At 41.8% G+C, this 72,089-nt stretch overlaps 1 non-coding gene across 1 annotated transcript; it reads left to right on the top strand.

Annotated features, from left to right (window-relative positions):
• The first annotated feature begins 55,220 nt into the window (after positions 1-55,220).
• Trnat-ugu (transfer RNA threonine (anticodon UGU)) lies at positions 55,221-55,295 on the top strand. The gene has a single exon. It is a non-coding gene; the product is annotated as a tRNA-Thr (tRNA).
• Positions 55,296-72,089: the final 16,794 nt, after the last annotated feature.

Raw genomic sequence — 72,089 nt, 5'->3', positions numbered from 1 at the left:
AATCGGAGGAGAAAACTGGTGACTGAAATTTCATGTGAAGATCCCGTCGCAACGGAAAACGTCTTTGTTTTAATGATTGCTACTCCAATGCACGTATCACGTCTGTGGTACTATCTCCATTATTTCACGATAATACAAAACGAGCTGCCCTTCTTTGTACTTTTTCTATGTCATCCGTCAGTTAATAATGCAGTTTGTACAATGATTTAGAGGAAAATATCACAAGCTCAATATGTCTCTTCGTAGACGACGTGGTGGTCTATAAGAAGGTAGCATCGTCAAATATTTTGTAGCGAAATGTAGGAAGACCTCCAGAGGATCGGTTTTTGGTAGATAAAAAGGCAATTGAACACGAACGTACATAAATCTAATGTATTATTCGTGAATATGTAAAAGAATTCAGTGCTGTTGGTGCTGTGACTGTAGTACCGGAATGCTAATATTAATTCAGCCAAAACATCAGTGGTAGCAGAAAAAGTTTTGCCTGTAATTGTTGCTTAAATGTGACTATGGCGCGCTTCCTGTTTACAGACGTGTTTCACCAAATTCCTTATAACAGAAACGTGGCAACACAATAACAAATAACAAACAACAGTCATTAAAAGTGTGTTGCAAATGTTATTTAATTTTGCTACAGTTTGATGTACCAGCACTTGATATCCCAACGTGATACGATGATATCTAAATACAGTACTAATTGGTAGCATTATATGGTTGTTTTTGTCCTACTCACAACACAACGCATTTCGAGAGGCGGTGGTCTCATCATCTCAAATTGTGAGTTAAGTCTTGCAACCCGACGCCAAGTGTTTTCTCTCTCGAAACGCGTTGTTTAGTTGTGAGTAGACATAAATTACCATTGAATGCTACCAGTTATTATCGTGAAAACATGACAACCAATACCTTACATCCATAATGGATATATTAAAAGATATCTAAATAACTTTGGTGGCTCGTAGCAGCCTGTGATATTGTAGTTATCATGGAAGTAGTGTTTGTTGACACTATGTATAGTCCAGTTATTCTCTAAACAACAATGTCTTAGTCAGAAGGTGGAAGGTGGTCTTCAGAGCACAATAGTGAGAGGACTCTAGGCGTTGAACTGAACTGGCCAACTGCTGGTTCAGGACTGCGGCTTGTCGTGTTGTGGTGCATGTTGGTGGAAGAATTTGGAAGTCTGCTAGTGCAAGGCGGGAACGATGTAGTCTGCAATTGACAGAGCTCCCTATCGCGGATGTCCACTCTATTGGCAAGCATACACGATGTGCTGGTGGACGTGACTTCTCGGGGAAATGTTATTTACCTCTCGCTTCGTACACAACAGTTCGATTACACTACTGAAACAGTAGCTACCGTAAAGTTCCTGGAGTAACCTTAGTTGAGTGACCAGATGAATCTTAAGAAAATGTAATTAATTCACGAAATAAGTGCCTAAAAAACTTGTTCGTCAGTTTTTTATTTGTCATTTGTCTGGTACCATTAACAGGTTTGATTAATAGAGGCGAGACATAATATCCAACGTAAAAGGGTGCGTTTCTTCAAGGGATCCTGTAGCCTGGACGAAAGCTTTACGGTGATCGTCCACAAACTCCAATGGCAGACGCTACAGAAGTGGCGCTATACATCGTAGATAAGTTAACAAAATATTTTGAGACAATATATTACGGGAAGAGTCGGAGAAATTACATCCCCTAACGCACGTCTTGTAAAGTGATCACAAAGAGAAAATCCAAGAAATAGGAGCTGATAGGGAGGCTTACCGAAAGTCATTCTTCCCGCTTTCCAGTCTCATATGAAACAGGGATGGAGGGACGGGATTATGATACCGGAAGTATCCCCGCAAACCATAGGGTAACTTATAGAATGTGGATGTAGATACAGTAATGTTTTGGGCACGTGACAGGTCCAGGCATGGTTCTGGGCCACCACTCCCGGTCTTACGATTTCCTTCTTAGTTTCAAGTTGTTAACGCTTACTTTCTTGACAATGACCCTTACTTGCTATCTTCTTCTCCCAAACCCCATCTTTCCCTTTACTATCACTTCAGTTTCATGCTGGAGTATGCTCTGGCGTCTTAAGATGTGTCCTAATGAATTTTCCTAGCCTTTCTTAGTACTTTATAGGAAGAAAATTTAATTTTGACTTTTAACTACGTATTTGACGTCTGTATGAAGTAAAACTTTATCCATCACTGGCCCTTGAACTGAAATCTTTACCTTTAGTGAATAATGCTTCATATGAGCTATTCAGGTACAGATTACTAACACAGTAGTAACACAGCGTTCCTTTTAGTTCCTCCTTAGTTACGCATGTTATAGTTATTGGTTTTTGGTACTGCGTTATAACCATATTCTTGGGAAATGTATATGAGACAATCATTAAATTACATTCTTCTGATTTAGAATCCTTTTGTCGAGTACATGACATAATGACTCGTCAGAATTTAATAGTTTACAGATTTTAAATTGGTGGGCATCAAGTAGCGCGATTAAAAAGAAAGGTGCAAAGAACAGCTTTACATCCGGTCGACAGATTCACCGAGAAAGGAATTATTAAAATATGATATGCTATTTGTAGTGGTGTATTTCTTTTTACTATGTTTCTGAAAAAATTTCCAGAGACATGAATGCAGTTGGCACCAGCTCATTTGAATCCCATTCCTCCCAAATCTAAGATCAGTGATTGTGATTGTCATTTCTGCCCAATCTGGTGACGATCCACAACTCGACCAGTTATTATTCTTCTGCCTTTCTTTTTCCGTTAAACAGCATTAGTTTACTATGTAAGTACTGCTTCTTTCATCCTTGTAGAACTGCGAGTAATACATAATCAAAAAATTTTTTACCTTTGCCGTAGTACATGATATGATGATAATTATTGCCAAGCGGAAAGTATGCCCTAGATTGAAACTAAAACCCTGACACTAGAATTTCGCAGATGCTGTTCACCTTCTATATACTGTTTCAAGTCTAGAGCAGAACACAAATTTAATTGTTCATGAACAGTTACTATGAAAAGCAGATTAATAGTTGTTTAGAATTATAGTTTTCCTCAGTTCACCAAGCAACATTAATATAAATCAACAGATGCAGCTATAATTCGCAAACCACCTTGTGGTATGAGGCGGAGCGTACACTGTCATTTATTTTATTTACACGTCAACTTCCGTAGGACAAAATCTCCAAAGTCATGGAACGTGTCAGTACATGAAATTACAGCATAAAAGTAATAACAGATAAAAATAAAATGTTTATGAACCCGAAAAAAGTCAATCCATACATTTAAGTAATCTCAAACAACAATACAACAAGAAACAGCTTCATTTTTCAAGGAATTCCTCGACAGAATAGAAGGAATGACGCATGAAGAAACTCTTCAAGTTTGATATGGAAGCACGTGGATTACTGCTAAAATTTTTTAACTCGAGTGGTAGTGTTTTCAAAATGGATGCAGCAGAATACAAACTGCACACCTTTCTGTAAAAGAGTTAAGGAAGTCCGATCCAAATGCAGGTTTGATTTCTGCCGAGTATTAACTGAGTAAAAGCTGCTTATTCTAGGTAAAAAGCTGATGTTGTTCCACTGTACGACTCGACTTTGCCGCTCCAGTCCTGTAGTGTTCGCTAAGGCTCCAATGTCCGATTTTCTGCTGGTATTTGCTACTTGCATTCTCATCCCTCGGTTCTGCAACCTGGTACTATTGCAACACAGGTGAAATATTTGTCTTTCAGTGAAAATGAAATACGGTAGGTAACGTCAGATTTAGCTTTCTAAATCTATAACGTTTCATTCTTATACAGTGAGCTGTCAAAGAAACTGGTATAGGCATGCATATTCAAATACAGATAAAAACAGGTAGAATACGGTGCTGCGGTGGGCAATGCCAATATAAGACGACAAGTGTCTGGCGCAGTTGTTAGATCGGTTACTGCTGTTACAATGGCAGGTTATCAAGATGTAAGTGTGTTTCAACGTGTTGTTATAGTCGGCGTACGAGCTATGGGACCCAGAATCTCCGATGTAGCGATGACGTGGGGATTTTCCCGAACGATCATTTCGAGAGTGTACCGTGAATATCAGGAATCCGGCGAAATATCAAATCTCCGCTGTCCCTCCGGCCGGAAAAACGTCCATCAGGAACGGGATCAGTGACGACTGAAGAGAATCGTTCAGCATGACAGAAGTGCAGCCCTTCTGCAGATTGCTGTAGTTGTCAATGTTGTGGCATCAATTGTCAGCGTGCGAGCCATTCAGCAAAACATCATCGATATGGGCTTTCGGAACAGAAGGGTATGGAGACAACTTCATGAATCCATGGACCCAGCCTGTCAGCAGGGGACTGTTCAAGCTGGTGGAGGCTCTGTAATGGTGTGGGGCATCTGCATCTGGAGTGATATGGGACCCTTGATACGTCTAGATACGACTCTGACAGATAACAAGGACGTAAGCATTCTGTCTGATCACCTGCATCCATTCATGTCCATTGTGCATTCCGTCAGACTTGGTCAATTCCAGTAGGACAATGGGACACCCCAAACGTGCAGAATTGCTACAGAGCTGCTCCAGGGACGCTCTTCAGAGTTTAAACACTTCTTCTGGCCACCAGACTCCCCAGACATGAACATTATTGAGTATATCTTGGATGCCTTGCAACGTGCTGCTCAGAAGGTATCTCTACCCCTCGTACTCTTACGGATTTATAGACAGCCCTGCAGGATTCAGGGTGTCAATTCTCTCCAGCACCACTTCAGACATTAGTCGAGTCCAGGCCACGTCAAGTTGCCGGACTTCTGCACGCTCGCGGGGGCCCTCCACGATATTGGGCAAGAGTACCAGTTTCTTTGGCTCTTCGGTGTATCTATAGCAGAGCTTCTTCATTGTCTGGTATTGACACTTTACAGAACTTACGTCATTTACGTTGTTATTTTCCTTTGTCATGAAATCAAACAACCGCCTCTTTTATGCACTGCTGCTGTAAATTTATCCTTTCTGTTCTGTTCACCCGTCCTATGTATCTCTTCAGTTTTCCATAGCGCAACACGCACCTTTCTTGGTGACGAACATATTTGTTTCCCAGATAGTTTCTTTAAGTTCTTCTATCACACATGATGTTAACCACATTTCTAAATAACGTTATTCTTCATTACGAACAAGGAAAAAATTTAGTATTTTGTTTTTATACGACATGTTTGTTACACAAAGATAAAAATAGTTTATGAGGGAAAAAAGCGGGCGTTCTTTCATTGCTGTCTTGTTATTGTATTAACAAAATAGATCTTTAAAACTTGAAACGTGACAGTTTTGTCCAATAGCGCGGTTATCACGAAACAGTACACTCATTGCTTAGTTGCGTCTTGCATTCATATTAGGTTCTGAAACACACTTCTCGTGGTAACAACTTTTGCCGTAGTTTGGTAGGTAACTCGCTGTTTCAGCCGGCTGGCAACATTTCACAACAAGTTTAGCAACATTTTACTCGCTTTGCGTGCAATACATGTTAGCTGCCTGTGGACGCCGTAGTTTATAGATACCCGTTATTAGCAGGCGTTGCCAACTTCGGCTAGCGGAACTCCATAAACACGCTAAAGCAGCAAAGACGCGTGCACCTATTCCATGACTTTTTATTACAATGTAACTCAAGCCCCAGCAGAAGCAAACTAGGGAGTTTGGAGGGGGGCGGGGGGAGGGATGGGGGATGGGTTGGGTTGTTTAGGGGAAGAGACCAGACAGCGAGGTCATCGGTCTCATCGGATTAGGGAAGGACGTCGGCCGTGCCCTTTCAAAGGAACCACCCCGGCGTTTGCCTGGAGCCATTTAGGGAAATCACGGAAAACCTAAATCAGAATGGCCGGACGCGTGATTGAATCGTCGTCCTCCCGAATGCGAGTCCAGTCTGCTAAGGATGGGGGATGGAGTTAGTAAGTGCGTACAACCGAGTGTTTTCAGTATCCGAGTGGCCTGCAGCTAATGTCCTCCCTAGGCTTGGGCAAATAAATTTCATGTGATGAACAAATTCTCGGAGTCATCATTTCGATATAAACGGTAAAATTATTTTAAACTCAATTAATACACAGGTTTCTTTAAGAAAAATAAATCGTGTATATATATATGACTAATCACCCAAAACTTGCTACCCAAATATTGCGGAAACGCAAAGTGCTATTGTTGTCGGTTTTCACAGAGTGGGTTGGTAGTCAGGGGCTCGCATTGTAAGCCAATCAACAAATTGTAGTTATAGTTGGAAAGTATATTTTTGTGCAAACAATAACTTTTCTAAATGGAACAATGCCTACTGACACTAACAAACTGAAACTAGGGTAAATCAGGATGTGAGTGGCGTATGTTGCAGGACTCGAGTGCGAGTCTTCTACGAGATATCGCATTGTGAAAAGTTTCACACCAGCATTTGTTTGTTAAGTTTACAATGAATACTTGTTTGTGCGACTCAACCTGTGTAGTTGCTGGGTGCGTTGTTGTTATATTTGCTTACAGTGTGCTTGTGTGTTCCTTGAGTGCGACTTACTGGTCAGTTAGTGTGACAGTCTAAGCAGTAGGTCAAGGGTGGACGATAAGATTTACTCATGTAGAAAAATCCGAAAATTATGTTCTTGCTGCTTTTGCAGCTGATCCTCATGTTAGTTCCCACGCAGTCGCCGGAGGTAATGGGGTAAGTCAAGTAAGTGTGCGACGAATTCTCCATCACAGGTTCCATCCCGATCACGTCTCTCTTCATCATGAGCTACATGGAAACGATTACGAAAATCGTGTTAACTTCTGTACGTGGGCGTTAAGACAGGATACTCCAGATGTATCATGTATCTTGTCTAGTTATGAAGCCACACTTACCAATCATAGCCAGTTGAATCGTCGAAACATGCACTATTGGTCTGTTGACAATCCACGTTGGCTTCGCCAGGTGGAATGTCAGCATCCTCAGAGAATAAACGTGTTGTATAAGATAGTGAATCATCAGCTCATAGCCCCATGTTTCACAGATGGAACACCGAACGCGCAGAAGTAGCGTAGTGACCCATTACTAAAGCACGCCAGGGCTTTCCATTTCCAGGTACGTCGGTTTCAAGTGACTCATACCATTCATAATGTTTGTATTAGATGGCAACACTTCCTGGTGGTGGACTTAAGTTGTATGAAAGGTGAGACTAAGCGTATAAATTACTGAATAGGGAGTACAATTACAGCGTTGTTCTCTATTGAGTTAGTTAATAAAATCCAATAAAGTTGTTGCCAGTATTATGTGTTTCTCCGACTGCAAGTGTGGTTAAGACCAGGTAATTGACCAACTAGTGGAGTGAGCAGGCTAAGATGAATTCTCTTCTTTCTCTTAGTGTCGTCATCGAAATAAATTATGACACAATCAGTCCTGCTGCGTGTGAGATGGTTCTTTTACTACCTAAAAACAAGTTACCTGTGATTTGTCATCATCAGATAGGAAACTTTACCAAGATGGTAAATTCAGTTCAGAAGGAAAGTAAACAGATCAGCTAATAATTATGAGATATCTTCGAAGCTAGTGCGCGTCGGACATAAGAAGTAAATATTCTTTGCATGGCAACTGCTGTATGGTCATTGCTGTATGTGGACATGTTGCGATATGTCCCTGCAATGCATCCCTCGTGCTCGATGAGATTTAAGTAAGGGGAACAGGCCAATCCGTTCGCCGAATATCCTCTCGGTTCAAAAGATCCACCTACTGCGCTGTTCGTTGCGGTCATGTATTATTATCTACAACATGAACCCCGGGCCTAATGCAGCCCTGAAAAGAGGCACATAAGGATGGAACGTAGAGTCACAATAACGTTAACTGGTCAGTGTGCCATATTCAAATATTAGAAAGCCAGTACGCCCTTGCAGCATTATGCTGTGCCTATTGACACACTGTCAACGTAGGTTTAGAAAACATCGTTCCTGTGAAACACAACATACTCTTTATTCACATGAATTTGTTGAGTGCTATTGATTTCCGGAAGGCTTTTGACACTGTACCACAGAAGCGGCTCGTAGTGAAATTGCGTGCTTGTGGAATATCATCTCAGTTATGGGACTGGATTTATGATTTCCTGTCAGAGAGGTCACAGTTCGTAATAATTGACGGAAAGTCATAGAGTAAAACCAAAGTGATTTCTGGCGATCCCCAAGGTAGTGTTATAGGCTCTTTGCTGTTCCTTGTCTCCCAAACGATTTGGGAGACAATCTGAGCAGCCGTCTTCGGTTGTTTGCACATGCCACTGTCGTTTATCGACTAATAAAGTCATCATTAGATCAAAACAAACTGCAAAACGATTTAGAAGAAATGTCAGAATAATGCGAAAAGTGGCAGTGTACCCTAAATTACGAAAAGTGTGACGTCATCCACAAGAGGGCTAAAAGGAACCGGTTAAACTTTGGTTACACGATAAATCAGTCTAATCTAAAAGCCGTAAAATCAACTAAGTGCCTAGGTATTACAATTACGAACAACCTAAACTGGAAGGAACACACATAAAATGTTGTGGGGAAGGCTTACCAAAGACTGCGTTATATTGGCAGGTCACTTAGAAAATGTAACAGACCTACTAAGGAGACTGCCTACACTACGCTTGTCCATCGTGTTTTAGAATACTGCTGCGCGGTGTGGGATCCTTAGCAGATTGAACGGTGGGACTACATCGAAAAAGTTCAAAGAAAGGCAGCACGTTTTGTATTATCGCGAAATATAGGAGAGAGCGTCACAGAAATGATACAGGATTTGGGCTGGGCGCCATTAAATGAACGTTTTTCATTGCGACGGAATCTTCTCACGAAATTCCAACCACCAACTTTCTCCTCCGAATGCAAAAATATTTTGTTGACACCGACTTACATAGGGAGGAATGGTCACAAAGATAAAATAAGGGAAATCAGAGCTCTTACGGAAATATATAGGTGTTCATTCTTCCCGCGCGCTATCCGAGATTGGAATAATAGAGAATTGCGAAGGTGGTTCGATGATCCCTCAGCCAGGCCATTGAATGTGATTTGCGGAGTATCGATGTAGATGCTTCCCTACACCATTATACCTAGACCAGTAAAACGATCATGTTCGATAAGGTTTCTGAGCGCATTACCTGTTCACAACTCGTGGCATATTAGGATACATCCAGCACTGACGAACGTGATCAATTTGGTAGTCCAAGTGCTATGGTGTGCTTCTTCCGCATGTTCGTCTTTTCAGGGCACATTACACGCTAGCTTCCTTTTTACGTATAAGAATGCGGCACTGCACCGAACAGTGTAGGTGGAGGGGCTCTTAGATAGAAAGGATATTCGTCGGACAGACTGGCCTGGCCGTTCCCCTGACTTAAATCCCAACGAGAACATTTGCATCTACATACACACTGAGCGAGACACCATATGGTGCGTGGCTTTACCACTACTACTCGTTTTCGTTCCTGTTCCACTCGTAAATAGAGCGAGAAAAAAAGATTGTCTATATGCCTCCCTGCAAGCCCTAACCTCTCTGATCTTATCATCACGGTCCTTACGCGAAATGCACGTTGGCGGCTGTAGAACAGTTCTGCAGTCAATCTCAAACGCCAGTTCCGTATCTTTAATTAATAATGTTCCTCGAAAAGCATGCTCGAGTGATTCCCATTTCAGTTCCCGAAGCATCTTAGATGATGTTCGAACGTGCGGAATTCATTGGAGACATGTGGTACAGTACGTCCACAAGGACCAACGACCATCCAGTAGTTTCCAGCAGAATGAGATTTTCACTCTGCAGCGGAGTGTGCGCTGATACTAAACTTCATGGCAGATTAAAACTGTGTGCCGGACCGAGACTCGAACTCGGGACCTTTGTCTTTCGCGGGTAACTGCTCTACCATCTACCCAAGCACGACTCACGCCCCATCCTCACACCCTCGCGAAGGTTGGCAGAAGAGCTTCTGCGAAGTTTGGAAGGTAAGAGACGATGTACTGTCGTGAGTCGTGCTTGGGTAGCTGAGATGGTAGAGCACTTGCCCGCTAAAGGCAAAGGTCCCGAGTTCGAGTCTCGGTCCGGCACACAGTTTTAACCTGCCAGAAAGTTTCATGAAGTAGTTGTCAAACGTGATGGTGGACTGGAACACGTTATCACAAGAACTCCTTAGCAACTTTGTGGTCAGCGTGGAAGTCCTTTGCTGTGCTGTGGATGCACTGGCGTCCATTTTAATAACACACCATACTAAAAACCATATCCCGCCTTTTGTAATGTTCGGGGGACCATTTTGGATAGATGTGAGCAGGGTAATTATTGTGCTTGATCAGAAGTGTGATTTCTGCTTCTCTCACTGATTATTTCAGTTCGGGTCATCTCTATACTGTAGCAGTTCTTTTTGTGTAAATTCTAAGTGACATTGAACTACGTTACTGGGAAACGTGTGTCCATACAATACATCCAAAATTTTTGCCCCTGATCTTTGTTGTAAATATAATGTACATGTTTTATTCTTTAAACCTTTAGATGCTATGTGCCAATTATAAATGAACTGTAATCTGCATACATCATGTTGTATTATATTTATTCTGTGTTCATGCCTTAGGGCAAGTTTGAAGAGGGAGCTTTGTTGGAAGAGAATAAAAAATTGCATAGGAGCGCTTTCTCTGGACGCGAGTGTCCAGAAATTAATGGTAATTCTGCAGGCGGATTATTTTGTAGTCATTCTGTTGATCTACTTATATTAGTTCTAAGTATGATTGCTCGATTTGTAACTATTCTTTCTCATGTGATTACAATAAATATAATGATTCCTACAATAGAGAGGAAAGCGCGCAGAAGAGTCACTTGGTTGTGAGACGTTGGAGTGAACAAACGGAAGTGGCGAGCACTTTCGGGCCAATCTGAGCCGCATTTGCTATTACCCAGGCACTGAAGCTTCCCTCACGGGTTTAAATGGGGCGATGGGAGCACTATAGATGACAGGAAAGACGACGGCATAATATTTGCAACGAAATATAAAGCTGTTTTTTTTTTTTTTTTTTTTTTTTTGCGCTCACGTTAGAAACCTTGTGAGCCATTACCCAGTGATATTCTCAATGAATTTTATTTCAGTAATAATTGTTGTTCGTACAACCTACAGACACCTGATGTAGTCATTATTGTCACTCATTGTCATCTACATGGTGAACCACACCCTTCCAGTTACTGAATACGCGAGTGGTGTTGTTGAAATAGCTATAAGAAAGTGAAAATAGATTAAGTTTGCTAGTTTTCTTTGTTTAGCAAAAACCTAACTGAAAATAACTAATAATTAAATTTTAGAAAGTTAGCAGCTTTGTTCAATAATGTCCAGAGACATTGTCATCGCTACTAATTAAGTGAAGACAAAATGAAGTAACCCGAATTATGGCAAGTTTCAATCGAAGGAAAGAACAAATTAAGTTCAAACATTTCATATCTGTGTCTATACTGCTTTTGTGTACGGATAGGTTCGTATTTCGGGGTCATGTATCTACTGAAAGTCAACAGTGGCGTATTTGATCCAGAAAAATTTCATAGTAATTACAATCTATCCAAAGCACGTAGCTTGCCATGTTGGGAAATCTGGTACATTAAACTTAGGTTACGATAACCATGTTCACAACAAAAAATGGTTCAAATAGTTCTGAGCAGTATGGAATTTTAAATCTGAGGTCATCAGTCCCGTAGAATTTAGAACTACTTAAATCTAATTAACCTAAAGACATCACACACATCCATGCCTGAGGCAGGATTAGAACCTGCGACCATAGCGGTCGCACGGTTCCAGACGGAAGCGCCTAGAACTACTCAGCCACAACGGCCGGCCGTTCATAGCAATAGAGATACCTCCAGTACATCACGTACTTTTCAGCAATAATCTTTTCTTAGTAATTACGATATAGGACAATTGATTTCTTTATTCATTATTATTTCGTAACGCATTGTGTTGTCAGAAGTGTGTGTGCGAACACGCGCGGCCAAACGGTTACGTATTCATTGCTGCCCACATTATCTATCACATATTGGACAGAGAGTGCCCAGTTGGGCTGGCGACCGAATTAATTAGTTTCTGTATTATTTCAGCTAATTTTTTTGGGACACTTTGAGTCATGTGATACCCATCGTTTAGTATTTCACGTGAGTGACGGTACTCTTTAAGCATAGAACCAAATCCAGGTACCTAAAGAGTGCAGCAGCAGAATAGGCTGCTGTAAGGTGGGAGGTTACAAGTGACGTATGTCGCTGAAGTTACTTTGGTCCGCAAGTTTTGGACACCGTTGTATGAGGGATTGCTGTCGAGAAAGAGCATCTAAAGAAGTTTCTCGAACATAAACTGCAAACTCAGCCAGTACCAGCAGAATGGCAATTGCGTCGAAGTCGGAGGCTACCGTGAACTTTGGGAGAATCGCAGGTGCTCCCGGGCCGCACCAATAGGAGGGCCAAGTTGGCGGCGGCGGTGTGCAGCCGGCGCCGCGGCCAGTCCAGTCACCGCTACTGCAGACCCACCGCAGCCTAATTGGCGGTCAGCGCACAGCTTCCAGGCGGGACTTAGGCGAAAGCAGCTTCTCTGACCGGGAAGACGCTGCGGTCAGCAATAGGATTGGACCTACGCTCACAGCCAAGTTTGCTATTGCGCTATTTTCCATTTAATTGTCTTAATGCAAAATTGTTCGGACAAGAATAGCGGTTTCGGCTATGCAATAACCATATCCAGAATCCACAATAGAAGTGAAAGTTGAAAGCGATACATTAACAGGTTGAATACAGAACAGAAATCATGACATAAACACGATACGCATCTCATTCTGCTGCACTGCAACGAGTGACAAACGTTTAAAAATAGCACCAATCGAAGCCGCCATGCAGTTTTCAGCCAGGATACAATCAAATGCTATATTTAAGGTCGTTGATGCATGCTTAACATACAGACAATAATTGTACCAAGTAATTAAAAGAAGGTTTATTCTGAGGTAAAAGAAGCACTCCGTCATCAGGCCACAAGTCGCCCATCGGGACCATCCGACCGCCGTGCCATCCTCAGCAGAGGATGCGGATAGGAGTGGCGTGTGGTCAGCACATCACTCTCCCGGCCGTTATGATGGTTTTCTATGAATGCAGTCGTTACTATTCAGTCGTGTAGCTCCTCAATTGGCATCACAAGGCTGAGTGCACACCGAAAAATGGCAAAAGCGCATGGCGGCCCGGATGGTCACCCATCCACGTGCCGGCCAGGCCCGACAGCGCTTAACTTCGGTGATCTGACGTGAACCAGTGTATTCACTGCGGCAAGGCCGTTGCTGTTTTCAGGTAGCGTTCTTGAAAATATTCTCAATTGTATGTAAATAAGCAAAAAAAGGAACATTTATATGTATGCATATAAAGAAATCCCCTACTTTTCTAACCGTTTGTAACTGAGCAGAAATTTTCAATTAGTTCAAAACATAAAATTTCTTTACTTCAATCATCATAAATTCGAACATGATTTGATGGCATTTTTTCCTTTTTTGTTACTTCATCCTCACTATTCTCTTACGCACTGTGGGTGGGCTGAAAGCGGTACAGACAATCGGATCTTCAGCCAACTGATAAGAAAATGTAAATGAGATTAAATAATAAGAAACGTAAAGTTGAGAGATTTACAGTCAGTTTACCACTTCTTAAAGATATGATCCCTTTCACCTTCAGTTAAAAGCAGGCGTAATAAAATGTAAAAGAAGACACAATAATATTAGATTTAAAAATATTTAAAAAATTTTAAAAACATTGACTCAGGTCACTGATGTTTAAAAGAAGCCCTTCACTGGCACTAAAGCTGGAACGAACTGTCCTGTGGTTGGTAATCTGTTGTGGAAGGGGAAAGGTTGGTCGTTGAGGAGATTGGAAGAGAGTTGATATCTAGATGGAAGACTGGTTCGGATTTATCAGTGGGGTAGGAGAGGCTGTTGATATACAAGAACGGCTAAAATCTGACTCGGAAAAGGGGCTAAGGACAGAAGGGTGAAAAGAGAAAAGAGGGTGGGTATAGGGAAAATATGGTGAGGGGGAGAGAGGGGGCCCTGACGAAGCCGAAAGGGTGGGGTGGGTTTCAAGTTGGTAGGAGGGTTATACGTCGGAACGGAGTTCATGATCTAGGAGAGGGAGATTCTTCAGGCACCTTTGGGAGAGTGCGTGTAAGGTGCGTATGTGTAGGGTTGGTGCGATTTATTGGCAGAAGAGCGGCAGCGTGTTAAGATTCGAAAGCCGTGGGGGAACTATAGTGTCACTGGAGTCAAGTTTCCGGATGGTGGTGATTCTGAGAGCAGTGGGGGAAAATTGTTCAAATGGCTTTGTGCACTATGGGACTCAACATCTGACAAGATGTTGTAAATTACCTGAATAAAGCAATGCTACCTAATACCACTGTATCACTGCACAGTACCTTGACACTCCTGAACTTGCTCAGCCTCCTGATGAAACACTGCGCGGTGGGTCCCAGCTTCGGCTCGGCCATCTGGAGTCCCATGTTCGACCACCGAACCCACGACAGAAGATAAAGTAGTAGGTGAATGTGGACCGGGGGTAAGGAATGAAAGAGGAAGCCACCTTGTAGAATTTATCGCAGGGCACAACTTAATCATAGCTAATGCTTGGTTTAAGAATCATAAAACAAGGATGTATATGTGGAAGAGACCTGGAGACACTGGAAGGTTTCATGTATATTATATAATGGTAAAACAGAGAACAGGGACCAGGTTTTAAATTGTAAGACATTTTCAGGGGCAGATGTGAACCCTGACCACAATTTATTTGTTATGAACAGTAGATTAAAACTGAAGAAACTGCAAAAATTAGGGAATTTAAGAAGACTGGACCTGGTTAAACTCTAAGAGACAGAGGTTGTAGAGAGTTTCAGAGAGAGCAATAGGAAAAGTTTGACAAGAACAGGGAAAAGAAGAAGAATGTGTAGCTTCGAGAGATGAAATACTGAAGGCAGCAGAGAATCAAGCAGGGAAGAAGACGAGGGCTGCTAGGAATCCTTGGGAAGCAGAAGAGATATTGAATGTAATTGATGAAGGGCGAAGACATAAGAATGCAGTAAAAGAAGCAGGCGAAAAGGAATACAAACGTCTCAAAAATAAGATCGACAGGAAGCGTAAAATGGCTAAACATGGTAGGCAGCAGGACATATGTAAGGATGTAGAAGCGTATATCACTAGTTGTATGATAGACAGTGCTTACAGGAAAATTAAAGAACCTTTGGAGAAAAAAGAACCACTTGTATGAATATCAAGAGCTCAGACAGAAAACCGGTTCTGAGCAAAGAAGGGAAATCAGAAAGGTGGAAGGAGTACATAGACGGTCTATACAATGGAGACGTACTTTGGGGCAATATTATGGAAATAGAATGGAAGTGTGGAGGAAAAATCGTAGATGGAGACCAAGAGATCAATACACTAGGGAGATTCAGAAGGAAGTAGGTTGCAGTAGATACCTGAAGATAAAGAGGCTTGCACAGGTGAGAGTAGAATGGAGAGCTGCATCAAACCAGTCTCTGGGCTGAAGACAACAACAACAACAACAACAACAACAACAACAAGGTTCCCAAATTATACAAGGTTAACAATGGAAGGCCATATAACCATTCCTTATTTCCTTTCCTATCTCTACCCACACAGCAGTTGTAGTGCCCAATATTGCATTTGTATTTAGATACATTAGATGCAAAAACTGGTAATGGCAACATATTGATGTTTGGAACACTTATGAATGATCTCATTTTCATCGCCGTAGCTGACACCCAAAGCTCCAGATATCACTCAGATAGATACCAAACGCTCTATGTCGATAGAGTATCAACCAAAACACCGATTCAGTTCGTGCTATGTGCTATCGCCCAGTAGAACATGCGAAAACTGTAGTTATAAGTAACCCCAGAACTACGGAGCATGGAAAAACCGTATCTGTCAATAATTGTTTTGTAAATCTCTCATGGGTAGAGCACGCGGTCCTCGTCGCCAAGGTCCCACGTTCAATCCCCGCTGGTGAAAATTTTTTTCACCTATTTACAGGTACACCCTGGGAGGACAGATTCTTCACGTGTGAAGAGACTTTTCGGAGATTGTAGCACTTCTATTTAGGCAGTCTGCTTTTACATTGTTATTGATCTTACTATTTCGTTTATTATTACTACTAATAGTCTCATCATTATTATTATTATTATTATTATTACTTCCGAATGTGAAAGAATTGTTTCCTTATTTTTCTCTTCTGGTGGTATATTTTGTGATATTGCAAATGTACTCCATAGTTTTACTACTTTCAAAGAAACATAGCAACAAAGCAAAAAATGCGTGAGGATAACACCATCACAATCGTACACGAGATTCACCATAACTTTAGACCGCTCCATTCGCACAATCAACTGAACAGAATCTGATGATGGTATACTACGCCTTCCACATCGCTGGCAACGGTTTCTACACAACGTTGGCGACTACTTTGAAGGACAGTGACAGGTGATAACATGTAACCCTTTTGTATCGGTTGTGAATAAATCGTTGCCACTATTTAAGTTCCAACCCTCTTAATTATATTAGAACAAATAAGCCCTCGGTCACAAATATTAAGTCAAAATTGATCAGGTTCCAACGCTACTATGAGCGTCGTCTTCAGAATTAGACTAACTGTTCTAAAACATATTAGGTATATAATACATTAATAAAATTAAATTTTGTACTGACTGGAAAAAGATGCAGTACTTACAAGTCACATATTAAAAAAGATCTAAGCCGGAAAGGCGACGTCATAAATAGTTGTAAGTAAGGTGGCGAGTCGCTAAGGGCTGCTCGTACTTTAGTGAACAAGGGTTGAGTCTTGTTGAAACCCTTGCACCACAGACGGCTTGAAGATTTCCTTTAGCGGAAGTTTAAATGTTTCGTCCTGGCAATCTCATCAATAATCTCCTTCCTTAAAATGTACCGTACAGACAGCATAGCTTTTAATGTGAAACATCGATCAAATATTTCTGGATCTCTGTAAAAATTATTGTATGTAATACTGTTGCCTTTAGTTTTCTGATTACAGTTCTCTCATACACGCACAGGAATAGTCAGCGTTTTTACTGTCATACAGAGTTGACAGACTCGATACAACACAGAAAAATAACAACAACAAAAAAATTACTCATTTCAGCGTAATAGAACACGAGCGAACTAAGGGGGACTTCCCGACGCCTATGTAAAGCACAGAACGCAGGAATTCTGTGGTCTGGGCACTCACATTGGACGCCCACTGCACTCGACACGACAACCTCACAGGAAAAACTCGGTAAACTTCCGTACAAAAACAACGATCGTAGAAAAAATTTCACTGCCTTGTATGTTACCTCAGAACAAGTCCGGGAACCGGCTTGTCGAAATCGACAAGAAAAATAAAATAAAATTAGTAGGAAGCAAAACGTTTGCAAGCAGAGAGGAGAGAACACTGAAAACAAGGCTACTCTGCAGTCTAACTAACAAATTAAAAGGCATTTAGAGGAAACCAAATGACCAAATATTTTGCGTGATGGTGTTTCAAACTACGAAAATTATAAAATATTTTGTGTAAACAGTGCTGTACAGCTTCCGTGTATCATTACGTTAGGTAAACGCTATATTCGTGAGGACAGTAGCTTTAAAGTGGCGATAACTGATTTTCGATAAGTCATAAGTTATTAAATATTACATGACGTCAACTCTATATTACTGTTTGTCACAAATATTTATTTATTTGTTTGTTTGTTTTTTTAAAAAGTACGAATGTATACTGTGTTGTCTGTGCTTAGATGCGGCAGCAAGTTATTGGGAGTACCTGAAAAATGAATTACTCCTCACAATACGTTTATGTACCAAACGAGAGACAATGTCTGAAGTCACTACATGGGTTGAACCAGAACTCCAGAGACAGATTTTCAGAGGTGGTATTATGGACCGAAACAATAAAAAATTCTAGTAAGTATTACCTCTCATGGCCGACCGCAGTGGCCGAGCGGTTTTAGGCACTAACGTCTGGAAACGCGCGACCGCTACGGTCGCTGGTTCGAATCCTGCCTCGGGCATGGATGTGTGTGATGTACTTAGGTTAGCTAGGTTTAAGTAGTTCTAAGTTCTAGGGGACTGACGACCTCAGAAGTTAAGTCCCGTAGTACTCAGAGCCATTTGAACCATTACCTCTAAAGCGCCTACCTTAAGGGCTAAGGGCACTTATTCAGTAGAAGGGATTAGTTTACATTAGTGAAGATTAACAAGCGCTCCTAGCTCTTAAGTTATGCTTTTCAGACTCCACGTTTAATAGACGTTCCTTTCTTGTTTTCGTACATACTACGCCGTTTGAAAATTTGTAGGTTCACCGTTCAGTTTGACGTTGTCAAATTCATACGTCAGTTTGCCACATAAATATGTTCTCTCTTGAAATCTGCTACATCAACTAACTCCTAAATTCAATACATACTAGCCGGCCGAAGTGGACGTGCGGTTAAAGGTGCTGCAGTCTGGAACCGCAAGACCGCTACGGTCGCAGGTTCGAATCCTGCCTCGGGCATGGATGTTTGTGATGTCCTTAGGTTAGTTAGGTTTAACTAGTTCTAAGTTCTAGGGGACTAATGACCTCAGAAGTTGAGTCCCATAGTGCTCAGAGCCATTTGAACCAATACATACTAACAACAACGTATTAAACTTTAAAATTCTTGAAATAAGCTAGTTCTTCATCGTGAGTTTCTAGTTAAAGCCGTTATTTACTCGCATTCGAAGAAACTGGATAGCGTTCACAGTTTACAGTCGTTTTTTCACATTTATGTTGCATTACGTGGATTTGTGAAATACAAGGTTTTTCGAAATGCTGGATGAAGTAAATTGCCCGTAGAATGTGCTCCTATTTTTATTCTTAATGCAATTATAGCATTACCGATGAGTCAGTTCTCAAAGTATGTTGATGGTTGGTTGGTTGTTTCGGGGAGGAGACCAGACAGTGAGGTCATCGGTCTCATCGGATTAGGGAAGGACGGGGAGGGAAGTCAGCCGTGCCCTTTGAAAGGAACCATCCCGGCATTTGCCTGGAGCGATTTAGGGAAATCACGGAAAACCTAAATCAGGATGGCCGGACGGGGGATTGAACCGTCGTCCTCCCGAATGCGAGTCCAGTGTCTAACCACTGCGCCACCTCGCTCGGTAAAGTATGTTGAATTTAAGCACTCAATAACACCGGTTTGAAAGTATTACTCAACATAATCACCCCTTAAAGGCGAAACTCATGAAGTCAGGTTACCATGCGTGGCAGTTTCAGTAGGGCGTTTCTCGTCACTTGTCTTTCTGATATTGGCGGAATGGACAGAACAGCACTTTATTATAGTCAGCACGATGTGAACTTAACTGACTCGTATCAAATCAATCTTTCACTATTGCTATATTATATAATAAACTCTAATTTCTTTTGCACGAAAGGGGAGCTCGAATATCCTCTTTCTCGAGATTAATCGCACCAAGATTAATCGCACCACTAATCGAAACCAACTGCTCCAAAATACAGACTCTCTGTCATCCGAGTCTGATTCCATTTCATAACGAGAATTATCCGGAATCTAGACCTGTTCGTTAGGTAAAGCTGAGTAGTAACTGAAATAGTCGCTGTGCATTGGTAAAAACGAGAACAAGTGGAAGGCAAGTATTAATAACCCATGACATTTGCAGTGTCATTCCATTTTACGTCCGATTGGAACGAATTGAGAATTATACTAACATTTGCAGACGAAAACAGCGATGTATCAACCTTTTTAACAAGGTTTTATATGGTTCAGCCTACCGTTTAGATAAAATTCTTGGTTTAAGTGACCGGCTGACGATATTCTAGCCTGGCACATTGTACACTATACAGTGATCATCTGTATGTACCCACAGACAACCAGTTTGGCGAGAAAGCACTTCAGCTGAAGATGGGAAACAACTTTTGACAAAGATATAGTTTGACACCTTGCCCTTTGCTCACAAAAATCACAGAAAGGAGAGCTGTACACAAATTCGCTGTCACCTTCCAAGCTAATTTTAAACGATCATTGTAATAAAATATTCTGTCCCCCCCTCCTCTCTCTCTCTCTCTCTCTCTCTCTCTCTCTCTCTCTTTCTCTCTCTCTCTCTCTCCTCTCTCTCTCTGTTCGCGTAGAGTCGACACCGGCTCTCCGTGAACCCATGAATTAGGCCAACTTCTTCTGTCCCACCCTTTCTCCCGCTGACTTATCTGGTTGGAATACTCTGTGAGGCCTTCGATCCACCTCATCCTTTGCTGTTCTCTTCTCCTTGTGTCTTCGATATTCCCTAATGTCTTTTCCAGTGGTTTGTTTTCTCATAACTTGTCCATAGGAGGTCAGTTTTTACTTCAGTATCAGACCTTCCAAAGTGCAATCTGGTTTAATTTTTTGTGACACTGACCCATTCGTTGTCTTTGCAGTCCAAGAAATCTAAGGAGTTTCCTCCAACACCACAGTACACAGATGGATATTATACACCGTTTAGCCTTTATAATGGTGCATGTATCACATCCATACGCCGCAACTGGAAAGGTCGTAGCACTTACTATACTGACCTTTGTTGTTAAAGTAATGTCTGAACTCGTTAAAACACTGTCTAGGCTGGAGATTGCCTTTCTGTGAAGTAACAAGCGTCTCTTGATTTTGTGGCTGCAGTCACCACCAGCATAAATCTGGGAGCCTAGATAACTGAACATTGTTTCTCTTCCTATGTGCCATGAAGTGATATGTGTAGTTTCCTTAAGTTTCGTCTTCTTAGCATTCAGCATTAGACCAGCATTTGAACTTACTTCTTTCACCTTCAGTAAGAAGATCACGGTTAAAGAAGGCTCACACATGGTTATTGGATGTCTCTATAGGCCCCCTGGCTGAGCAGCTGTTGTGGCACAGCAGCTGAAGGAAAATTTGGAAAATATTTCGAGTATATTTCCCCACCATGTTATAGTTCTGGGTGGATATTTTAGTTTGCCAGATATAGAATGGGAGACTCAAAAGTTTATAACGGGTGGCAGGGACAAAGAATCCAGTGGAATTTTTGTAAGTGCATTATCTGAAAACCACCATGAGCAGTTAAACAGAGATCAGGCTCGTTGCGATAACATATTAGACCTTCTGGTGACAAACAGACCCGAGCTATTTGAAATAGTTAACGCAGAACAGGGAATCAGCGATCATAAAGCGGTTACTGCATCGATGATTTCAGCCGTAAATACAAATATTAAAAAAGGTAGGAAGATTTTTCTGTTTAGCAAAAGTGAAAAAAAAAGCAGATTTCAGAGTACTTGATGGCTCAACAGAAAAGTTTTGTCTCAAGTACAGATAGTGTTGAGGATCAGTGGACAAAGTTCAAAAGCATTGTACAATATGCATTACATGAGTATGTGCCAAGCAAGATCGTAAGAGATGAAAAGAGCCACCGTGGTACAACAACCGCGTTAGAAAACTGCTGGGGAAGCAAAGGGAACTTCACAGCAAACATAAACATAACCAAAGCCTAGCTGACAAACAGAAATTACACGGAGCGAAATGTAGTGTGAGGAGGGCTATGTGAGAGGCGTTTAATGAATTAGAAAGTAAAGTTCCATGTACTGATTTGGCAGAAAATCCTAAGAAATTTTGGTCTTATGTCAAAGAGGTAGGTGGATCAAAACAAAATGTCCAGACACTCTGTGACCAAAATGATACTGAAACAGAGGATGACAGACTAAATGCCGAAATACTAAATCTCTTTTTCCAAAGTTGTTTCACAGAGGAAGAATGCACTGTAGTTCCTTCTCTAGATAGTCGCACAGATGACAAAATGGTAGATATCGAAATAGATGACAGAGGGATAGAAAAACAATTAAAATCGCTCAAAAGAGGAAAGGCCGCTGGACCTGATGGGATACCAGTTCGATTTCACACAGACTACGCGAAGGAACTTGCCTCCCTGCTTGCAGCGGTGTGCCGTAGGTCTCTAGAAGAGCGTGGCGTTCCAAAGGATTGGAAAAGGGCACAGGTCATCCTCGTTTTCAAGAAGGGACGTCGGACAGATGCGCAGAACTGTAGACCTATATCTCTAACGTAGATCAGTTGTAGAATTTTGGAACACGTATTATGTTCGAGTATAGTGACTTTTCTGGAGTCTAGAAATTGTAGGAATCGGCATGGGTTTCGAAAAAGACGATCGTGTGAAACCAAGCTCGCGCTATTCGTCCACGAGACTCAGAGGGCCATAGAGACGGATTCAGATGTAGATGCCGTGTTTCTTGACTTCCGCAAGGCGTTCGATACGGATCCCCACAGTCGTTTAATGAACAAAGTAAGAGCATATGGACCATCAGACCAATTGTGTGATTGGATTGCAGAGTTCCTGGATAACAGAACGCAGCATGTCATTCTCAATGGAGAGAAGTCTTCCGACGTAAGAGTGATTTCAGGTGTGCCCCAGGAGAGCGTCGTGGGACCTTTGCTGTTCACAATATACATAAATGACCTTGTGGATGACATCGGAAGTTCACTGAGGCTTTTTGCGGATGATGCTGTGGTATATCGAGAGGTTGTAACAATGGAAAATTGTACTGAAATGCCAGAGGATTTGCAGCGAATTGACGCTTGGTACAGGGAATGGCAATTGAATTTCAATATAGACAAGTGTAACGTGCTGCGAATACATAGAAATAAAGATCATTTATCAGTTAGCTACAATATAGCAGGTCATCAACTGGAAGCAGGAAGCAGTTTGTTCCATAAATTATCTGGGAGTAGGCATTAGGAGTGATTTAAAATGGAATGAACATATAAAATTAATCGTCGGTAAAGCAGATGCCAGACTGAGATTCATTGGAAGAATACCGAGGAAATGATATCCGAAAACGAAGGAAGTTGGTTACAGTACACTTGCTCGCCCACTGCTTGAATACTGTTCACCGGTGTGGGGTCCTTACCAGATAGGGTTGATAGAGGAGATAGAGAAGATCCAACTGAGAGCAACGCGCTTCGTTACAGGATCATCTTGCAATCGCGAAAGCGTTACGGACATGATAGATAAACTCAGTGGCTCGGTACGGGCTTTTTTTGAAGTTTGGAGAACATACCTTCACTGAGGAATCAAGCAGTATATTGCTTCCTCCTACGTATATCTCGCGAAGAGACCATGAGGATAAAATCTGAGTGATTAGAGCCCACACAGAGGCATACCAACAATCTTTCTTTCCACAAACAATACGAGACTGGAATAGAAGGGAGAACCGATAGAGGTACTCAAAGTACCCTCCATCACACACCGTCAGGTGGCTTGCGGGGTATGGATGTAGATGTAGATGTAGATGTAGATGAACTCCTCTTCACTTTCGTCCATCAGGATAGTATCATTTGAATATCTGAGGTTACATATATGTACTCCACCTATTTGAATTCTGGTTTCTTCTTCATCTAATAGGGCATTTCACGTAATAAGCTCCGCAAACAGATTGAATAAATAAGGTGGCAACACGCTGCTATGCAGTATTCCTTCCTGAATCTTGGAAATTTGTGGTGGTAGGTTCCTATGGGACCAAATTTCTGAGATGATCGGTCCCTAGGCTTACACACTACTTAATCTAACTTAAACTAAATTAAGCTAACGACAAGGGGAAGGACTCTAATCTCCTACGGGGAACTCGCGCGAACCGTGTTACGGTGTCCGAGACCGCGCGGCTACCCCGCACGGCCCTGAATCTTGACCTATTTAATTTATTCCGCATGCGGTTCTCATCATCGCGTTCTGGTCAGAGTGTGATTTCAGTAGGAGGTAAATGAGGTGATTTGGTACGCCCATTTCCTTTTTCTTTTGGGTCGGTAATTTACTGTTGTCTACAGAGTGAAAGCCTTTAACCATCTTACTGATTCGAGATTGTTGTTCGAATTTGTGACATGCCTCATTTGGTTGTGACTTATTTAATTATTCACGCTCGTTAATAATCACGGTGGAGGTTGAGAAGACGGATTTCTAAAAACAGAGCATTCGAAAACATTTTAAATAATAAGACTATACCATATTAATGATATGAACATCGATTAAATAAAGGGAATTTTTAAAGTTGAAATTTGTGACTACCACGACGTTCTGGAGAGATTAACTCGCACTGCTGTGTGTTCTTGTTGAAAGATAAAAAAACCCATAAGTTTGTTACGTCTGTAAACATTATAGCACATCGAATGTTTGCGTTGATTGTCAATGGTACATTAAAAAGTAATATTTTTATACGCATCCACGAGCGGAAATAAGTGAAAACATAAGAGAAATCTAAATACACTTCTGTTTGATTTTCAATGCGTGTCAGATAAATAAGATTTTCATGTTTCTGACCTGTCATCGCCATCATTATCCTCACTATCTTTTGACGATGCCACTATGGATCCATTATACTAGGACATGTTTCCAAACACACCTCAAGATTGTCATTGCTGACCGAAACCTAACAGATTTGTAGTCATAGAAGAAAGTACAAAAATTGTTCTACAGAGTCTGGATCACTATTTTATTCATGATCTTCTCACAGACTGTGAATAACAACTGACCTTCATACCTTCATTTGCTAAATAGCTAGTTGAACACCTTTAATTGAACTCTTTCTACCCTACAATACTATGAAGCGTCTTCCCTTTAACGGCTCCTAGTATTGTCGGGTAGAAAGAGTTCACCTTTAACGGCTACAACCAAATAAAAATAATTTTAGAGTTCGGAGATATGTATGTTCTAACATCTATTAAGATCTTAAACATCGATCCGAAACAGCAACTGTGTAAATCTGAACAGGTTGAAAAATCAGCCAACCAGGTGCAAATAAAGGTTTACGAGCCCTTGACCTAGGTTTCGATATTTGTTAAAATATCTTCTTCGGAAGTACCATATGATGTAACACGGCCCACTACTTCGGAAGAAGATATTTTTACAAATATAGATACCTAGGTCAAGGGCTAATAAACCTCTATTTGCAACGGGTTGGCTGATTTTTCAATCTCTTCATCTGTTAAGATTATTTGTGTACAATCGATGTTTCCGGATTAACTAAATTGAAGACTACACAAATACTATTAGCCGAATTGATAATTTCACACAAGAGACAATACTGTGACAAGTAGATTCACAATGGTCATAAATGGGATAACAATTGATGAAGAATTACACATTTGCTCAAAAGTGAAGAATTAAACATTTGCTCAAAATAAAGTACCTAACTTGTTAAATGAGGTCGTTAGCTACATCTTAGAGGTTGTACTTCGAGAGGGGAGCGCCAAGATGGATGTAGGAATCTATCCTTTCTTTACACCGACCGTCATCTCTTTCGCCATGTAATATAGGCTGCTTGTAACAATGGGATCTCTCAGCAGTCGGGGAGGGAAATTTATTCAGTTCCTTTTGTCTTATTGTCACTCACTGCGTGTACATTGTCGCCAGAAGACGTGGTGAAGCTACTTTTTAAACCTTGCACTTAAAGTGCGCAGTGGAAGTCGCAATGGCTTCGGCACGACTAAGCAGTGACGATCGATTCCTCGAGGGCTCATAATACATGGGGAGCGGGGGGATGAACCAGTCCCTTCTGAATTCTGTATGGGAACAAAGTGTCTTCGGTGCTCAGTGGCTGTGATCACTGATTTTTCTGAAACTATTAGGGATAGCTGAGGGTGAGAGAAGTAAGACCATGTAGTATCAAATGAACATTTATTACAATGAGTCTCCACATCTATGCAAAACACAATAGCTACATTACGAGAGGATCGCACACAATATCCAGGAATGATTGAGGAATGAATAATTCTGTACCACTCCTTGGAGCAAGACTCGCACAGTAGGAAAATAAGGGAGTTACTACACATTACACTAGTACAAGAAACTCTTTGACCAGAGGAGGTATTACAAAGAATGTAATCTGAAGTCCATAACACCCGAAAAAATGGCATTAATTCTGGTAAGTCATGTTAGAGGGATATACTAAGATATAATGGAGGTTCACTTTGTTCAGGAAAGTTCACACTGTGCTATCAGACTGGATTACTGAGATTATAAATAGACCTCAGAGCCAACCTGCAAAGCCGACTAGCGTGGAGAAAACCAGATTCACGTAAATGTTACCATAAGTGCAGTGGTTCGTTTTATGTTGTGGACTGGCAAGACAGCCAATCCACTATGACAGGAAGCCGAAAGGCACGCGTTTAAGCTCACGCAGGCTGGCGTGAGGTCTGGAACAGGTCATGGATATGAGACTAGCAAAAATAGTACGTATCTGTTGGAATACTTAACTTTAATCCATAACTGGTGAACATAGCTCCTGACGGTACATGTTTTACAGCATCAATAGTAACTGGTAATGGCGCCTTGCTAGGTCGTAGCAAATGACGTAGCTGAAGGTTATGCTAACTATCGTCTCGGCAAATGAGAGCTAGACCTGCCGTGTGGCGGCGCTCGGTCTGCAATCACTGATAGTGGCGACACGCGGGTCCGACGTATACTACCCGACCGCGGCCGATTTAAAGGCTACCACCTAGCAAGTGTGGTGTCTGGCGGTGACATCACATTTTATTCACCAAATTTAGTCCAATCCGGTCAGAATATTCCCTAGCAGCAAGTCCTCGATTTAATTACACGTTTAAAGTTCAACGTAGAAAACGTATGGTAGTGAAAACACCATTAGCCAATGTGGATTGCTTGGAAATGTTGCAGGAAAATTGCTGAAGAAGATTAATTAACAAAATGATTAGGAAACCATACACTAATTGCAACCAGCACAGGGGCTCCGTCAGTCATAATAGGCAAATTCTTTTACATCCAAGAAATTTCATTGAAATTACGGACTACTACAAAAGCATCAATTTGTGAAATAGCACGCTTTCATTAATTACTAGACGCGGGGGGGGGGGACATTGATCTTAAACAAATCAGACATACTGGAGGCATGTGGCTTGATTCGCACTACGAACGGACACATGACAATTTCATGCAACATTCGCAAATTTTATAGGCATCAAAAGCAAACTTTCTCCAAGAATGTGTATTGTTCTTGAACCGGTGTAAGCACAGTATTCCCCTCGCTGCAATCTATATTTTAAGCAACACAAAGCAATACGAACATACAACGGCTTTTGTTCCTAAGAACATTGATGCTTTCGAGTCGACGAGTGGTGAAAGAGTGTCTTAAAAAAATAAGAGAACGGGTGGTCTTTGGATTCGGACGTCCTTTTCTTCGGATGGGGGGGGGGGGGGGGAGTTATTCACGCACGATTTCACCTGTCTAACAAATTATTCAAGGTGTGGCAGTGGCAAGAAAAAGGAAAATGTTACTAATTTGAAAAGCAGTAAAGAAAGTTCGCTCTGTCGTGTTCGTTTCCCATGGACACGTCAAGTCCTTGATTAGACAGCAGAATGGGTTCTGTTTGCACTCTCATCGCGTAATTTTGCTTCCTACAAGTGCTGATGCTGAAATGTTTTATTTTCACAGGGATTTTCTGAATTATGTCTTTCGGGAAAATTCAGCCTCTGTTTATTTAGAGGATCGAGTGATAGCCAAGTGCATCGTTGAAACCGGTTGTCAATAAAATGATAATGAAATCACAGGTGACGGTAGTGTTGAAAATTTCTGTGATCCTCTCCTCCTAATCGACTAGGATGAATATGCCAAAATAAAACTGTAAAAACGCACCCGGTATTTTAAATACCCTAGGTCTTCTGAAGCGTACGTCGTCTTTCCTGGCCTCGTCTTTCCTGGCCTCATGAGTTGTAAAAGACTCGGTCTTCAGGACTCCAGCAAAAATCGGCAACAGATGAGACCTGTGAAAAGACAGTGTAGGCCTCAGATAGCCAAGTGTATTCAAAATATTGCCTGGTTGTGGACAGTTACATGTAGAACAGCACTGTGTAGAACACGAGACACGTTTTTATCTTTGGTACCCAGAGGCATCAGCGGTAGCAGAGCATTCTCTAGAAAACGGACATCTATTTACATTCGTTCGGGTATCTATTACTGCAGGGCTAATACACGGTCCAGAGTCATTAATATGACCGCCGCCTATACTTGACGTCAACGTGCAATAACCAGTCACACACGGCAGGTGACAGCATTAGCAGTGAACGATATGTAAAGCGTGTCATGGGGACACTGAAAAACAATGCATCTGTTGCCATAATGTGGAAATGGAAAGATTTATCAGACGTCAAAAACGGTTTGTTCACTGGTTTTCCGACCATGAGTGCAAGCATTTCCAGAACCGCATATTTTGCAGACTGTTCATGTGCCGCAGTGGTTAAAGTATACCGTGCGTAGCAAATGGCGCTATCCGAAACTAGCGCCAAGAACGAACAATAAGAGTGGAATGCCAAGAACGAAGCGCTCGGTTTAGAAAGGTGTAAGATAGAGATGTTGTTTTTCTCCCTGTTGTTCAATCCATACGTCGAAGAAGCAGTGACGGGAATATACCGGAGGTTCAAGAGTAGAATTAAAATTCATTGTGAAAGGCTGTCTATGATAAGTTTCGTTGAAGACATTGCTATCCTCAAAGGAAGTGAAGAAGCATAACAGGATCTGCTGAATGGAATGAATACTAATGAATACGGAATATGGATGAGAGTAAATCTAAGAAAGACGGAATTAATGAGAAGTAGTACAGATGAGAATAGCAAGAAACTTAACGTTAGGACTGGTGATCGAGAAGTAGATGAAGTTAAGGAATTCTCCTATCCACGTAGTAGAATAGCCCACAGTGGACAAAGCAAAGAGATCATAAAAAAGCAGCCTACAACTGGCCAGACGGTCACTGACAGCTGCAGTGCAGAGGCACACCAGGCTCTATCTTTTACGGGAATAGAGTAAATACCCCTCATGATGAGGATGTTGGGGAAGCGGCACATACAGGGTGTTTCAAAAATGACCGATATATTTGAAACGGCAATAAAAACTAAACGAGCAGCGATAGAAATACACCGTTTGTTGCAATATGCTTGGGACAACAGTACATTTTCAGGCAGACAAACTTTCGAAATTACAGTAGTTACAATTTTCAACAACAGATGGCGCTGCAAGTGATGTGAAAGATATAGAAGACAACGCAGTCTGTGGGTGCGCCATTCTGTACGTCGTCTTTCTGCTGTAAGCGTGTGCTGTTCACAACGTGCAAGTGTGCTGTAGACAGCATGGTTTATTCCTTAGAACAGAGGATTTTTCTGGTGTTGGAATTCCACCGCCTGGAACACAGTGTTGTTGCAACAAGACGAAGTTTTCAACGGAGGTTTAGTGTAACCAAAGGACCGAAAAGCGATACAATAAAGGATCTGTTTGAAAAATTTCAACGGACTGGGAACGTGACGGATGAACGTGCTGGAAAGGTAGGGCGACCACGTACGGCAACCACAGAGGGCAACGCGCAGCTAGTGCAGCAGGTGATCCAACAGCGGCCTCGGGTTTCCGTTCGCCGTGTTGCAGCTGCGGTCCAAATGACGCCAACGTCCACGTATCGTCTAATGCGCCAGAGTTTACACCTCCATCCATACAAAATTCAAACGCGGCAACCCTCAGCGCCACTACCATTGCTGCACGAGAGACATTCGCTAACGATATAGTGCACAGGATTCATGACGGCGATATGTATGTGGGCAGCATTTGGTTTCGTCAATAAGCAGAACTGGCGAATATGGGGAACCGAAAAGCCCCATGTTGCAGTCCCATCGTCCCTGCATCATCAAAAAGTAGTGGTCTGGACCGCCATTTCTTCCAAAGGAATCATTGGCCCATTTTTCAGATCCGAAACGATAACTGCATCACGCTATCTGGACATACTTCGTGAATTTGTGGCGGTACAAACTGCCTTAGACGACACTGCGAACACCTCGTGGTTTATGCAAGATGGTGCCCGGCCACATCGCACGGCCGACGTCTTTAATTTCCTGAATGAATATTTCGATGATCGTGTGATTGCTTTGGGCTATCCGAAACATACAGGAGGCGGCGTGGATTGGCCTCCCTATTCGCCAGACATGAACCCCTGTGACTTCTTTCTGTGGGGACACTTGAAAGACCAGGTGTACCGCCAGAATCCAGAAACAATTGAACAGCTGAAGCAGTACATCTCATCTGCATGTGAAGCCATTCCGCCAGACACGTTGTCAAAGGTTTCGGGTAATTTCATTCAGAGACTACGCCATATTATTGCTACGCATGGTGGATATGTGGAAAATATCGTACTATAGAGTTTCCCAGACCGCAGCGCCATCTGTTGTTGAAAATTGTAACTACTGTAATTTCGAAAGTTTGTCTGCCTGAAAATGTACTGTTGTCCCAAGCATATTGCAACAAACGGTGTAAAGGGCTCTGAGCACTATGGGACTTAACATCTATGGTCATTAGTCCCCTAGAACTTAGAACTACTTAAACCTAACTAACCTAAGGACATCACACAACACCCAGCCATCACGAGGCAGAGAAAATCCCTGACCCCGCCGGGAATCGAACCCGGGAACCCGGGCGTGGGAAGCGAGAACGCTACCGCACGACCACGAGCGCGGCAAAAAACGGTGTATTTCTATCGCTGCTCGTTTAGTTTTTATTGCCGATTCAAATATACCGGTCATTTTTGAAACACCCTGTATTAGTAGTGCGTGCATAAGCTGAGAATTTCGGTCTGACGAGAGGCGTGCTGGGGTAGTCAGTTCAGTTACAATAACCAATAAGCAGGATATCTAGTTCGAATCCGAGTCCAGCACGAATTTTCTTCTTCCCTCTTGATGTCAATCAATACCTGCTTGCAGCCAATGTCTGTAATTGCTTTTTGGCTTAATTCATAATGGCTGCTGGTTGAAAACGGTGTCTGCTCTTTCGGACATGTCAAAAAGAACAGCCACACCTGTATATACGGCAGGTATGTTGGTTTGTTGTTTCTACATCTACATATATTCTCCGCTAGCCACCAAGCGGTGGGTGGCGGAGGGCACAACTAGCGCAAAAGTAATATTTCCCCCCGTCTGTCCCACTCGAGGATCGCGCGAGGGGAAAACGACTGTCTGAAAGCCTGAGTACGAGCTCTAATTTCACTTATCTTTGAATGGTGATCATTGAGCGATTTGAAAGTTGGCGGTTATAATATATGCTCTACATCCCTGGCGAAAATCGGATTTCGGAATTTAGTGAGCAGCCACTTCCGCCTAGCGCGCCGTCTATCTGCAAGTGTGTCCCACTTGAAACTTTCTACGAAATTTGTAACGCTCTCGCGATGGCTAAATGTGCCAGTCACGAATCTTGCCGCTCTTCTTTCGACCTTTTCAATCCCTTCAATCAGACCCAACCAGTAAGGGTCCCATACAGACGAACAATACGCTAAGACTGGACTAACTTACATATTGTAAGCTATTTCCATTTTTGAAGGACTACATCGCTTCAGGATTTTACCAATAAACCACAATCTAGGGTTTGCCTTGTCCGTTACTTGTGTAATCTGATCATTGCATTTGAGATTATTTCGAATAGTCACGCCCAGATACTTGACGGATGTTACTGCTTCCAAAGACTGGGAATTTATTTTGTACTCGTACATTAATGGGGATTTTCGCCTTGCTATACGCAGTAGGTTACACTTACTAATATTGTTCAGTAATGTGACTTTGGCTTCTTTCAGATGTTGCAAGATGTCAAAAGTATTTATTATCCAATGATACGTTTAATCTGTAACAATTTGAGAGTATGGTTCTGGCCGGAGGAAGTGTTACGATGTTTGGAGGGCTTTTTCCGGAACATGACTTCCGTCAACTATAGGGATACAGTGAACATGAACTAAGATGTTTATTTCGGGTGCTCTACGACCATGTGTCACCATTTATTCCGAACTTTCATGACCAGTATTCACTGGACATTCCTTTCTTCAAAGAAGACAACAGCTGTGAGCGCAGAATTCCAAATACACAAACCTGTTTTGATGAGTCAGGTCTACGGGTTTCAATAATCAGTATGTGGATATGACCTAGCTGAAGAGTCTTGTGAACTCTCTTGCTTTCCGAATTCAGACCGTTGTATAGGCTAGAAGCGTATGGCATCGACGTGATGTCATTAGTGGTCGCTAATTTCTTGTCCATTCTTATTTCTAAGTCGTTGTTAGTAATGAATAACTTTACGTTATTCACTTCTCTTCGTTATCTGTATAATTTGCACTCGAATCATTTGGAATACCCTCAATTTGTGTAAGGTGTTTCTTGTTGACAATAGTAACTGATGCCCGCTTCCATTCGCGAATGGCATGTGCGATGAATGATTGTCAGTAATCTTCTATATTAGCTCTTAGAAATCGAATTGCGATCATTTCGCTAGACGTATGTGCGAGGAAGTAATGCGTTGTCCGGCTTTTCCCGGAAAGTACTCCCTCGAAATTTCGACAACAAACCTCCCCGTGATGCACAATGCCTCCCTTGTAGCTCCTGCCACTGGAGGTTGAGTCTACAACACTCACGCGCTTACTTAACAACCCCGTGACGAAACGGGCCGCTCTTCGTTGGATCTTCTCTCTTCTCTGTCAGTTCTATTTGGTATTGGTCCCAGATTAATGCACAGAACTCAACGATCGGTCGACAAGCGGTATGTAGCCTGCTTCTTTAGTTGATGAGTTACATTTCCTTAAGATTCTTCCTAAGTATCTCGTGTGGCATCGGCGTTTCCTAGTGCTTGTTTTACGTGGTCATTCCACATCAGGTCGTGCGGACAGATACTCAGAGATATTTTACGGTGGTTACCGCTTCCCGCAGTTTAGCGTAGTTATAAAGTGGCGGATTTCTTTTCCCTTATGTACGCAAAATGTTACATTTATTGACTTTCAGGGTCAGCACCCAGTCACTGCACCATTCATCAATCTTCTGCAGGTCCTTCTACAAACTATCATTGTCTCCTCACATTATTACTTTCTTATAGATAACCGGATGGACTGCGAACGACGTTAAAGTGCTTTCGACACATTCTACTGGATCATTTAGGTATACTTAAAATCACATAAGGCGAGCGCAACGCTTTTATATAGGGCAGACGGGGCTTACGTTCGAAACAAAATTTAAAGAGCACAGATAAACAGGAAGAAACAGCATTTGTTCATCATTTAAGGATACTGGGTACTTTTCCAGCTCAATATTATTTAAAAATCAACACCTATCCTTTCAGGCACTGTTTATAACGCATATGTTTTACAGATTGTTTGCTGATATGAGATAATGCAACACACTTTCTAAACAAATTACAAGTATTTTGAATATTTTTGAACCTGCTTATGGTTATTAAAAATTACAAAGGAATTGATCATCATCTTGGACAGTTTCCAGCCGCTGGCTGGGTCTGTCGGGAACACAAGCCTCTCCATCGTGTTCTGTCTTTCCACCATTCCCCCTCTTCCACCTTCGTCCAGTTCTCTCCTCTTCTCGTCACACATTCCTTCACTCCCTTCACCCATCTATCTCTAGGTCTTCCTCTGGGCCTCTTCCCCTCCAGTTGCAGATCAAACATCCTGTTTGGAATTCTTCCCTCATCCATTCTCTTCATGTGTCCATACCACTGCAGTCTTGATTTTTCTATCCTGTCCTGTACTGGTTCCTCCTTTAGTCTTTCCCTCACATACACATTTCGCAATCTGTCTCGTCTTGTTACACTCAACCTGCTCCTCTGGAACTTCATTTCACTGGCCTGTATTCTACTTTTGTCGCTTTTGTGCATTACCCATGTCTCACTTCCGTATGCCAATATGGGGACAAAGTAGGTTCGGTATATAATTCCCTTGGATTTCTGTGGCACCTTCTTGCTCCAAATAAGCCCCCTAATGCATTTGTAGAACTGCCCTGCTTTTCTGCACCTTTCATTTATTTCCATTGCGTTTCCCCCCTTACTTTCACTCATGCTTCCCAGGTACTTTGAAGTTCTCTGCCACTTGTAGTTTTTCCCCTCCTCAAGTTATATCCACATTTGGCCTATTCTTCTTCCTTGTTGTGACAATTATTTCACTTTTCTTTGCAAAGAAATGCATTCCATGTTGTGCTGCCGTTGCCTCCCATGCATCTAACTGCTCTTGCACCTCCTTCTCGCAATTTCCCCATAACATCAGGTCATCGACAAAAAGCACTGCTTTCATTTTATGATCTCCAATTGCATCTGATACTTGCTGTAGGATTTCATCCATAACAATAATAAACAATAAAGGCGAAAGTGCACTTCCCTGTCGCAGCCCATTTTCCAGCTTGAACCATGCAGTACGTTCCCTCCCCACTTTCACACAACTCTCACTTCCCTCATACAATTTTCTGACTTTTCGTGTTATCTCTTCATCTATCCCTTTTGCGTTCAGCACATCCCAGAGCTTGTCCCTACAGATACTGTCATACGCCTTCTCAATATCTAAAAAGGCCATGATTAAGTCCTTCCCGTACTCATAGTGCCTTTCCTGCAGTTGCCTTACCGCAAATATGAGGTCCGTTGTTGATCTTCCCGGTCTGAAACCGTACTGCTGCTCTTGCAGTCTACTTTCAATACTGCTTCTTATTCTCTTCTCCAGGATCTTTTCATAGATTTTTCCACAGTGGCATAGCAGGGTGATTCCTCTGCAGTTCTCACATCTCCTTTTATCCCCTTTCTTGAAGATCGGGACTATAATTCCTTTCTTCCAATCCTCAGGAATTCTGTTCTCCTTCCACACCACCCTCAGCACTCTGTATAGCCACTGGGTTCCTACTTCTCCTGCTGCTCGTATCATATCCACTGTTACTTCGTCCCAACCTGGTGCCTTGCCCCCTTTCATCCTCTTTATGGCTTCTTTTACTTCATTCCAAGTTAGATCATCAATTTCCCCTCTATTATAATCGTCTGCTGCCTTAGGCTCTCCATCGCTGTTAGTTACCTGCTTGGCGGCATTCAACAGATCTTCAAAGTACTCCTTCCAAATCTTTTTGAGCTCATGCATTTCCTCCACAACTCTTCCATTATTATCCATGATCCTCAGGCACTCGCTTCTGTCGTTCCTCTTATGTCTTACCATGGTGTAAAGTACTTTTTTGTTCCCTTCACTGTCCTCTTCTAACATTCTTGTCCATTTTTCCATCCACTTCTTCTTCTCCACCCTTACTATGGTCTGTGCCGCTTTCTTGCTTTCCTTATATTTTACCCTAGCTTCCTCTGTTCGGGTCTGGAACCATTCTCTGAAGGCTTTGTTCTTTCGAAGTACTGCCTCTTTACATATGTTGTTCCACCATGGGGTTTCCTTACTTCTCCTCTTTGTGCTAGTTCTTCCGCACACTGTCTCAGCTGCGTCAACTAGAGCCCTCTTAAAATCTCCTCTTCCCTGAGAAAGGGAAAGGAATTGATGCAGTTCTATTTTCAAAATGGTTAATGGAATGGAGGTACCATTTAATAAAAAGTAATACATTTGAAGGAGACCAAATTTTTACCAGATATGCATGACATGATGGCTGAGGTACTAGAGCTATACAATTCCTCCTATTACGTATATTACAAGCATAAAAAATATCACATCTTACATTTTCATTTTTATAATTTTTTTCGTAGAAAAATGTTATTTTTTCTACAATTTAGTTGATTCTGCAATAAAGCTTAAGTCTACTACTTAAATACGGACTATTGCTAGTTACAGAAAAAAGACTAGAGCAATGCTTTATAAACTTTAGGAAATATTTGTACTTGAATTCTGAGAAGTAGAACTTGCAAGAAATGGCGAATGGAGTTATGAGTCGAATTAAACTGTGCCTCAGAACATTCCTGAAGCATAGTCTTCAGCCTGCGCCATTCCTTCATCTTCAAGTTTCCTCTTGGCATTCCTTTTAGCACTTCTTGCTTCTTTGGTAACTTGAAGAGCGAATCTTTCAGCTTCATGCACCCGTTGTCTGTCACACACAGCAATTGATCTTTCGTAGTAGAGTCACATTCTATGCCCAAATTTCAGGACTTCCAACGTTCCTGACACTCTATCACTGAAACATATCACTGCATCTAGTACCCCAACTTTTAATGTATTTAGTCCCACAAAAACATTATTGTTTGCTCCCTTCAAGACATTTACTAAGCAAAACAGGATCACTCAGGTCTCTAAACAATAGTTTTATTTCATTCCTAACATCAAGAAGACAATGCTTATGATCGTATATTTGAGCACTTTGTTTTGCTTTTTGGTAACTACACCAAGAATCTGCTCCTACAAGGAAAAGTCTGTGAACAGAATGGTCTTCTGTGGACAACTTACGAAAGTAGGTGGATCATACAACTTATCTCATTGCTGTAACTTCATTCAAAGGTGCAGTTCGTATAATGGCCAGACCATAATAACTCTGAAGAACGTTTGTTTCAGTTTATGTCAATCTGCCTCGGCCAGACAGAGATTTTCCATCAGCGGGCAACTTTCTTTTCATTTCTCTTCGTAGCTTCCTTTGCACATGTCCACAACAGTCCAGTTTTGTTACCAAGGCATCTCCGTAAACATTGAACTCATTAATTTTATTGAAAGCTATAGAGTCCCCATCGCCTGGGTACTTCGTATATCTAACGTTATAAACGGGTAGCAACCTCTGACATGTTTTTAGAAATCCATCACACTCCATACCTGTACTGGAACCATCATAATTCTAGGAACACTGATGTTCAATATGTCCTTCAGTGTTACTACGGCAGGTGTGGTAGTACTTAGGTGAGTCCTCAACTTTTCCATTCTCCAGAGGAGTAGCACTTTCAATACCATTCAAGGAACGATGTCCTCGACGTTGCCATGTCCCATCAAATGCAACAGCAGTGTCCCTTGTTCCACTAATATTAACAATTTCTTCTACACCACGTTTCATAGATACATTAGACACAACCGTCAAGGCACCTAAAAGTATTTATGTACTTCTGGAACCTACGGGGAGGAGGAGGAAGGTCCACCAAACCACAAAACGTTTGAGCAGTCTTTTTCCCTTTTCCTATTGCACGCATTGCATACATCAACTTCAAGTTCACATCATATGAATTATGTACAGTGTTCGATGATTTATTGCAGGATCTACACAGAGCAATTAATGTTGACGCTAAACTCTTCTTGCTACTTTGTTGTTCAGTTATTTCCAGAGAGCCTGCACTGTCATATTGTTTACATTTCGCCAATTCATTTATCAAAGAAGATAATATGACCACATCAATAACAACAAATCCGCTACAAACAGCGTCATTGTTAACACAAAAATTTGAATCACCACTAGGTGTGCCATGTAGGATTTCGTTCCTGAAGAACTGATAGGTTACTTTCAACAGTGTGGCTTGCTTTCTTTGTGTACTGGTTACCACGGGGATTTCCATTTATTGAATTTCTTGATTCGTGGCATACTCCGTATTTATTGCACAATAAAGGATAAGTACTTCCACAAACATATGTGTCACTTGGGCAACAAACATTCACTAACACGTGAACAAACTGCTTCAGCGAAACAAAAGTAAATAGTAGCAAAGATAATCATTTAAAGAGATTCAAAACCTGCACTGTTACCAACATATACAATTTATCATACGTATAATCTCTGGAAACAGCAAGTTCGCAGTTATTTTCGAAATAATGTTGGTTTCTGTAACAGAAATAAAGGAGGCGTCGAGGCTTACATGACAGATTTAAATTTGGTATGTATAGGCCATTTTTATTTGAAACCCTATAACGTACACATCAATGTAAAGATTACAGAATTTAATAAAGTCATACAAAATATTGTCCGCAGCTCGTGGTCGTGCAGTAGCGTTCTCGCTTCCCACGCCCGGGTTCCCGGGCTCGATTCCCGGCGGGGTCAGGGAATTTCTCTGCCTCGTGATCACTGGGTGTTGTGTGATGTCCGTAGGTTAGTTAGGTTTAAGTAGTTCTAAGTTCTAGGGAACTGATGACCATAGATGTTAAATCCCATAGTGCTCAGAGCCATTTGAACCAGTTTTGAACAAAATTTCGATTTTTCTTGTCAATCTTGTCCTAATGCTCTCTCTGAAACTCTCTACAACCTCTGGCTCTTAGATTTTAACCAGACCCAATCCTCTTAAAAATCCAAATTTTTGCAGCTTCTTCAGTTTTAATCTATAGTTCGTAACAAATAAATTGTGATCAGAGTTCACATCTGCCCCTGCAAATGAGTTACAATTTAAAACCTGGTTCCTAATTCTCTGCCTTGCCATTATATAATATACCTGAAACCTTTCAGTGTCTCCAGGTCTCTTCCACAAATACAGCCTTCTTTTATGATTCTTAAACCAAGCATTAGCTATGATTAAGTTGTGCTCTGTGATAAATTCTACCAGGCGGCTTCCTCTTTCACTACTTACCCCCGGTCCACATTCACCTACTACTTTACCTTCTGTTGTGGGTTTGGTGGTCGAAACTGGGACTCCAGATGGTCGAGCTGATGCTGGGATCCACTGTACCGTTTTTCATCAGGAGGCTGAGCACGTTCAAGAGTTTTGAGGGACAGTGCAGAGTGATACAGCAGTATTAGGTACCATTGCTTTATTCAGCTAATTTACAGTATTCGATGGGTGCAGCTTAGTGTCGGCATGCCGCACACAAGGCTGTTCCGTGAGTACAGCCAGTTCAGCAACTCCTGACTGCTCACGCTGTTGCTGTTGTCATCAGGGCCACTCAGCTGGAAATCGGCTGCTCTCTGTCCGGTCGCTGCCGACCAATGCGTCGTATCTTGCGCTGCCCGCTATTCCCCAGAGACCGCTACAGTCCCTGGTAATCGCCGCCCTCCACCCCGTTTGGCCTGCTCAGTCTGCAAGATCCGGGCAGTTGCAGAGGGTGGGCTTACTGGTAGTTGGGAGCTCCAACGTCAGGCGCGTAATAGGGCCCCTTAGGGAAATGGCAGCAAGAGAGGGGAAGAAAACCAATGTGCACTCCGTGTGCATACCGGGGGCAGTCATTCCAGATGTGGAAAGGGTCCTTCCGGATGCCATGAAGGGTACAGGGTGCACCCATCTGCAGGTGGTCGCTCATGTTGGCACCAATGATGTGTGTCGCTATGGATCGGAGGAAATCCTCTCTGGCTTCCGGCGGCTATCTGATTTGGTGAAGACTGCCAGTCTCGCTAGCGGGATGAAAGCAGAGCTCACCATCTGCAGCATCGTCTACAGGACTGACTGCGGACCTTTCGTACAGAGCCGAGTGGAGGGTCTGAATCAGAGGCTGAGACGGTTCTGCGACCGTGTGGGCTGCAGATTCCTCGACTTGCGCCATAGGGTGGTGGGGTTTCGGGTTCCGCTGGATAGGTCAGCAGTCCACTACACGCAACAAGCGGCTACACGGGTAGCAGGGGTTGTGTGGCGTGGGCTGGGCGGTTTTTTAGGTTAGATGGCCTTGGGCAAGTACAGAAAGGGCAACAGCCTCAACGGGTGCGGGGCAAAGTCAGGACATGCGGGGACCAAGCAGCAATCGGTATTGTAATTGTCAACTGTCGAAGCTGCGTTGGTAAAGTGCCGGAACTTCAAGCGCTGATAGAAAGCACCGAAGCTGAAATCGTTATAGGTACAGAAAGCTGGCTTAAGCCAAAGATAAATTCTGCCGAAATTTTTACAACGGTACAGACGGTGTTTAGAAAGGATAGATTGCACGCAGCCGGTGGTGAAGTGTTCGTCGCTGTTAGTAGTAGTTGTGAGGTAGAAGTGGATAGTTCCTGTGAATTATTATGGCTGGAGGTTACACTAAACAACCGAACTAGGTTAATAATTGGCTCCTTTTACCGACCTCCCGACTCAGCAGCATTAGTGGCAGAACAACTGAGAGAAAATTTGGAATACATTTCACATAAATTTTCTCAGCATGTTATAGTCTTAGGCGGAGATTTCAATTTACCAGATATAGACTGGGACACTCAGATGTTTAGGACGGGTGGTAGGGACAGAGCATCGAGTGACATTATACTGAGTGCACTATCCGAAAATTACCTCGAGCAATTAAACAGAGAACCGACTCGTGGAGATAACATCTTGGACCTACTGATAACAAACAGACCCGAACTTTTCGACTCTGTACGTACAGAAAGAGGGAATCAGTGATCATAACGCCGTTGCAGCATCCCTGAATATGGAAGTTAATAGGAATATAAAAAAGGGAGGAAGGTTTATCTGTTTAGCAAGAGTAATAGAAGGCAGATTTCAGACTACCTAACAGATCAAAACGAAAATTTCTGTTCCGACACTGACAATGTTGAGTGTTTATGGAAAAAGTTCAAGGCAATCGTAAAATGCGTTTTAGACAGGTACGTGCCGAGTAAAACTGTGAGGGACGGGAAAAACCCACCGTGGTACAACAACAAAGTTAGGAAACTACTGCGAAAGCAAAGAGAGCTCCACTCCAAGTTTAAACGCAGCCAAAACCTCTCAGACAAACAGAAGCTAAACTATGTCAAAGTTAGCGTAAGGAGGGCTATGCGTGAAGCGTTCATTGAATTCGAAAGTAAAATTCTATGTACCGACTTGACAGAAAATCCTAGGAAGTTCTGGTCTTACGTTAAATCAGTAAGTGGCTCGAAACAGCATATGCAGACACTACGGGATGATGATGGCATTGAAACAGAGGATGACACGCGTAAAGCTGAAATACTAAACACCTTTTTCCAAAGCTGTTTCACAGAGGAAGACCGCACTGCAGTTCCTTCTCTAAATCCTCGCACAAACGAAAAAATGGCTGACATCGAAATAAGTGTCCAAGGAATAGAAAAGCAACTGGAATCACTCAATAGAGGAAAGTCCACTGGACCTGACGGGATACCAATTCGATTCTACACAGAGTACGCGAAAGAACTTGCCCCCCTTCTAACAGCCGTGTACCGCAAGTCTCTAGAGGAACGGAGGGTTCCAAATGATTGGAAAAGAGCACAGATAGTCCCAGTCTTCAAGAAGGGTCGTCGAGCAGATGCGCAAAACTATAGACCTATATCTCTTACGTCGATCTCTTGTAGAATTTTAGAACATGTTTTTTGCTCGCGTATCATGTCATTTCTGGAAACCCAGAATCTACTATGTAGGAATCAACATGGATTCCGGAAACAGCGATCGTGTGAGACCCAACTCGCCTTATTTGTTCATGAGATCCAGAAAATATTAGATACAGGCTCCCAGGTAGATGCTATTTTTCTTGACTTCCGGAAGGCGTTCGATACAGTTTCGCACTGTCGCCTGATAAACAAAGTAAGAGCCTACGGAATATCAGACCAGCTGTGTGGCTGGATTGAAGAGTTTTTAGCAAACAGAACACAGGATGTTGTTATCAATGGAGAGACGTCTACAGACGTTAAAGTAACCTCTGGCGTGCCACAGGGGAGTGTTATGGGACCATTGCTTTTCACAATATATATAAATGACTTAGTAGATAGTGTCGGAAGTTCCATGCGGCTTTTCGCGGATGATGCTGTAGTATACAGAGAAGTTGCAGCATTAGAAAATTGTAGCGAAATGCAGGAAGATCTGCAGCGGATAGGCACTTGGTGCAGGGAGTGGCAACTGACCCTTAACATAGACAAATGTAATGTATTGCGAATACATGGAAAGAAGGATCCTTTATTGTATGATTATATGATAGCGGAACAAACACTGGTAGCAGTTACATCTGTAAAATATCTGGGAGTATGCGTGCGGAACGATTTGAAGTGGAATGATCATATAAAATTAATTGTTGGTAAGGCGGGTACCAGGTTGAGATTCATTGGGAGAGTGCTTAGAAAATGTAGTCCATCAACAAAGGAGGTGGCTTACAAAACACTCGTTCGACCTATACTTGAGTATTGCTCATCAGTGTGGGATCCGTACCAGGTCGGGTTGACGGAGGAGATAGAGAAGATCCAAAGAAGAGCGGCGCGTTTCGTCACCGGGTTATTTGGTAACCGTGATAGCGTTACGGAGATGTTTAATAAAGTCAAGTGGCAGACTCTGCAAGAGAGGCGCTCTGCATCGCGGTGTAGCTTGCTCGCCAGGTTTCGACAGGGTGCGTTTCTGGATGAGGTATCGAATACATTGCTTCCCCCTACTTATACCTCCCGAGGAGATCACGAATGTAAAATTAGAGAGATTAGAGCGCGCACGGAGGCTTTCAGACAGTCGTTCTTCCCGCGAACCATACGCGACTGGAACAGGAAAGGGAGGTAATGACATTGGTACGTTATGTGCCCTTCGCCATACACCGTTGGGTGGCTTGCGGAGTATCAATGTAGATGTAGATGTATATCATGGGACGAAGGTGGATGTACTGGTCACCCGTGGCCCTCGTGCCGTTGCTGGTCCCAGGACAGGACTCGAGCTCGAACCCTCCTGGGTGCTATGCCGCAACTTGCCGCTAGTGGTGCTTGTTAGATGGCAACACCCACTCTGCCGCTGTTGCAGCGCTGCTGCGCCTTCCGCAGCGTACGCCTCGCCTAGACTCTGGTACTCCAGGTGGGAAGCGAACATAGCCCGTAGATGGGAGTGGAGCTGAGCCCCTCCTGGATGCTGCAGACCAATGTCAGTAACCTCTTTCAGGCAGACCATGTGATCTCCAAGTTCCAGGCTTCCGTTCCGTCCCGCCCCCATGTTGTGTCCCCGGAGGTGGAATACAGCTCGCACAAGTACATAGAAACAAAATACTAGTTTATGTGGAATACTCATAACATTGGTGCCTGACTGTCCCCTATAAGCATAGACCAGCACAGGTCCGTCCCAATTTTCGACTGACCTGGCACACTCTGTCCCATGCTAAAATTGCCCGTTTAGTTACATTGGTTTTCCCTTTGCTTCTGACGTATTGTCAGAAACTATGACTACAGGGACAGAAACTATGGCAGGGATAAATACCCACATGTCAGCCACTTACAAATCGCCCTCCTGGCTCTGGCCTGGCGCCCCCCACCGCACATCGCAATAACTTCAAGCAACGCTGCGGTTTCCTGCCTCGTTGCTGCACCACACAACATGCAATACCGCCGTCGCAGCTACCTGCCCGCGAGTGCCATGTTTACCTTGTCTGGCCTGCTGGCTGTCGACTGTTACCACACCCTGCCAGTGGCCCCAGATTCTATCGTCCAACTGCACCTTCAATGACTTATGATAAAATTTCTCTTTCCCTCGACTAGGACTGACACTAGTGCAGGACTTCACTTCCTTCCAAAATGACTACTAAATTTTCGTCCCTTAAGTACACTACTGGCCATTAAAATTGCTACACCATGAAGATGACGTGCTACACACGCGAAATTTAACCGACAGGAAGAAGCCGCTGTGATATACAAATGATTAGCTTTTCAGAGCATTCACTCAAAGTTCGCCCCGGTGGCGACACCTACAACGTGCTGACATGAGGAAAGTTTCCAACCGATTTCTCATACACAAACAGCAGTTGATCGGAGTTGCCTGGTGAAACGTTGCTGTGATGCCTCGTATAAGGATGAGAAATGCGTACCATCACGTTTCCGACTTTGATAAAGGTCGGATTGTAGCCAATCGCGATTGCGGTTTATCGTATCGCGACATTGCTGCTCGCGTTGGTCGAGATCCAATGACTGTTAGCAGAATATGGAATCGGTGGGTTCAGGAGGGTAATACGGAACGTCGTGCGGGATCCCAACGGCCTCGTATCACTAGCAATCGAGATGACAGGCATCCACATGGCTGTAACGGATCGTGCAGCCACGTCTCGATCCCTTAGTCAACAGATGGGGATGTTTGCAAGGCAACAACCATCTGCAGGAACAGTTCGACGTCGTTTGCAGCAGCATGGACTATCAGCTCGGAGACCATGGCTGCGGTTACCCTTGACGCTGCATCACAGACGGGAGCGCCTGCGGTTCTGGCGCTGCAGTCCGGAACCGCGGGGCTGCTACGGTCGCAGGTTCGAACCCTGCCTCGGGCATGGGTGTGTGTGATGTCCTCAGGTTAGTTAGGTTTAAGTAGTTCTTAGTTCTAGGGGACTTATGACCTAAGATGTTGGGTCCCATAGTGCTCAGAGCCATTTGAACCATTTTGGAGCGCCTGCGATGGTGCACTCATCGACGAACCTGGCTTCTCGAATGGAAAAACGCATGTTTTCTAATGAATGCAGGTTCTGTTTACAGCATCATGATGGTCGCATCCGTGCTTGGCGACATCGCGGTGAACGCACGTTGGAAGCGTGTATTCGTCATCACAATACTGGCGTATCTCCTGGCGTGATGGTATGGGGTGCCATTGGTTACACTTCTCGGTCACCTCTCGTTCGCATTGACGGCACTTTGAACAGTGGTCGTTACATTTGAGATGTGTTATGACCCGTGGTTCAACCCTTCATTATAACCCTGCGAAACCCTACATTTCAGCAGGATAATGCACTACCACATCTTGCAGGTCCTGTACGGGCCTTTCTGAATACAGAAAATGTTCGACTGATGCCCTGGCCAACACATTCTCCAAACCTCTCACCAACTGAAAACGTCTGGTCAATGGTGGCCGAGCAACTGGCTCGTCACAATACGCCAGTCACTACTCTTGATGAACTGTGGTATCGCGTTGAAGCTGCATGGGCAGCTGTACCTGTACACGCCATCCAAGCTCTGTTTGAATCAATGCCCAGTCCTATCAAGGCCGTTATTACGGCCAGAGGTGGTTGTTCTGGGTACTCATTTCTCAGGATCTGTGCACTCAAATTGCGTGAAAGTGTGATCGCGTGTCTGTTCTAGTATAATATATTTCTCCAATGAATACCTGTTTATCATCTGCATTTCTTCCTGGTGTAGCAATTTTAATGGCTAGTAGTGTATGTGAATAATTTCTTTTATCCCGTACACATTTCTTCAGTCTCTTCATCATCTGCGGAATTAGTTGGCGTATAAACTTGTACTACTGTGATAGGCGTGGGATTCGTGTCTATCTTAGCTACAATAATGCGTTCACTTTGCTGTTTCTTGTAGCTTTCTGCATTCTTATTTATTTCTTCATTATTAAACCTACTCCTGCGTTACGCATATTTTACTTCGTAATTATAACCCTGTATTCACCTGACCAGAAGTCTTGTTCCTCCTCCCGCAGAACTTCAGTAATTCCCACTATATCTAACTTTAACCTACCCAATTTCTTTTTTAAATTTTCTAACTGACTATCCCAATTAAGAGATCTGACATTCCACACTCCGATTTGTAAAACGCCAGTTTTGTTTCTCCTGATAACGATATCCTGAGTAATCCCCGACTGGAGATCCGAATGGGGAACCATTTTCTTCTGGAATATTTTACTCAAGAGTATGCTATTACCATTTAACCATACAGGAAAGCTGTGTGAACTGAGGAAAAATTATAGCTGTAGTTTCCCCTTGCTTTCACCCATTCACAGTACCAGCACATCAAGGCTGGTTTGGTTGCTGTTACAATGCCAGATCAATCATCCGGACTAATGTTCCTGCAATTACTGAAAAGGCCGCTGCCCCTCTGCAGGAACCACGTTTGTCTGGCCTCTCTACAGGCACCCCTCCATTGCGGTTGAACCTAGGGTACGGCTATTGTATCGCTGATGCACGCCAGCCTCTCCACCTACGGCATGGTCCGTGGTTCATGTGAGGGGGCGGGGGACTATAAAAATACTGAACTATCACAGCCAACGGAGATTTGAATCTCCCAATTTTCAAATCAGACTCTACTCCTGCAGTAGTCATTCAATTTGACCGGAAATAAAAATTATTGTTAAAGGGTACGTTTAAATGGCATCTGACAATGTCATTATTCGCTGTAGTACATTTTTAGGAGAAGCCGCTGCTCAGTAAGTAACAATAGCTGAATTTGCCTGAAAATATTTATTATCTCCTTGATGTCACGTTATTTGCCAACGAATTTGATTTCATGTCAGACAGAGTGTGTTAACAGGGTGTTACAAAAAGGTACGGCGAAACTTTCAGGAAACATTCCTCACACACAAATAAAGAAAAGATGTTATGTGGACATGTGCCCGGAAACGCTTAATTTCCATGTTAGAGCTAATTTTAGTTTCGTCAGTATGTACTCCAATGTGATCAAATTGTAAATTTTCACAATCAACATGTGTGGGCTGACGAGAATCCGCACGCAATTGTGCAGTCACGTCATCAACACAGACTTTCTGTGAACGTTTAGGCAGGCATTGTTGGTGATGTCTTGATTGGGCCCCATGTTCTTCCACCTACACTCAATGGATCACGTTATCATGATTTCATATGGGATACTCCACCTGTGCTGCTAGAACATGTGCCTTTACAAGTACGACACAACATGTGGTTCATGCACGTTGGAGCTCCTGCACATTTCAGTTGAAGTGTTCGTACGCTTCTCAACAACAGATGCGGTGACCGATGGATTGGTAGAGGCGGACCAATTCCATGACCTCCACGCTCTCCTGACCTCAACCCTCTTTCATTTATGGGGGCATTTGAAAGCTCTTGTCTACGCAGCCCCGGTACCAAATGTAGAGACTCTTCGTGCTCGTATTGTGGACGGTTGTGATACAATACACCATTCTCCAGGGCTGCATCATCACATCAGGGATTGCATGCGATGGAGGGTGGATGCATGTATCCTCGCTAACGGAGGACATTTTGAACATTTCCTGTAACAACGTGTTTGAAGTCACGCTGGTACGTTCTGTTGCTGTGTGTTTCCATTCCATGATTAATGTGATTTGAAGAGAAGTAATAAAATGAGCTCTAACATGAAAAGTAAGCGTTTCCGGAGACATGTCCAAATAACATATTTTCTTTCTTTGTGTGTGAGGAATGTTTACTGAAAATTTGGCCGCACCTTTTTGTAACACGCTGTAGCTCCTTTCAGAGATTTTGTGTAGAGTTTGCAGCAATACTTCTCGTTGAATAGACACAAGCTGCCAATTAAATCTTAGGAAGATATGAGTCCTATAAATTGTTGATGTTGAGTTACCTCGGTGCTCCGGCAGTTTTGGACAGTAATGTGCGAGAAATTACGTAGTCTGACTTCGAGACCCCATGATGGGCAACTGATGACGGCAACATTGCGCAGAGGCATTTTGCTTCCCCCTCAAAGCGGTGAATGTCACCTAAGGGATCGAAATCCACACGCCTAAGATATATAAGCAAGTATTACAGTCTGTGTTGTAATTACATTACCTCTGTAAAATGAAAACCGATATGAGCCGTGTGGGAGAAGTCCACCTTTCCATCACTGATATTCTTTCTACTCGTTTACTGGTATCAGACATTAAATAAATCGTGGGAACTACATTTCTTCCTATTCTTCACGCGTTGTACATCAGCTATCGATGTGTCTTAGTAGGCATACAATTTTTCTTGGGCTCTCGTGAAACAGCAGATACATACCTATTCCACCTGTTAACTAAATTTTTAATTTATCTCACGGAGTAACTCATTAATAGTTTACTGACACAGTTCAGCAACAAATGGCACTCGATTGATAATTAACGAATGAGTTGATGCAATAGTGAACACTGTTAAGTCTCATTCGTGAGGATGAAGGCTGAAACCCTCTTGATTTAGTTTAACTGCGGTTTCCCTAAATAACCTATGGCCAGTGGCAGGTTTGAGGAGGCTATTGTCAATGTACAATCAGATCCGTCCCAAATCCAAATTTATGCCCTGTCTCTAATGACCACGTCGTAGAGGGGGCGTTAGAAGCTAGTCCTATTGAAAAATATCGCGCTAAACATTACTGCAAAGGGATTTTTCCGTTTCGTTGTACAAAGCCAAAACCAGTCGATCTTAAATTCCATTTGATTTTAATACTTTTTTTCATTTTCACATTAACATCAGGGACTCTCTCTGTGAACTCAGCTATCGCTTTTGGCCGTTCACATGTTTTGGTAGATGTTCCACATCTGCCACTACTTGAACGTTTATCATACACGAAACAGTATGCATAAACAATATTTTCATAAAATTTTCTCATTTTTGCGGACTTGATAGCCTTCTGTTTGTTTCGCTTATAGCCAAATTCGCACGTTTATTTCTCATTTAATAAAACTCCCACCCACAACCACCCACCCATACACACGCATGCACGTATCATTTAGGATGGTAGGCTGATACACATCTGCAAGGGAAATACAAACAACGTAGCATCGCGTAAAATCATATCTTGCATGCACTAAAGCGATATGCGACAATGCTTTCAGAACAAAGTGTATTCGTAGCAAATATTTCGAAGGTTACTTTTTCGACTAATACTGATTTTGTGGATTGTCTGAAATAGGATGCCGGTGCCGGATTTTCGTATTCAGATGAGAAAACAAATGCCTGCTACACGCAGTTAAATGCTCTAATTCGTTATGTGGATAGAAAATCAGTTATAAATAAATTACCAGTTCTTGCAATCTCCCGCGCCCCACTCGTACCCCTCCCTCGCTCTCATTTACACTAACTCCTTGAGTAATCCACATTGGTTGCCTTTCGTATTTAATTTGCGTATAGTTAAGAGTGGACTTGGAAGTACGGTAGTACAGCTGAATGAAAAATGTTTCGAGAGTTAGAGATCGGTACGAGAACTAACGACCTGTCATTTCATCATCATAATCATCATCATCATTTACTTCCAGGGATTAGCCAGCCACAGTGGCCGAGCGGTTCTAGGCGCTTCAGTCTGGAACCGCGCGACCGCTACGGTCGCAGGTTCGAATCCTGCATCGGTCATGGATTGTGTGATGTCCTTAGGTTAGTTAGGTTTAAGTAGTTCTAAGTTCTAGGGGACTGATGACCTCAGATGTTAAGTCTTATAGTGCTCAGAGCCATTTGAAGTTCGAGGGTTTATGTGTTGTAATCACTTCTTCGGGTCAGTATTATCTGTCCGTCCAACTCTTACGAGGTCTACCTAAATCTCTGTTTCCAATTGGCCGATAATTCATTGTCTTTTTTGGCAATCTGCTCTCTGTCATTCTATCCTCATGATTCCCCCTTTTCATTCTATTCTCCTCTATCTTGTAATTGACTCAAAAGGTTTTTTAATCTGATTGTTTCATTACTTATCTTACAATTTCTTACAGATCTCATGAACTTCATCTGTGTTACTTATATAACTGAACTTCATTTTCATTTATTTATTTACGTTTTTTGGTTTTGCATGTTTCAAAACCACATACAGGTGCAGGTATAGCTATAACTTTGTAGAATTTTATTTGTGTTCCTTTTCTTGCTTTCCTTCTCAAAATTCCTCCAGATGTTCCACAGATAGCTTGATATTTATTATCTGTTTCTCAAGACCTTTGTCAGAGATTAAACTAAAGTCACATCCTAGATAACTGGGAATACTTGTTCCAAATTTTTTTCTTTTATTATTATTTTCGATCTGACTAGATTCTTTCCTTTGAATGCCATTATCTTTTTGTTATCTGCAGATAAGGTTAAGTTGTAATATATTGCGGTTTGGCTGAATCTATATACCGCTCTTTATAAACTAGCTTCTGTTGCCTGTATAATTTTCTGGTTATCACCATATACCGGGGTAGTAATGGTACGATAGATCCTATTTTAGTTCCTATGCGTATTTCATCTTTCCGCTTCATAACTGGAGCGTCAGTATAGAAGTTAAATAGAGTGTGTGATCTACTGTAGCCGGCCGAAGTGGCCGTGCGGTTAAAGGCGCTGCAGTCTGGAACCGCAAGACCACTACGGTCGCAGGTTCGAATCCTGCCTCGGGCATGGATGTTTGTGATGTCCTTAGGTTAGTTAGGTTTAACTAGTTCTACGTTCTAGGGGACTAATGACCTCAGCAGTTGAGTCCCATAGTGCTCAGAGCCATTTGAACCATTTTTGGTCTACTGTATCCTAGTCAAACACCTTGATTTATTAAAAATTTATCTGACATTTTCTATCCTGAATTTATAACTGGTTTTGTACTTATATTTAGGCTCTTTAAGGTATTAATAAAACGTTAAGGAAAGCTTTCTATTTCCGATATTTTCCACAAAAGATGTATTTTAACTTATAACTGGCATTCTCAAACCGAATATAAAGCTAAATACGTTTCTAGGACAAATTTCCGACGATTTCTATAATTTATCTTATTATAAATATATTATGATCACACAAATGTCCTTATATTATCGAGGAATAAATTTACTAATTGTAGGATTTAAATTTATGGGAAAATCCTTAATGAAAGGCTACAAACTCTCTCTTTTGCAATAATTTCAGAACAACAATCAGGCTTCAGAAACACATTTAACTGCGAAAACCCGACACATGTTAAAACATGGTTAGAAACACATTAGCACTCGTTCCACATAGGTGGCACTGTGGAACGGAATGGAGAACAGAGACGTGTGATACTGGACGACGCCCTCCATCATGCGCCATGCTAATGGACTATTCTCGTGGGGATAATAACGTTTTGCGCGGTTTTTACAACGCACAAACGTACGGGTCTTCCTCGTTAACGAAGTCTTTTAGCTGACGTTTCATGTGGCTACTTCATTTTCTGAGCGTAACATTTAATTGTCCAAGGATAAAAGGATTTTTTACGTCTGTTTATAAAAGAAATGTAATGAAGTGTCAGCACGAAAGAGTAACAGAACATTATTCAATTTCGGGATGTACCGGTAGTCTACGTATTACAAATTAAAACCAGTGAAACTAATTAAGAAGTGGAAAACGTAACTGGTAATTACTTGATAACTGGCATGTAACAAAAATTTTCCAAAAATCATTCTGATGTTGCGTAAGTGCATTTTCATGAAGTTATTGGTAATCACAGGCGGACTACCTTAATGGTATACAGGCCAACAGTTTGTCGGAAAACGTCTCTCGATTTTATGAAATATATTCGCAAATTGCCAATACGACTGCACACCGGCTATTCGATTTACTCTGAAACTCTGAGCAACCTCTCATTCATTCAACTTATCCAGGTCCCATCTCCTCAGTTTTCTTCCTTTTTGCAAGTTATTTCAAACAGACAACTAAAATCGCACGTTGATTGTGCTCTCTTGCCCTACTTATGTAGTGTGTGCTATACTCTTGTCCGGGCCACTGTGGTCTCCGGACTCCAACCCATTAAACATATTTAGGTTGTCGATAGGCTGGCTTGTCACCGTTTACCAGCCACTACTGTTGATGAACTCTGGCAACAGGTACAGTAGCATGGAATGATTTACGTGTGTCTTTTCCCTTAGCTCAGTTCGACTTCATGGCTAACTATTTAAGAGCCATTGTAGGTTTCGTAGGTGGCAGACCTGTGTACTAAATTTCACATCCTCTGTTGCATAAGAATTCAGAAGTACGGTGGTTAGCACACTCTTCCAGTAATGCAGATTCAGGTTTTTGCTAAACCTTTCAAAGGGAGACTTCAATCAACAAATTTAGCTTTTCTTGTACTCCGCAGATTTCAACCGAATTTCAAAGTCGTTTCCGTCACTTACAGATAAAGTGGTACCCAAGCTTTGAAGTCCAGAACCTGATTGGTTTTTAAGTTTTCAATTTTTAATATGATTTCAATGGTACTTTTGAAAACCAACTTTTGGGATGTCAGTTCTCACATTCCAAATTTTTTATGTACATTCATATTGTCCCACAATTCTATGCATTCGTTTTATGAGAAACTTTACAAATTTACTTTCAGTATTTTTTTTACATTTCGAAGCAAAAATTTCTTTAAATTTCGATATATAAATGTGATAAAAAGAAATATAAGAACTATATTTGCGATAATATTTATGCACCTAGTAAGAAAATGGATAAGTTCTACCTCCTGCAGAAATTTTTCAGATAGTGTAATGTTTAGGATAAAAAATTTGGCATTGAACGTATTTACTCACAAAGAAACTGATTTTAAAGTTATATTAAAAATGACTGTTAGTATAAGACATATTTCCATTAAAACTTACCAGTACTATACAATTTCCCTTCCCGCTCCAATAATGATTCTTCTTCTTGTAAATTCAATACCTGAGTAACCCCCTTTTTTTCCATTTTCCCTTCTGGTATGTCACCTTGTGAACTTCTTCATCCGTCATTGACCTCTAGAATAGCCAAATCGTCCTCTGCGTGGGTGATAGAGGAGTAGTCGAACTCCTGCTTTCTCCAGTTTTCAAACGTCCCATACTGAACTGAGAAACAGCTTTCACAAGGAAATAAGTCTTTTTCTTTTTATATTTTTATTTATTTATTTTTAGGACCCTTGGAATAAATGACACTGTCCAACCGTTCATTTAGTGTCTTGCTACCAAAGCATCTTGCAGCTGATGCAAATTACGATACATAGGTACAATACTGACCACTTTGTCAACTGTCAGTGCGCTACAGCTAATCGCGCAGTCCATACTTGAAAGAATACCAAGACGTACTTGTAATACGAATGCTACCAAATCGTATTGAGATGTATGAGAAAACACTCCATAGATTCGAAATAACGATTAAATTGTCAAAGAAATTTAAATCTTACGGTGGGCTATCCGTTTTTTAAAGCTGATATTGTCATGGTTCATTGAAAAAGCCACATCTGGTTTCCGTTCTTTTAAGAAAGTGTTTTCTGTATGCAACGTTTTCTGAGTCGACGGGAGATCTCTCCTTGGTGCACGTGGTTTTAACAGCAGGTTATGGTGAGGAATGGAAGCAACCGAGGTTTCTGTCGAAAACTGCTGTTTACAATAAAATCACTGTAAACAATCCACAAGAAATTATACCACTTACAGTGAATGTAGATCCTTCATACAATACCTTGTAATACATAAGACTAGTAATTATAAGTAATTCTCCATAACAACACAGAAGACTGACATAGCCGAGAAGAATAACAAAACCCAATCTCAGAATAACTAAAATTCGAAGAATGAAGGCAAAATCTAAAAAATGAAAGGACAATACAAACCGTACCCAAAACAGGAGAATTACTTTATTCTTGAAATCCACAACAATAAACTAAATTTTGTAAAAAATCACTGTGCACTACGGAGGCGACATCGTTAACTACCAGCGTCAAGGACATCAGGGAAATTGAAAGTGAAATCGTGAGAAAAGTATGTGGATTAAAAATTCGTGATGTTATCTCGATGCCCGAAATCTCATAGGAAGTGCATTCGCTGACTGAGCGGTTCGCCTCACTTGCATGGATAATACGAATGAAATTATACGGTCATACAGCACGAACGATATGACTGTCGCTCGCCAAAGAAAATCTTCCCCATAAGTAACGTAATCAGACAGTCCAAACCAATTTTGTTTGGTTGAAATCCAAAGTGACCCAACAGAAATAGGATTCTACTCGCCCCCACTAAACGGAGTACATAGAAGCAAAAAAACCAAGACACATAACTTCAAAGCCAAGACCCAAACAGGGAGGAATCTGAAGTATGAAAACACGTGGACGCAAGAAAGAAGACAGATCCAAAAGTGGAAGGATAGAAAGTTTTGGGATGATGATAAGAACTAAAATGTTAGTGCTATGGTTCCACGTACTCTTCAGAGGGGGAAACGAAATACATATGTAAAGTTCAGTGCAAATGGTACGAGAGAACACAATTTATTAACGCTAAATCAAAGTCACAAAATGCACAAAATAGTTGGGCTTAGTTTGTCGTGCCCATAACCCCCACAAAAATACATAATTTAGTAAATCAGCTTCACAATAGATTAATTCATGTGGAGCACTATTTATCTCTCAGATGCAAGCGTATCACAAATACAAAATTTGGTTCCCTATGTGCTACAGCTTGATTGTCCCCGACCCACAACCAGGCGTAATAATCACGAACAAACTTAGTTAACAGCACTGTGAGAACATTGTTAGCCTTCCGTAGAAGGTGTGGCCATATATATGTATGTTACAAAACACTAGTGCCTGCTGTTTACTGTAAGAACAAGGCCGACCATATTACGGGAAGACTTCACACCTCACCGTGGCCTTAGGAAAGCACTGACATACACACACACACGCACACACACACACACACACATACACACACACACACACACACACACGTTTCCTCTCCACATCACTCACCGGACACTGGGAAACAGCGGCTACCCCGCCCTACTCTGCCCTCCATACATACAGGGCTGCTATCAGATTTTGTCAGCAGCCACTAATCTCATACATCTACCATCTACTTCGGCATACAAGCTCGGCAAGCCACCGTACGACGCGTGACGTACAGTAAGTTGTACCAGCACTGATCACTTCCCTTCCTGTTCACTCGCAAACAGAGCGAGGAAAAACCACTACCTATATCCTTCTATTATGTTCGTAATCCTTATGCGCCATGTCGAATCTCCTAACTTTGTCCATAACGGTCCTCTATAACAGAGTCGCCTTCCTCCCAGAGATTGCCATTTGAGGTCTCTAAGCATATCCGTAATACTTCTGTGTTGATGGAAACTACCGATAACGAATCTAGAGGCTGGCCTCTCAGTTGCCTCGATTTCTTCCTTTAAACCGATATCTTTTAACCCAAAATGGAGGGGAACCCAAACACTCGAGTAGTACTTGTGTTGCAAATTCACCGCCAACCGTAATCGGCCGTCCTTTTTCCGCCATTCAATAAAACCATAAAGAATGCCAATGTTGTGTTTGCAGCACTGCCAAATTCGTATTTGTATATATTTCCAGGTAATTGAAGAAAGCATATGTAACGATAGAAAACAAGAATTAAAAATGTCACATAAAGAGATATTACGTCAGAAAATGTTATAAAAACAAAACAGTGTTTATCGCTTTGTTCATATTTTGTAAAGTGCATGAAGCAGTGAGAAAAAGGAATAAGTAAACGTTATGTTTCCAAAAGTGCTAGGAAACACATAATTTAATACCCTAGGGAAGGATCATTGATTATGTAGATAGTAACTGTTCCGAAAGAGCAGATACCAATGATGACGCTCTACCCATCTGAGCGTCTGCCATGTAAGCAGGAGATACCAGGTTCGAGTCCCGGGCGGGGCACACATTTTCAGCTGTCCCCATTGAGGTATATCAACAACACCTATTGGCAGCTGAGGATTTCGATTAATTATCATTTCTTTCTAGAGAAGGTGCATGACCATCAGTGCTATCTGTTCTTTCGGAACAGTTACTATCTTCATATTGTTCAAGGCTACCCAGCCATTGACCTTCTTCTGTGCGAATGCGCACACTTTGCCCGAACTGTTACGGGAATCGTCACCTTAGTTGGCGCGAGTAATAAGTGATTGGGCAAATATCGTTTAGGAACATTGCGAATGTAAGTTGAGGACAGTTGGGAATGTGAATCTCACAGGAAGCGTGCAAGGGATAAGTCCCTGCAGTTGCGCTATCTTCTGTGCCCTCGATGGCTCAGATGGATAGAGCATCTGCCATGTAAGCAGGAGACCCCGGGTTCCAGTCCCGGTCGGGGCACACATTTTCAGCTGTCCCCATTGAGGTATATCAAAAACACCTATTGACAGCTGAGGATTTAGATTAATTATCATTTCTTATTATTGATTAATCTGGAAACTATATAATACAAGTCGGAGAATGGACTATATGGTGAAGAAGTAGGTCGAGAGGGACAACATAGGAGATGGTGAACATGGAACTATTGAGATGCTACCAATAAACGTGAAATACGCACAAAAGAGCTACCTTACGTAGGATTTTCTTGTAAACCTGTAGATACGTACAGTTCTATGAATAATCAGCCCTGCTTGTCTTAAACATTGACACAGACTGTAGGTGGAAATTCCTAAGCCTGTTTATCGAGGTAGAGAGAAACTTGGCCCACAGAAAAATAAGAGAGAAAATAAATCTTCGAACATTTCAAACGTCTTACTTGAAGAAAAAAGTGGAGAGATACGTGTTTGGAATCCCAGGAAACATCACAACAGACGTAAGTTGACTTAAAAAGGAAACAAATAAAATCGCTATAATGTAAATTATGTCAACACGCTTCTTCTGCACCAATTTTACTTTGTACATAATGCCAAGCACAGCATTTTAATAAGAAAAGGTGTTTATGTCGTGTTGTTACTGCGTGGATTTGATAAAGTGAGAAAGAACCTAACGATGTATGAGAAGGATCACTCAAGAGAATATTCCCCTAAAATTTTGCGCTGTGTCCTATTGTTTCTAGAACATACGTAGTTTCAAACTCAAACATTGTAGCAGATGTAGCAATAAAAAGATATTGATTACTTTCTTAAAAGTTTGTTGCATGAATCAGCGAAGTACTTCGAGATAAAGAAAGAATCTGTGCAGAGAGAAGATCACACCGTCGCTGGTTAGCGAGGCCGTTTTGTGGGGAATATAATCACCACAAGTCTCAGAGGGAAAGCACCACACTCATTAGCAGTTCATACAGCAGACAGAATGGCGTTTCTATCGTGCTGAATGAAATCTGATGGAGAAGTCTTAAGGAAAATTGACGAGAAACTTTCACCAAGCAACGTCAGCATCTTCAGGCTACGAAGGAAATCAATTAAGGAGAGTTCCATTAAGAGAAGGAAAAGTCTGGCAGACCACGTTTCTGGGTCTCGTCCCTCCTCCCCTCCTACTTGAAGATTATGAAAGACACATCAAGAAAGGGGCAAAGTGATCCGACACTAGAGAGAACTCTCTCTGCTCATAAATATTTCGTACTGCTAGAATTTATCGCACCTCCAAACCGCCTCAAGGGTTCTTGATCGTTTCCAGTGTGAAATATATACGAAGTTTTCCCTCAAACTGCTATCTATATTTATTGCTTATTTATTAGTTCATATAAATCGCAATGTTATTTTTAGATGGTCTACACTTAAATTTTTCGAATTAGATACATTAGATCATAATCAATTCTCAAGTTTGCCAAAAATACAGCCTACAGTATATTTCAGGGTGAGAACTGAATACTATTTATTCTGTTTATATTTGTATATCCTAGTATTTATTGGTTCCAAATTTTTATCGATTACGAATGAATTAAGTTCCACATTATTGCAGACAAATGAGGTAATCGATGCACGTTAGATCTGAAAGTATATCATCAGAACGTGGTCAATTCATACATCCTGTGACAGGTGCAACTATTTAAATGTGAAAACAATAACTACAATTGTTAGGGTATATATATTATGTGCAGATGAATTGTATAATATTCTGCAATAAAATCTTATCAACTGACGAATGCTAACACCTGTCTTCACTATGGAAATCACAGTTCCTGAAGTACAGCTGCTCACTTGCCAGACATTTCTCGGTTACTGAGAACGACATCATCCATTTTGAATTTAGTACCTCTTGCCTAAGTCATATTTCAGCACTTGGTTTGTGTGTGTGTGTGTGTGTGTGTGTGTGTGTGTGTGTGTGTGTATGCGCGCGCGCTTAATAACTCGTCATGAGCAAATTCATTGGGAACAAATGACTTGCGAACAACGTACTGTCCAGAGCACCTAAGGCGTTTGGAGTGCGTTGCAGTGTTGCAATGCGGAGTAATTTTCATCGAGAAACCAACGAAAATTGATAGACATATATGTGTCCATATGGTACAATACCACACGAGACAGTATTAAGGATGCTGGATGTACTAGTGCGTTACAACAAGGTTCAAATGGCTCTGAGCACTATGGGACTTAACATCTGTGGTCATCAGTCCCCTAGAAGTTAGAACTACTTAAACCTAACCAACCTAAGGACATCACACACATCCATGGCGCGGCAGCATTCGAACCTGCGACCGTAGTAGCAGCGCGGTTCCGAACTGAGGCGCCTAGAACCAATCGGCCACAGCGGCCAGCTACAACAAGGTACACTCAATAAATTCCCTTAGGACTTCGTAATTACCTTGAAATAAGTTTACATGAAAGAAGGAGTTAAAATAATAATGACATTATCTTCGTTACATTTATTTCAGCAGATAAATATAAACGTGGTTGCCTGTGGTCGATATACGGCGTTTAAACTGATTTCCTGGCTAATATAACTGTTCTAAGGTGGCAGATGTTACTTACAAAATAATTACATGAGAATGTGCCCGTTTCGTTCGTTTCTGTTACTGCAACAAGTAGCCTCGACGTTTCTTGTCCATTAGCACAGTGGCGATGTTTTACACAGCCGTTCTATATCAGTTGCAAGTAAAGGCATGTCACTTACATGTGGTGCTCGACAGCGCATTACTTGTGGCTCATCAATATACTCAAAACATTACAATTTGACATGAAGTTGTTACATGTTCAATCTCTTCAGCGCGTGGACGATTGTATGTATGTACGGCACGTACAATCACCGTTTTTTGTGAGCGTGCGCGCACACACGCACGCACGCGCGCACACACACACACACACACACACACACACACACACACACACACACACACTAATCGTCTGGACTAAGTACACTCCTGGAAATGGAAAAAAGAACACATTCACACCGGTGTGTCAGACCCACCATACTTGCTCCGGACACTGCGAGAGGACTGTACAAGCAATGATCACACGCACGGCACAGCGGACACACCAGGAACCGCGGTGTTGGCCGTCGAATGGCGCTAGCTGCGCAGCATTTGTGCACCGCCGCCGTCAGTGTCAGCCAGTTTGCCGTGGCATACGGAGCTCCATCGCAGTCTTTAACACTGGTAGCATGCCGCGACAGCGTGGACGTGAACCGTATGTGCAGTTGACGGACTTTGAGCGAGGGCGTATAGTGGGCATGCGGGAGGCCGGGTGGACGTACCGCCGAATTGCTCAACACGTGGGGCGTGAGGTCTCCACAGTACATCGATGTTGTCGCCAGTGGTCGGCGGAAGGTGCACGTGCCCGTCGACCTGGGACCGGACCGCAGCGACGCACGGATGCACGCCAAGACCGTAGGATCCTACGCAGTGCCGTAGGGGACCGCACCGCCACATCCCAGCAAATTAGGGACACTGTTGCTCCTGGGGTATCGGCGAGGACAATTCTCCATGAAGCTGGGCTACGGTCCCGCACACCGTTAGGCCGTCTTCCGCTCACGCCCCAACATCGTGCAGCCCGCCTCCAGTGGTGTCGCGACAGGCGTGAATGGAGGGACGAATGGAGACGTGTCGTCTTCAGCGATGAGAGTCGCTTCTGCCTTGGTGCCAATGATGGTCGTATGCGTGTTTGGCGCCGTGCAGGTGAGCGCCACAATCAGGACTGCATACGACCGAGGCACACAGGGCCAACACCCGGCATCATGGTGTGGGGAGCGATCTCCTACACTGGCCATACACACTGGTGATCGTCGAGGGGACACTGAATAGTGCACGGTACATCCAAACCGTCATCGAACCCATCGCTCTACCATTCCTAGACCGGCAAGGGAACTTGCTGTTCCAACAGGACAATGCACGTCCGCATTTATCCCGTGCCACCCAACGTGCTCTAGAAGGTGTAAGTCAACTACCCTGGCCAGCAAGATCTCCGGATCTGTCCCCCATTGAGCAAGTTTGGGACTGGATGAAGCGTCGTCTCACATGGTCTGCACGTCCAGCACGAACGCTGGTCCAACTGAGGCGCCAGGTGGAAATGGCATGGCAAGCCGTTCCACAGGACTACATCCAGCATCTCTACGATCGTCTCCATGGGAGGATAGCAGCCTGCATTGCTGCGAAAGGTGGATATACACTGTACTAGTGCCGACATTGTGCATGCTCTGTTGCCTGTGTCTATGTGCCTGTGGTTCTGTCAGTGTGATCATGTGATGAGTCTGACCCCAGGAATGTGTCAATAAAGTTTCCCCTTCCTGGGACAATGAATTCACGGTGTTCTTATTTCAATTTCCAGGAGTGTATATTCGTAAATGGTGTAGATACCATCGCGAATGGTTTGTTAGGTTGGTGGATGTATGTTGTATTGTCGTTGGAACAGACGCTTTACGGTATTTCATGGATCCAGTCTTCTCATGTTACAATACACAAAATTCTTTCAGTGTGTTTATCACCATTTCGTAAACTTATCACTCTACCGCCTGGTGAATAACAATGAAACCTGCAATGACATAGACAAATCTGTTAAATATGCTCTATAAGTTCGTTTTTACTACAAGTGGTTGGGCAGTATATACAGTGTAAGAAGACGAAGCACCTCAAAGAAATTACCCGAATGGGACGGAAATCGGTAGACGTGATGTAAATCTACCGAAAAATCATCACAATTCAGAAATACTGGATGGTTAACTCAACAGAAAGAACATCAAAAACTGAGCAAGTCAGTAACGCGTTGGTCATCCCTGACATTTAACTTCTGAGGTCATCAGCCCCCTAGAACTTAGAACTACTTAAACCTAACGAACCTAAGGACATCAAACACAACCATTCCCGAGGCAGGATTCGAACCTGCGACCGTAGCAGTCGCGCGGTTCCAGACTGTAGCGCCTAGAACCGTTCGGCCACCCTGGCCGGCTACTCGGCTTGGCAATGGCTGACAGACTTGTCGGATGTCTTCCTCAGTGATAGCGTGCGAAAGTCAGTCCAGCTAGCACGTTAGATCGCCGAAAATTTTGTGTTGGTGTAAGTGTTTGGAGAAAGTTGCATGATTTGCCCCGTACTTCCATGCTGTCACATGCTCTTCGGTGTCAGATGTTCTCCTGCTCTTTGTTACTTTATATGTCTTCCGTCGTATGTTTCACATTTTACTTGGTATATTCCCTACATTTTATAGCGTTTTGAAAAGAATTTTCCATTTGAACTATTGGTTTGTGAAATAGTTTTCTTCCTCGTTTTATCAAGATACTAGATATTCTAATTTATGTGTATTCGTGGTTGTATGTCACTGGATACCATCTTTTCTTTTCTCCCCTTCTGACGGTGTTGTGCTTGTGTTTTGTACTTGTTTGTTTGTCTGAGTCTGTCTGTTGGTGATACCTGAGTGCTTGGCCTTCGCTGTTCCTTCATTTTATTGTTCAACTTTGTAACTAAGTTTCCTTTGTGCACATCGTTTGTGGCTATTTGTACTGAGACACTCATTTGGATTTGGAAGCTGTGTGTGTGTGTGTGTGTGTGTGTGTGTGTGTGTGTGTGTGTGTGTGTGTGTGTGTGTGCGAGTGTGTGTGTCTTATGGTATGTATTTAGTTTGTGGAGAAATTATCTGTGTGCTTCTTTTTTGTGGAAATCTGCATGGTTTGATGTCTGGTTTATTATTCCATGTGTTGTTGTCGGTTTTCGGAGATGTCGAAAATTCTTTAGTTGTTTTGAATGTTTGTGCCAAGGTATAATAAATTTTACTGTCTGTTTTGCCTTTTTCTGTTGTATTTTTTATTTTATTCGTGAATAGTATTTGTCTGCATGTAAGTGCTGTATAGATATAGGTGTTCGTCTTTTACGCGCGCTATACGAGATTGGAATAATAGAGAATTGTGATGGTGGTTCGATGAACCCTCTGCCAGGCTCTTAAATGTGTTTTGCGGAGTATCCATGTAGATTTAGATGAATTTTACTGGTTTGTTCATCTATTAGGCACAAGATATCATCAAAATATTGAAAATATTGAATCCAGTAGAAGATATTGTACCTATTTGACTCTGTTTTGTTAAATATGACCTATATGGTTACACAAATGATTAATATTGTTTCAGATCCTCAATTTTGTAAATATAATTAATTTTTGAATTGGAAATAGTTCTCTTCTGTAACTAACTCCAACAGGTTCCTTGATGTATGTGGATGTATCCTGTACCTTTTATGATTTTCTTCTATAAAATTTGTTATTACCGTTATTATTATATCACGACATCTCATCTTTACGTCAAATGAAAATGTGGCAGTGACTCGAGTACGTGTGTCTTCTGTCTAACGGATCAATTTTGTAGTGTAAGAAGAAGCAGGTTCAAAAAGGAGGAAATCTTCCGAAACTGTCTGTGAACGAATTTCCTTTCGCCCTCAATCTCCACAAACAACGAAGGAAGAAACCGTGTTTTCCTGAATAGGTAAACAAGAGCCAAAAATACCATAAGTAAATTTTACCGCTGTTTTATAAATACATACTGTTTTAAACGATAAATAACAAAATATAAAGACGTATTACGTATCCATATTTTTATTAAAAGGAACGTCAACATTGGCCATAATATTGACGGTTTATTGATAGCAAAATCGATTATCAATCACATAGTGATCATCTTCAATGCTGACCTTCCTTTTAATTTAACATATATGGTAGTTGTGCGCACAGCACTCCTTGCAGTCACCAATCAACCATATTTTTATTAAAACGTAAGAAGATGTTTAGAAAATAAGTGCGATTTGCTCGTGGTGAAAAATACTCTTTAATTGTGATCACCTTTATGTGGAAGAACCAAGAAAAACTCACAAAATTTGCCTTCTAATAAGTTGGAATATTCTCTGTTATAAAGGCATCAGCACAGAACGAAAGTGATGTGTAGCTCCAAGACACAGAAGTAGTATATAACAGGCATAGAAACTCTTAAGCAACTAGATAAAAAATCTTAACCAATAACCCGCCCACAGTGTGAACTTTATCCAGATATGAGCGGCCTCATCCCCAAAAATATCTCATATTTAAATCCATGATCTGCAAGGTTCCTAATCAACATTTGATAGGAAGTGAGTGTCTCCATCGACTTCACAGTGAGCAACTGTACCCGCTATCAAGTAAGCTAGTACGCTGTACTCAAGATACTTCTTGTGTGATTGTGAAGCGCGGAGACATTAATAAAAGCATACTGGGAAGTGAGAAAAAGAATTAAAATTGTTTGTTAGGGAAATGTAAAGACTCCAACCTTCAGGAAGTGGCTTTGTTATAGGTTTGGAGGCTGTGCTCACCCAATACCAGCTGCTACTGCTTGTGGAGTGCTGCATCGGGTGTGAAAATGTGTATCCTCCGGCTGAGGTATAGTATTCATCTGTTCCGAAACAGTAAACTTCTCCTGTATCCTCTGCAACATTGATGTTCAGGCGTTTTGCCAAAGGTTTTTGTTCTGTAATTGCACGAACGCAGATTATTCTCGAAAATCTTACTACACATTTATTAAAGGAACAGCTGAAAGTATGCCTGCAAACAAATTTCACTCCCATCTATAACTCTTTCTTTCCTAGTAGACTGTAGCATGTCCATCGTTCTCCTAATTGAAGCGTATGTTCGCTCTCTCAGGTTCTCCCACTGTATTAAACTTAGACGCAGGTACGCATTTTTTTCATTACTATGTTCTGTAATTCGTGAAGCTATTAAAGCTTCCTCTGCTTACTGCGCAATTAAGGCTTGCATCCAATTATACTTTAACCATTTAACTCCACTCCAATGCCAGTGCAATTCAAGCACTCAGTAATACCAGCAACACAGGCTTTACCGTTAACTGGGACTAACAAGCTGGCCGTTTAATCTGCCTCGATCTAAATAAGTTTACTCTTAAAACAAGCCTGGCAATGTAACCACTTCGGTATTAATATCTCCGTGAATTTGCAGGTACGTATCCACTTTGATCTTCAAGTTGGCTACAATTAGTGAGATGCAATAGAAATATATTCATAAAATGAAGAAAGCTCATTAGGCACTAGAATACAAATTTAAATTATGACAATTTAATTGTGGATATGCCAGATTAAATTAAGCAACAAGATCAGTTTTTTGGATAATGATGATCACGCAGACGTAAAAGGAAAGTGCAATTAAATAACCAAAACATTTACGCAAACGGGAAAAAAATGTTGCAGCTACGAGTGCAGCAGTAGAAAACGATAAATGCAAGATTACTTTCATTAAATAGAATGAGATACTTATTAGTAAACAAAATAGAATACGTGAGCAACTGTGTATAAATAAAGCCTTCAAAAAGTTATAAGAGGATACAGTGATGGTTCCGAAAGAGGAAGAACTGAAATTAATAAGAGTTTGAAATATACAAAACAGGAACATAAGTTGGATGGACGTCACATTTCAAGAATTAAGATAACAGATTTAAAATTGTCTTAAAACTATACAGGTACGGAAAGGTTATAAAGGAGATTCTACAATAAAAGTAATTAATAATGTAATTAGTTACATTCGAGGTGCAATGACATATGAATAAATTCATGTGTAGTATGAAAAAAACTGATACGCCTGGATGTGATGGCACTGCAAGAGGAACTGCTAAACCTGGAAGTAGAGTAATTCGAAGAATACTTCCAATATTACACACAGAATACGATACTATCTTCAACGCCTTCGCTACAGCTGCATATTTGATGTTCTTGCTTTCAAAATTCTGTGGTGGAATGTACGCACTGTAATGTGACCTAATGGTGTCATCTTACGGTTATGTTTTATTTTTGTGCGGCTCAGTTTCTGTACTTATCCATGATGTATACCGACCTAATTATGACTGCAGGATTTACATCCAGAAATATTTAAGAAATAACGTCATTCATACTTCCGTAACGACGATCCTTCATGATGAATGTAAGAGTAAAGTTTGAAACATCTCGATTATATGAAACTAAAGCATGAACTGAAGCGAATGCATTGAAGATGCTCTCATGTAAAAATTTTACGGTCGCTAAGAGGAATAAATCGTACAAGAAGCGTTTACTGACTGCCGACATACGAAGAACATTTCACAAAACTGGATCAAGGCTGTAATTATTTTGAATGTGGGACGAGAGGCACACAGATATAGCAACCTTCTGCCAGTAACTCACAAGATATACTCTAAGATTTTCATCGGCCACATAGGAAGGATAATTATATTAATCTAGCAAAGACAGATGACTGATAGATACGAAGAAAACTTTTGACTCAAATCTCGAATAATAAGTGAGAAGCAAGGCACTGGTGTTACTGTATCGAAAATGGTATAGTTCAAGTATACAACTTCTACGAGACTTCATCAGGTTATCGTCAAAATCAAAACTGAATCAGGTGACAATCAAAGAAGTTCCGTGTGATGTGTACTATCCTCAGCAGTCAGGCAATTGAAAATCCTTGAACATGAAGAAAAATGAGGTATACCAGTTAATGGAGAGTCTACTGTTGCCTCTGTTATCAAACGTCAAAACGGAATTAACGGTTCTTAACGGTTCAAATGGCTCTGAGCACTATGGGACTTAACTTCTGAGGTCATCAGTCCCGCAGAACTTAGAACTAGTTAAACCTAACTAACCTAAGGACATCACACTATCCGTGCCCGAGGCAGGATTCGAACCTGCGACCGTAGAGGTCGCGCGGTTCCAGACTGTAGCACCTAGAACCGCTCGGCCACCCCGTCAATAACAGTTCTAAATAAACGCAAACTAAGCCAACCGAGTTCAAAGAGTGTACATAAATTTTTCATTCTCGTTCCATAAGATTGAGATAGGGCTGATGGGAGATCTTACTCTATTTTACGCCATAGATTTAGTTGTTCTATTTGGTCTCCGCCTCTTTGTAAATGAAGGCAGAGGAGAACTTCTTATTTATTTTCTTTTGTGTTCAGATTTTGAATTTTCATTCCAATTTCGATTTTTCATTCTATGGGTGTAGTATAGTCTTGCATTCACCATACATATGAAGGTGACACCTGTAAAATATCCCATGCAGTGGTCGTTAGGGTTGTTATTTTCCGAGATTTTCTTTCTTAGCTTCCATATAACTGATGACTGTTGGCTAGACTTCTTTATCTTTATATTCCGTCGTAGTCTGTTTCCGATATTCACTGAGCTACTGTATGTAGCGGGTAAATAGATTAAAATACATCTGGTCTGCCCGAATTTACAGGCTAGTTCTTTGAGTCGTTATTTTAAGGGTATTAGTTGCCTCTTTCGCATTTTGCATCTTCTAGCGTGTAAGTACAAGATGTTGTTGCTGTGATGACTCTAGTCTCTATGTTGTTTGAGTTCTTCCGTCTCTACGAGTAGGAATAATTAGAACTAATGTCCATTAAAGAAAAAGACGATGTGCGCAAAACAGCAAAATAACTTTCAGCAGAAGTCAGGATGCTTGCTGCAGCTCGTAATTTTAGAATAATGCCAGGTCAAATCAGTTTGAAAATTACTTGCGAAGGCACATCATCACTGCAGATACACGACAAAAACAATGAAAGGATGAATAGCAAAGAATATAACAAACATTACGGGATATTCTTTATATTTTAGTGTAACAAAAACGCTGCACTCTTTTCATACCTGATTCTAAGATAACTAACTTGGAAGAAAACATTACTACTGTCATCAGATACGAACCACGTAATTTTTTTCTGAGTGTTTTTCGTTAGTAATATTTTTTGTGTCTTTGTGACTGATGTATGTGAAGCCATTCCATCGGTTTCTTACGTTGTTAAGAAAAATTGTTTAAAACACTCCATACCTGGAAGATATACGAGAATAAGTTTCTTATTCCGGTGCGACGGGATTTCTAATCTTCCTATCTCTTCAGCTAACTGTTTACGTACTAGACTACACGAATAGCTAACGTAAGGCGAAGTACATTCTGCAGCTATAATCCCGTACGATGTAGATCGATAATAGCTTCTCAGGCAAGAGAACACGATAGGATTAAATAACGATTTGTATGCTAATGCCTCAGACTGAGCTTACTGTGCGTCTCTTTGAGAAACAACCATAGACATTGGCAATGGGCTTAAACTTACAAATGGTGTAGCGATTCCTACAGCGCCACCAAATGGCGCCGGCCGCATGTCACGGAACGCACAGATTAGCGTTATAGTCTAGTCGGTTGCGATGCCGCAGTATAAATTGGTTCGCCTCAGTCTGAGTGTACTGTAAGCAGTCTGTCGTCCGCTGGCTGCGTTAGATAAAAATTATCGACTTAACTCGTGCTGCGCAATTGTGCCTAAGGTTTTTTTTCCATTTTGCCCTTCTACATTGCTTTAGCCTGTTGGTCTGGTACACATACAGCCACTACTACATAGAATCAGTTGCAGCACTTGCTTGTACTTAGCGTACTATGGCTACGTGTATGAACGACACGCTAATCCACAGTTCATCTTCCATTCGTACGGTCAGATCGTAAAGACTTTTGCTTGCAACAGAAATAAAATTGCCGTGATTTTCATACGTACATCGTTCAAGTACTAGCTCAACGCAGCACAGTCATGGGTTAGCCGTTGAAATTTATTTTTCTCCAAATTAACGAAATGTCAGTTGCGTAGTACAAATTTTATTCTGGGTTCCCCAGAAACGAAAACTTTTGAGAGGTTGTGCAGTGTGTTCTGAGAAACAAATCGAGGATACAAACCCTTGTCCGGAAACATCATGCAACGACGCTAGAGAGCGTGTGCTACTAGGAGGCAGACGTGACTTCGTACGCTGCGAACTTGACGGACCGTAGGCGTAAAGTCTCGTAATGTTGTTTGTTATTCGGTGGTCGCAACTGATTTCCACGGTCACCAGTGAAGAAGCTGGAGCTAGCTGCGGCGTACAAAGGCCATGTCTTCTGTTAAGGCAATGCACTGTTGCCTTCGCGGATGATCATTTCGAACAATGGTTTCCATCTGCATTTTATTTTTCTGCTGTATACAAAAAAATAATTTAAGGTTTTAGAGGATTTCAGGAGGAAAATACATTGTGGTTGAAACCTGTGTCGGAAACCGTTATCCACCGAGTCAACAGAACATCGCATTTATAGAGGACCAGAGCTTTCTATGCAGCCACTGACTCCATCTTCTCCCCTCTCCCCTCTCCGGTCCGCCGCTCGTGGTCTCGCGGTAGCGTTCTCGCTTCCCGAGCCCGGGGTCCCGGGTTCGATTCCCGGCGGGGTCAGGGATTTTCACCTGCCTCGAGATGACTGGGTGTTTGTGTTGTCCTCATCATTTCATCATCATCCAGGAAAGTGGCGAAATTGGACTGAGCAAAGATTGGATAATTGTACGGGCGCTGATAACCACGCAGTTGAGCGCCCCACAAACCAAACATCATCATCATCATCTCCATCTTCTCCATTAGCCATCGTGGCTATCAGTCGCTATGCTGCCGAAGGGGTGGCTTAGTGGTAGACTCTGGAGCTTCTAACAGTCTGACGACGATGTGTTCCTCAAGACAGCCTATGCAACCCCAAGAAGTTTCTCGCAACATTTCTAGGACCCTCCGTATCCACTGGCCGTTACCGTTCATCCATACTCAACTCGTCGTCACACCACTCTGTCGGAAAATAAAACTAAAAATCACGTCTCTAGTACAAAGCTCCGCCGTCTGCTAAACCTCCGCTCTGGGTGAGGGAGGAAGACGAGTCCTTAACGTCCCGTCAACATCGAGGCCATTAGAGCACGAGCTAAGGATGGATCTGGAAGGAAATAAGCTGTGGCCTTTCAAATGAACCACTGCGGCACTTGCCCTAGCGTTTTAGGGAACTCACGGTAAACCTAAATCAGAATGGCCCAACGGGGATCTGGACCGACGTCGTCCTGAACCACTGGGCTACCTAATTCAGAGAGTCCTTTAGAAATATACCACCTAAAGTGTCGACAGTCCACTCACACTATGAGCTAATATTCGTTCACAGCGGTGTATCCACTTCCATGGTAAGGTTTTCCTAAGGGTATCTATAGTGGTATAAAATACTCCAGGTACCTCCAGAATCTTTGCACGCGTGATTCATCGTAACCTATAGCAACCGGTTTGAAACGTTGGACTGCTCAGATCTCTTTATCTTTGTTAAGGAAATTAAACAGTATTAAGATGGACCTGAAGTAATTGATTACGACACCGATACTGTCGTGAACGATGTGTATTTCTAAAACCGCACTCTCACCCATCTCCCAGATATATTAACGGTGCTTTTAACGCTTGTAGAATAGGATGAACTCCACTCAGTCGTAGAACTTGTCATGAAGATCCGGTTCCATCATTAGGGTGAAAGGATGTCCTACATTGTTCGAGAGAGATGCCCATAATTTCTTTCTGATGGCTGCATTTTGTTCATTTTTCTAAATACAAGTACATGTGTTAAATTCTCTAAGTGTTCTCCTGCTGTGGTGTTGGCTATATACCTACCATCCGAATATTCCCATGGATATAGAAACGTCTTGGCGTGTATATACTGAAAATGTAGTTTCAGTTCTATTTATCACTGAATGCACTTTAGTTATCGACATTATCTTTCCGACCACTGCAGTATATTTGGAACCCGCACAGTTCCATAAACATGTACTAATTCGTTCGTCAAAAATTATGGTAAACCTACAGGACGGTTAACTTTAACATAATGGAGATTGAAATTTAACGTCGTCGATCTTATACATCAAAATAATCCTAAAATCTGACAGTGCATTTCAGAACTGAACTTATTTACACCCAGATTTAATATGTCAAGTAAGACTGGTGCAATGAATCCTGTCCACATTTTACTACTTGTAGATCTGAGAGTTTTTACATGAAATCAATTACTCTCACAGCGACCGTAGCGTAAGTGGAATTCAGTCGGTATATAAAATACCACAGTGGGATAAGACAGTTCTTTATCGTCGTTTGCAACTCAAATTTTGTCCACACTCTTATCTCAGTCTAAATTATGGATGTGTACAGGTTTCTGCACACTGTTGTATTATTTGTTGCTGATTGATGTTGTAACGTATCCATATTGTACTCACTACTTATCCGTATCTTCTGGAACTTTAGGAGCCAAGTGCCCCTGTTTTCCTGAGAGAGAACTATCTTGCTGAGCTATAGCGACTATGGCCCAGCGCAGTAGTCACGCGGCATCTTGGTGTTGGCTCGGTGTTGAGTGTGGAGCGGCCGCGCGCAGCCGCGTCGATGAAAATTAGTGTCAACAATTAAATAGAAAGTGGAGTTAACAGTTGAAAGCGTTACGTCGGATAACAGAAGAAAAGTATTTGAGTAATTCAGTTACTAAGCGCAACGGAGTGGGGATTAATTAAGAAACATATGGTTGAAACAGTATCGTATTACTGAATCAGTAGCAATCGTGGAAAAGTATGTTGATAGTAGAACGAGAAAGAAAAGGCTTCTGCGACAGTGATCACCTATTTAATTAACGTCGAAACGCAATGTAGCCATGGTTATTTCATTGTGAATGTGAAAGAAACCTAACTTTTAAACGAGTCTAGATGAGTATAGTTAGGCAAGTGTTTTACGTGCAAAAGGAACACTAAAATAAATTAATTGACTCGCACTGATATTAATACAGACTGACAACTCTTCATTCTTTAATTGAATAATTTCAAAACTTGAAACACATAAGACACGAGTATTCGTATTAGGCACATGGTCAAGCTTATTTCATACCAAAGAGTGTTCTCTATGTAAAGTTATCTCACTTCAATCCAATAGGCGCAAAATTAACGTAAAATTAACTGAGAAAAGACATCACAACTAGAAAAGGAGCTTCACACAGCAAAAATCACGAGATCCTGGAACTGCAATTTTACAAATTTTTAATAGAATATTTTGTAGAACCTTGAAATCAGGAATTTCACAGGACAGAACGGATCAGGTTACGGATGTGGAAAGGGGCCAAAATGATTACTGCCAGTTGGTCAATCACACAAACTTTATTTTCCTAAAGACACTTATTCATACATGCCCTTAAAAGGATACAAAACAATACAGCTGAAAGCCCAAACACAAGTTATTACAATTGCTTTAAGGAGTACTTTAAAAAAATTACGTAAATACTCGGCTAGAGGCTACACACTGGTCACGGAAGAACTAAGGGCTTAAGGCCTGGATAAGAAGATTTTCGGAAAAGAAGAAAACTTTAAAAAGGTTTCAACAAGCCAAATTCCAAATTTTAATTTGGGAAGGCTGAAGGCCTTATCTTAAAATATTTCATGTAACTGTTCATCTGAAGGCCACATACTGAACATAGAACAAGTCAAGGCTTAAGGTCTGGATAATGATGTTGTTGTTGTGGTCTTTAGTCCTGAGACTGGTTTGATGCAGTTCTCCATGCTACTCTACCCTGTGCCAGTTTCTTCATCTCCCAGCACTTACTGTAACCTACATCCTTCTGAATCTGCTTAGTGTATTCATCCCTTGGTCTCCCTCTACGATTTTTACCCTCCACGCTGCATTCCAATGCTAAATTTGTGGTCCCTTGATGCCTCAGAAAATGTCCTACCAACCGGTCCCTTCTTCTTGTCACGCTGTGCCACAAACTCCTCTTCTCCCCAATTCTATTCAATACCTCTTCATTAGTTATGTGATATACCCATCTAATCTTCAGCATTCCTCTGTAGTACCACATTTCGAAAGTTTCTATTCTCTTCTTCTCCAAACTATTTATCATCCATGTTACACATCCATACATGGCTACACTCCATACAAATACTTTCAAAAACAACTTCCTGACACTTAAATCTATACTCGATGTTAACAAATTTATCTTCTTCAGAAACACTTACCTCTCCATTTACAGTCTACATTTTATATCCTCTCTACTTTGATCATCATGAGTTATTTTGCTCCCCAAATAGCAAAATTCCTTTACTACTTTAAGTGTATCATTTCCCATTCTAATTCCCTCACCATCACCCGACATAATTCGACTACATTCCATAATCCTCGTTTTGCTTTTGTTGATGTTCATCTAATATCCTCCTTTCAATATACTGTCCATCGCGTTCAGCTGCTCTTCCAAGTCCTTTGCTGCTCTGACAGAATTACAATGTCATCGGCGAACCTCAAGGTTATATTTTGACGAAAGTTCACTCTTGATCACATCATGTACGTTTTAATGATATAGATAACCGGTTTCGGTTCTTTTTACAAAATCATCATCAGACCCATGGCTCCCTTAGGATGGTAGGTGGAGCTCTCCTCGCTGCTACGCAGTCAACTGATCATTAAAACGTACAAGATGTGACAAGACTGAACTTTCGTCAAAATATAACAATTAATTGATCACTGCTTTCCAAAAATGTTTACCAAAATTGAACCTCAAGGTTCTTATTTCTTCTCCATGACTTTTAATACCTACTCCGAAATTTTCTTTTGTTTCCTTTACTGCTTGCTCAATATACAGATTGAATAACATCGGGGAGAGGCTACAGCCCTTTCTCACTCCCTTCCCAACCACTGCTTCCCTTTCATGTCCCTCGACTCTTATAACTGCCATCTGGTTTCTGTACAAATTGTAAATAGCCCTTCGCTCCCTGTATTTTACCCCTGCCTCCTTTAGTATTTGAAAGAGAGTATTCCAGTCAACATTGTCAAAAGCTTTCTCTAAGTCTACAAATGCTAGAAACGTAGGTTTGTCTTTCCTTAATCTTTCTTCTAAGAATAGTCGTAAGGTCAGTATTGCTTCACGTTTTCCAACATTTCTACGGAATCCA

The sequence above is a fragment of the Schistocerca serialis genome, chromosome 7 (genome assembly GCF_023864345.2).
Source record: "Schistocerca serialis cubense isolate TAMUIC-IGC-003099 chromosome 7, iqSchSeri2.2, whole genome shotgun sequence".
NCBI lineage: Eukaryota > Metazoa > Arthropoda > Insecta > Orthoptera > Acrididae > Schistocerca > Schistocerca serialis.
Note: the sequence above shows the minus strand (reverse complement) of the source record. Positions and strands in the feature narration are given on the sequence as shown.